This window comes from Abrus precatorius, unplaced genomic scaffold (genome assembly GCF_003935025.1).
Source record: "Abrus precatorius isolate BTA unplaced genomic scaffold, Abrus_2018 Scaffold8, whole genome shotgun sequence".
Lineage (NCBI taxonomy): Eukaryota > Viridiplantae > Streptophyta > Magnoliopsida > Fabales > Fabaceae > Abrus > Abrus precatorius.
The window spans coordinates 852,784-924,872 of NW_020874428.1; the positions used below are offsets into that span (position 1 = coordinate 852,784).

At 29.9% G+C, this 72,089-nt stretch overlaps 6 protein-coding genes across 10 annotated transcripts in view; 1 reads left to right on the plus strand and 5 right to left on the minus strand.

Annotated features, from left to right (window-relative positions):
• The window catches only part of LOC113847399, an 8,346-nt gene extending 8,060 nt beyond the window's left edge, over positions 1-286 (minus strand). The window contains exon 1 of one of the 3 annotated variants that reach the window (XM_027476492.1): positions 1-286. This exon is cut by the window's left edge and continues 51 nt beyond it. In XM_027476492.1, the coding sequence (XP_027332293.1) occupies positions 1-124 (124 nt within the window). In that variant the 5' untranslated portion in view covers positions 125-286. The other 2 variants (XM_027476491.1, XM_027476490.1) reach the window with 2 other exon arrangements.
• A 4,903-nt stretch (positions 287-5,189) lies between these two features.
• LOC113845985 lies at positions 5,190-19,401 on the plus strand. 2 transcript variants are annotated; one of them, XM_027473757.1, is made up of 19 exons: positions 5,190-5,415; positions 6,724-6,811; positions 6,896-7,123; positions 7,481-7,567; positions 7,688-7,777; positions 7,864-7,990; positions 12,810-12,910; positions 13,441-13,609; positions 13,756-13,877; positions 14,438-14,566; positions 14,670-14,768; positions 14,865-14,922; positions 15,003-15,078; positions 15,167-15,296; positions 15,399-15,556; positions 16,693-16,765; positions 17,064-17,258; positions 17,787-17,880; positions 18,246-19,390. In XM_027473757.1, exons 2-19 carry the CDS (start codon positions 6,737-6,739, stop codon positions 19,133-19,135), a joined length of 2,901 nt encoding a protein of 966 aa, XP_027329558.1. In that variant the 5' UTR covers positions 5,190-5,415; positions 6,724-6,736; the 3' UTR covers positions 19,136-19,390. The 2 variants fall into 2 exon arrangements, with proteins under 2 accessions (XP_027329558.1, XP_027329559.1); XM_027473758.1 differs by lacking the exon at positions 14,670-14,768 and having other exon boundaries at positions 5,239-5,415; positions 18,246-19,401.
• A 4,127-nt stretch (positions 19,402-23,528) lies between these two features.
• LOC113847833 (bZIP transcription factor RISBZ4-like) lies at positions 23,529-28,629 on the minus strand. Its single transcript, XM_027477128.1, has 6 exons — positions 28,431-28,629; positions 26,561-26,690; positions 25,622-25,778; positions 25,430-25,505; positions 24,773-24,898; positions 23,529-23,884 (listed from the first exon to the last, which is right to left on the minus strand). The coding sequence occupies exons 1-6, from the start codon at positions 28,593-28,595 to the stop codon at positions 23,606-23,608; spliced, it is 933 nt and encodes a 310-aa protein (XP_027332929.1). The 5' UTR covers positions 28,596-28,629; the 3' UTR covers positions 23,529-23,605.
• A 4,746-nt stretch (positions 28,630-33,375) lies between these two features.
• Positions 33,376-38,873, minus strand: LOC113847768. Its single transcript, XM_027477037.1, has 8 exons — positions 38,673-38,873; positions 37,233-37,342; positions 36,998-37,065; positions 36,044-36,116; positions 35,178-35,293; positions 34,991-35,095; positions 34,427-34,526; positions 33,376-33,740 (listed from the first exon to the last, which is right to left on the minus strand). Exons 2-8 carry the CDS (start codon positions 37,314-37,316, stop codon positions 33,564-33,566), a joined length of 723 nt encoding a protein of 240 aa, XP_027332838.1. The 5' UTR covers positions 37,317-37,342; positions 38,673-38,873; the 3' UTR covers positions 33,376-33,563.
• Positions 38,874-39,790: 917 nt separating this feature from the next.
• Positions 39,791-43,178, minus strand: LOC113846907 (26S proteasome non-ATPase regulatory subunit 11 homolog). Of its 2 annotated transcripts, none has more exons than XM_027475645.1 (2): positions 43,045-43,132; positions 39,791-42,724 (listed from the first exon to the last, which is right to left on the minus strand). In XM_027475645.1, the coding sequence occupies exon 2, from the start codon at positions 41,405-41,407 to the stop codon at positions 40,142-40,144; it is 1,266 nt and encodes a 421-aa protein (XP_027331446.1). In that variant the 5' UTR covers positions 41,408-42,724; positions 43,045-43,132; the 3' UTR covers positions 39,791-40,141. The 2 variants fall into 2 exon arrangements, with proteins under 2 accessions (XP_027331446.1, XP_027331445.1); XM_027475644.1 differs by having other exon boundaries at positions 39,963-41,428; positions 43,045-43,178.
• A 7,653-nt stretch (positions 43,179-50,831) lies between these two features.
• Positions 50,832-52,926, minus strand: LOC113847724. Its single transcript, XM_027476977.1, has 2 exons — positions 52,679-52,926; positions 50,832-51,362 (listed from the first exon to the last, which is right to left on the minus strand). Exons 1-2 carry the CDS (start codon positions 52,844-52,846, stop codon positions 50,832-50,834), a joined length of 699 nt encoding a protein of 232 aa, XP_027332778.1. The 5' UTR covers positions 52,847-52,926.
• Between the last annotated feature and the right edge of the window lie 19,163 nt (positions 52,927-72,089).

The following is a 72,089-nucleotide window of genomic DNA, read 5'->3' on the forward strand; positions in this document are numbered from 1 at the left end:
AATCAGAAGCATCGAGTGGCGCTACTTCTGGTGGTCCAGCTTCGGACTCAGCCACGAGGCGTGAGAAGAATAGGGCTAAGGAAAAAAGCGTTAAGAGAAGGAAGAGCTTCGGCAGCGCCATCATGAAAATGCACACAACAACAGAGGAATACAAAAGCGTTGTAGAAATGAATGTGAACCACAAAGGAGAGAGAGAGAGAGAGAGAGGTAAGTAACGGTGAGAGGGTATGTGTGTTATGATGAAGTGTTCGTTGCTTTTTCAGAACGTTGTCGACGTGTTGTAAGCAGCAGAGAGGGATTGTTGATTTTGATTTTGCAGTGTGAGGAGTTAAGTGTTGCGTGTGTGTGTGTGTGAAACTGTGAGGGGGAAAGGGAATGAAAATGATGCACGTGGCAAGCGAGGGCGATAATTAAAAATCTGGTGTTTGATTTGGTTGGGGGTGGATACGTAATTGAAATCCTCAGGGTTGCTGGAAGTGGAGGCTATATTTTCAAAATTCATTACTCGAATTATTAAGGAAAAAAAGATGAAATAAAAAATAGATTATTAAAAAAAGTTTTTATATAAAATAAAAATATTTAAATTAATGATTTAATTAGTCAATCTTATATTTTATAAAAACTATTCAATAATATAAATATTTAAAGTTTACACACACGTTAAATCAACTAATACAAGTAGTAGAAATTTCACTTCATTATCACCCAATGTGTGGCTCAAATGGCCAAATACACATGCCATCGATTGATCTAACACTTCATTGGCTTTCTTAGCCTATTGAGTCTATCAAGCCTTCCAAAATATCTGTGTTCATGATCTTAAGTTATTGCCTCTCTCTTTAAGCTAAGTACTCTCTTTTGGATCATGTCATCTAATTAACATCTTCATCCGTAATAAAAATGTGGATAATGAGTTTGAGTATGAGTGCTTAGGTACCCACAAAATATAAGGATGAATGATAAAGTTGCTATCTACAAGTTTATGGCTATGTTTGGGAGTTAGGTTTAGGAAGAGAGGAGAGGAAAGGGGAAGGAAGAGATTAAAAGGGGTTAATCTTGTTTGGGAGTTACTTAATTAAGAGAGAAAGATTTTGAAAATTTTTCTAAACTCTCCAAAAACTTGTTTTTTGAAATCACTCATTTTGAAGATTTTTTCTCTTCCACTCTTTCATATTATTTTATAAATAAGATTTTTTTAACTTTTTTTAAATATTAGTTTTTTAAGTGATAATTTTTTAAAAAATTAAAAAATATATTAATTTTAAAATTATTTATATAATTAAATTTCCAATCACTCTCCTTTCTCAATATTAAATATTCAAACAAGAGAAGAGTTTAACCTCATTCTCCCTTTCTTCCATTTTCCTCTTTCTTCCTTCAAACTCTTTTTTTTTTCTCCTTTCCAAACTTTCAAACAAAGTCTAAAAGTACAAGATTGAGTATTTACTTTAAAAAATAAATAAAAATAAAGATAAACACTATAGTTCCCTACTTAAACTCATGGGAGTATTATTATCCTTATTAACTTGTACAAAACTTTTTTCAATATATTTTTATTAAATTTTAGTTAAAAAATATTTAATTAATTTTAAGGATGATGTCTTAGCATGTGCCTATAGATATTTAAATTGATTTCACATTAATCATCCAAAGATATATTTCAAAAATTTAATTTGTTGCCAAATTAGTTTTCCAAAGACGTAAAATGTCACTATATTTTTCCTTAAAAAAAAATTAAGAAAGTGAAAAAATAATCTTTAAAATTTTAGTATAATCATAAATGTAATCTCTTTAAAATAAAATAGATAAAACTTACATTTCAGGACTAGATTAAATGTTTAGTCCACTTAAATGAGTCACAACGGCCGACAATTTAAGAAACAAGGACTCAGGCCCCTAAACATTTGTAGTAAGAGCAATTGGACAAACTAAATAATAATTAAATCATTTTCAATTAAATAATATTATTTTATTTTCATAGTATTATTTATTTTTATTACATCATATTATATAACGATAAATAAATATTTTATTTGATTAATTATTCCATATAAATTAAAATAATATTCGATCATTACAGTGTTTGTTAGTTTAATGATTAGTTTTATTTTAAAAATAATTATATTATTATCATATTTCAAAATAAAATCATGCTTATATATAAAATTGGTGTGTGTAGACTTTTTTTTTTATTTTATATTTAAATATTCAATTTAACTATTTTATAATTTTATACTAAAAATATATGTTCATTAAATAAATACATATCTTAATAAGGAAAAAACAATGATAATAAAGTAAGATAGTAAAAGATTATGCATAGGAGTTCAACAATGACATGTATACTCTAAACATAAATAATAAAAAGATGGTAGAAATAAAATAAAAGCTTTATAATTTCATTAAAAATCATATATATTTTTTATTTTATTTCCATTCTCCCAGTTTGGAGGGAAAAAGTGAGTATAAATAATAAATTTTATTGTATTTCATCTTCATTTTACCAATTCAAATAATAATAAAATAAGATACTAGTGCATACCATTTTCCTCAATTACATTACATTCTACCAATCTAAACATATTTTTAATAAGCTCAAATAAACTTTTTGTAATTTAAACACTTCCTATATTGAGTTTGATTTTAGTATTTGACTAGCTTCTTTAAAATTCAGATTTTGGTTTATTTGTACTTTTTCTTTCAGCTAAATACTTTTGATTCTTATGATATATTATATTTTATAATGAATTAATAATTTATTTGAAATATTAATATTCGGTGGTTTTACAACAAAATAAGAACTAAAATATTCACATTTTAAATTTATATATATATATATATATATATATATATAAATATAAAATAAGTATATGTTTGAGTGTATGTTATGAGAATTATATACTCATATATGAAATATATGAGTTTTATTAATCTTAGGATAAGTAATTAATAATAATAAAATTTTATTAAAAAAATATTTATTATATTTTTATAATTTTAATATAATAACTATATATTTTTTATAAAAAAATTATATTTATGGATACTTAAATTCAACCATAAGAGTTGATGTTAATAAAATTATATAAATAAAATGATGAAATACTCGATATAAAAAAAATTTTATAATATAATAAAGATTGAAATAATCTTTAAAAAGATTTCATTAAAAAAAAGATAACTTATATTTATAATATATAGATAAGTTTTATTTTAAAAAATACGTTTGTCTTTAAATTTAATTTTTAAATTTTTTATAATAATTTTTTAAAGTTAAATTTAACGTGATTACTAAAGTTCATCTTTATAGTTTTAAATAAACAAGGTAAGATTTTTAGAACTGCTACCATATAATTTAAATTTTTTTATTGAAATGTAATGAAAAATATGTTAAGGATAATTTATATGTTGGCCAGTTCAAAGATTTATGGCCAATGGACCATTGGGTCGTCGGTGTTCAATCTTGTGGTCGTGAGTGTAGTCTTGTTCTTTTACCAATTTCTTGTACACATAATATTTTTAAAATTAAAATTCAAAATACACGTCCGAATAAGTCAAATTTAAATTCTTTTAATTAGTACGTTTGATTGAAAGTTCTCACAAATATAAAGTGAGGAAACCAAATAAATATTTAAAATTATTAGTTTATTTTATTTTAGAATTTATCAGTGTAAATAATATTATGATAATAAAATAACGAAAGTAAAGTCATTTTAATTGGAGAGACACGTTTTTTTAAAATTAAATAATTAAACGTGTTTAAAAATTATGATTAATGTAATTTTTAATATTTAATAAATATTAATTTTTTAAATATTATAAATTAAAGTGAGTGCTCACCGTAAGTTTGTTATGTGCAAAAAGTTTCTTTTTTAAATTATTATTTTAAAAGTTTAAATTATTGTATTTTATTTTCAACCACCGTTACTCGATATAAGTCGAGATGAACTCAACAAGATTAATCGAATTGACAGCTCAAAAAAAAAAAAGAATTGGAATGAACTCCCGTTAAAGAATTTTTTTATATTTTTAATAAAATTATGGAATTATTTTATTCTAAATAAAAATGAAAGCTAATAAATGTTTTTAATATATATTTTAATTAGTAGAGTTGATAAAATAAAATTGTTTACCGAGTTATTTAAAGTTTATTGGATAAAATATAGGATTTAAATTTTAAGTTTGAATTAAATGTGTTACTAAATTTTATAATTTAAGAAGAGAAAGGATTTTCTGTAAAAAATTTGGGTCTTTCAATTAAGTAATAAATTATAACTAATAAATTAAATAAAAAATTTAAATTGAATATAAATTTTTTAAAATCTACACTAGTATAAGAAAATGTTGTCAAATATAAAAAACAGGCGAATTTTACTTTTGACACCCCAAAATTTACAATGAAATGTGACTGAGGTTTGAAATTAAATTTGTTATATTTTTCTTGACAAGAATAATAAATAAATAAACAAAAGAAAATACTCAACTTGTCTGGCTCACTTCACTCACCCGATTCACTTGTTTAATATCAAAATTGCCTTGAGTTATACTGTCTGGGGAGGAAGGATCTCTCGAGTCTGAGAAACAAACAACACTGAATCAAGTTTTGAAACTTAATTTTCATGCCATTAAATTTTTAAAATTACATTTTACAAAAATATTTTAAAAAATAAATTCATATAAAATTTATTACTTATTAAATTAAAAATAAAAATAATTTTTTCAAATATTTAACACAGTTACATTAATTAAACTGTAACAACTTTTACTAAATGATTTACTTATATTTAATAAATATAATATTAAATATCAATATATAGTTTATTTTATTTTTATATATAAATACAAATTATTTATTCTTTTTTAAGTGAGAAATTGTAACTTTTCATCTACAATTTTATAGTAAAATTTACATATTTAGGTGGGGTTGGTAAAATAATTTAATTAATTTTTTTATAAGATAATTTTTCTATATTTAATCATAGAATTTTAAGTATCTTAAGAAAATATATTAAAAATATTTTAAAACTTACACGAGTTATATATTTATAGTTTTTAAAAATCTCTAAACATTTCTTTACTTTTAAAAACTTAGAGGAAAATGATTAACAAAATGACACGTGTATCATGCTTACGTAAATCCAATCCCACGGGAGAAAGGATGAAAAAGAGAAAAAGAACAGTGGTTTGGGAGTTTTGGTGAGAAAGTCACCTACACTTTCCCTGGTGCGCAAGCAAACGAGAAGCGAAAATTCCAATCTGCGGCACACGACATTGACGTACATGTCGTTTAGACTTTGAATACAACTCGGCTCTTCTCCTTCACTTTTTATTGTTTTTTATTTTTCTTCTGCTTCCCTCATTCCCATACATCACACTTTCTCTTCCAAGCAGTTACTGCTCCTTCCAAAGCCTCAGGTAACAATCACTCCACTCTTCTCTCGTTTTTTCCCCAGACGACAATCTAAATTTCCGTGAACCGTGTCTCCTTTCTCTCTTTGTTTGGATGCGTTTCTAATTCTCACTGTTGAATTCTCTCCGATTATTGTTCGCCGTTAATAGATTCGTATGAATAATCTCAATTTTTATTCAATTTTAATATTTTCCTGAATTTTGTTTGGAATTTAATCATCAATGATGTGTGGTTTGATTGCATATTTACATGTAAAATGTCGGTTATGCCTTGAATTTCAATTGATGTAACTTCATCATTGTTGCTGTTATTGTACTGTTGACAGATATGAATTTTCCTTCATGTGGTTGGAAATGCTTGCGGTTTGCGTTTTTTTTTTTTTTCACACAAACTTAGGCTTTTGTTGGAAGAGATTTCAATTTCAGGATGAAAATTTCACTCTGGGTTTAGGAAATGACCCTATTGCAATGGTGATGGCCTAGGAATGAAATGTCCAGTGGCATGCTTGAAAATTTACTGGAAAAATGTCCATTTATAGTAGTGAGAAGGGACAGTAGCTGAGAGCACCTGGGAATAAGAGTCATATTACTCCAACTAACTAGATTTAATTTTGCATTAGGGAGGGACAACGTTTTGTTGTGTTCCTGGACTTCCTTCTTGGAAGATTAACTTCAACCATGAGTTTCTCAATATACTTGGCACGTAAATAATGGGCGGCATATCAATTTGCTGAATGATGGATTAAAGTATCCTCTAGTTCATTAACACAACTTTTATTTAGAAGAATGAAGAGGCAAGGATTGAACTCTTGAAAAACTGGGTCATATGTGTTCTAATACCATGTCATGGCCACCCAACTCAAAAGCTTAAGTTGTTAGGTGAAGGCCTATTAATATTTTTATATCCAAGTAACATTTGAAATTCCGATTTCAATTATTTGAGCTGAGTGTTGTTTGTATTAAGATATTTAATAATCTCTGAGTTGTTTTGTTCAATGTGCTGACTATATGCACTAAGTATTGCACTACTCTGCATGCTTTTTCTGCATTTTACTTGAAGTTTTTCCCTCAATAATCAACTTGTAGAACTCTATTTACAATGATGTTTAAATGATTTACGGCTTTTGTTAATAACTTGAATATGTATATTTTTTACTGGCTTTTCTTTTGGTTCTTTCTCAGTGCTTTTGTAATATTTCTTATTGTCTGACTCTCTTGGTTCTTGATTTGCTGTAAAAATATATTTTTCAATCTAGTTATGTGGCTGTATCTGTATCTTTGGCCTTAAACGTAACCCATCATTCAATTTTGTAGCACAATTGCGAGAATGGGATGGGGAAACATTTACAAAAGACGTGTGAGAGTATTTACAATGGCCTTAGTTGTATATCTAGATTATAAGGTGAGCTTTATTGGTTACCCAGATTTTTTTTTTCTAAATAAATAAGTCTATTGAACTTTTACTCTCTTGTATTTATCTCTATAGGGTGTACAACAACGAGACAAATGGACTAGTAAAGCTAGACAAGCTGCACTGTGGGACAAGGCTCATGAGCGTAATGCTAAGCGTATTCTAAATTTGATAATAGAGATGGAAGGCTTATGGGTGAAACTTGGGCAATATATGTCAACACGTGCTGATGTGCTTCCTGCTGCTTACATACGTCTTTTGAAGCAATTACAGGACTCTCTTCCTCCTCGACCCTTGGAAGAGGTTTTTCTTCAAATGTTTTATTTTTAAAATGTTTTTTGTTTATGTACTTAAAGAAAAAATGCTGTTAGGAAACAATTTACAATTGTGGCCTTCATAAAAAAATTTCTGTATATTTTTTTTTAGCATTGGAGGTGATTATTTTTCATTAAGTGGGTAGTATAAGAATTCTTAATTTTTTGGTGCTTTTAACTGGCTGTGAAATTCACACTTCCTTTGTTCAAAATTGATTTGTTAGTGTTCATTTCACAATTCATGAGCAATAATATGGACCATTATTTGTTAACCTAAATGAGAATTCAATTTATTGCTTGAATCACTATCACTACTGTACTTCTCAATTTAGTTTATGTATGCAAGGTCTATGGCACCATTCAGAAAGAGTTGGGGAAATCAATGGATGAGCTGTTTGCTGATTTTGTCAACGAACCTTTGGCGACTGCATCAGTAAGATCCTGAGGATATTTTTGCTACTAGAGGATGATTATATAACTTAGTCAAGAATCATTATAAGTGTTTTCCTTAAGTGAATTGAGTGAATTGTATCTGAGCTACTCATTTATGCAGATAGCACAAGTCCACCGTGCAACACTGCTCAATGGACAGGAGGTGGTTGTTAAAGTTCAACATGATGGTATCAAGACAGTCATACTGGAGGTTTGCTTGTTTTATCCTTTTGGATGTATGAATATATAGGTCAATGGATGGTTTCCAAAGGTTTTTGGACCTACATTGTGTTTCAGGACTTAAAAAATGCAAAGTCAATTGTTGACTGGATTGCATGGGCTGAGCCACAATATAACTTCAATCCTATGATTGATGAATGGTGCAAAGAAGCTCCTAAGGAACTTGACTTCAATCATGAAGCTGGTATTTTCAGATCTTTTATAAAATTTGATGTAGTTGATCTAAATTTATGCTTTAAAATATCTTTGGTGTATTTTGTTGGAGATAGATGGTTGGATAACTTGTATTTTCAAGAAGTTTTCTTTCCTTAGATCTTTCATAGGCAAAAATTTCTTCATGGCTTCTTTTTGGTGTTTAGCAGAGTTTCTTTCTTTGTCTGATATGTTGGGAAATTAATGGGTTCTAGATATTGATGACTTGTTTGTTAGCCATGGCAATCATCACCCAAGGGTGGGGTGGGGTGGGGTGATTGGGTGATTACATGCTTTAAAGCAACTTTGAGAAATTATGCATTTTTATGCATTCAAATAACAAATCAGTGGAGTGACGAGTGTAGAAAAGATACAAAATTTGTAGATGATTCAATAAATAACTTGAAATAGAGAGTAATGATGCTAGCCAAGTCAAATAATAACTCTAATATTGAACAGTAATAAGCACATAAGAACTATTATTTAGCAAAGAATGAAGGGAAGAGAAAATCAAACTCCAAGATTTATACAAGTTTGGGAACCAACCACTTGTGACCTACTTTTAATCTCCAAGCAATGCATGAGATTTTTCTGCTATAACCAAACGTTACGTTGTCCATTTAAAAATTTTGAGATACCACACTCAAAATCATAAGAGATACCTTACCCCTTTCACTCTTGAGGGATAGCTCTCTCTCTTACAAAATTTTCTCCATAATAAGGTATACCTCACGCTTACAACAAGAGAGATACCTCACCAACTCAAAAGATAACAAGAAAAGAAACTCTAAAGAAGCTCTTTGGGAGTCTGAGGAGAGTTAAAGCATTATAGGTATAGGGTGTGCATGATGAGGTCAGAAGAATTAATGACTAGGGTTTTGATAATATGACGTATTTCAATGTTTTTCTCCTAAAAACAAACCATAAAAGTTATTTTAAATAGAGAAAACGTTTGAATTTGTATAGGGATGAAAAAGGAATGTTTTCTATCTTATAAATATGACTATTCTATCATGAATGTATGTTTTAATTGGTTAAATGAATCCCCTAATTGATTAGGATCTTCTAGGAATAGTTTGTTCATAAAATAGAAGCTACGTAATTTATTAGGCAGGGGCCCTAATTAATTAACGCCCTTTAGACAACTTTTTTATACCAGTTACAAACCAGCTAATCAATTAGGTAGATCACCTAATTGATTACACTTCTTTTGTCCAACTATGAATAAGGATTTAAATACTCACTAATTGATTAGGCAAGGTCTTCTAATTGACCTTGCCTAATCAATTAGGCTTATATATACTTATCTTAGAATATTTGCTTGAATCATACATAAGTCAACATGCGAATTTAAAGTTTAGTCCTAAAGCTTCTTGATGTCATCCAATCTTCCAAGGTTCCAATTGCTTGCATCTTCTCATCATTATTTTTCTTGTTGAGCTGAACATAATTGTGATCTCAAACTTTCTTATTTTATGACTCTGTTGGTTTTTAGACTACCCTACACTAGATTATATTAGAATGCATGATTTAATCTATATAGCTTTAATATGCATGAGTAAATATAGCCCTATTATATACATGTAAAGAATATTTGGATATATTTATGTTAGGATTGCTAGAAGTAGTACATTTCATGATTCTATAAGAAAATATAAACTTGAGAGAATATTATCATGCATAGTACCATATATTCCAATTAACACACACATATATGTAGGAAGTTCTTAAAAAATCCTAATCTCTAAAGAGTGTTGGTCTTGTAGATTCCATAGTGTTTTTTCAAAATCCTACCTTAAAAAGTTTCTTCTTTTGCTTTGATTTCTTTGAGATTCTAAGATATTTTGTTATTGGCATTCAACTTCCTTTTTTGTCTCTTTTTAGAGTTTTAAATGTGAGCCTTTAACCTTTTCTTTTAGGCCTTTAGAAAGAAAATCCAAGTAATTTTAGTATTTTGTCGTAAGTAATGTGAACACAGGTGTGTTTTGTAACACAACTTGATTGTGTTTGTTGTTGCCAGATCAATTTTCAGCTCCTTTAGGAACATAGGTGTTTCTTGACATAGACAAGTTGTGTATTTTATTTCTTCAGCTTTTTCTTTCAATTCTAAGCTTCAAAATCTCCTAAGCTTCATTTTTGTTAAGATGTTCCACATTGGCTAGAAATAGAACGGAAAAACTTTTTATAAGTACAATAGTAGTCTTCTTCTTACGAACTAGCTTTTGTAAGTAAGTTAGACTCAAATTTCTTAATATAGTATTAGAGCCTATCAAGTTTAAATGTTGGACTGCTCACAGATGTCCAATCCTGCAAATTTTATGCACTAGATGTCTAATCTTGAGTGTGAGGAGTAAAGCCAAAAAATACTTCTTATAAGGACTTGAGTAGGTTTACTCTTACGAGTTAACTTTTGAGAGTGAGTTACACTTAAGTTTTTTAATAATTTTCTTCATTCCAACCTCTAGTATAACCAAATTTCATGTCCAATGGAGGCCTAACATTCACAATTTGTCAATAATGTAGGTTGACTAAAGTGGTGGTTTTTTTATGTCTAAGTGAAATTGTAGAAGGACCTGAAATTGGCAAGGATTGATTGGTGTAGAGAATGGCACCATACTAGTCTTGAGAGAGAATAAATTGAGTGACATTGAGTGAAATCTGTGTGTTTTTGATACATAATGAATGAATTATTTATAATGAGTAAGTAGGAATTACAAAATATTCATTTACATATTTGCCACTAATAAGCTATTTAAGTAATAAATAAATATTTTCTGTTATTTACAATTATTCTCAATAATTAGCATACCAAATGATCCTGGAGAATCAAACAACATTAATAGAGAACAACCAAGCCCTAAATAAAGGTGGCCAGACTAGAATAAAGGTGGCGTCAAGAGGAAAGCTCACAAACCAAATTAGGGTAAAATAGAACATGAAGGGGCTGACAAATAACTCTGGACTGGCGAAGAAGAGAATCGGCAGCAAAACTTCACACATTGGTGAGGGAAGCAACCATAAAGCCATAGAAAAGCTTGAACAAGGGTGCAAGAGACCCAAATGACAGACCAAGAACAGATTAGGGGTGAGAACTTGTCGTTGACCTGGGAACAAGAAACAGGGGCTGAAAATGTACCACCATGTATTGCCACGTGTGGCAGGTACTGTGTGTGGGTGAGACAATGGAAGTAGAGACTGGTAGATTGAAGGACAATGGTTTTGATGGGGGTGGTTTCATCAAAGAAGTCATAAAATTTTTTTTCGGTAGTGGCCCGTGGTGGCTAGAAACACACCAGAAAATGCTGCAAAACATTGAAAAGAGGACACAAGGGTACGTCAACTAGAGTGGGTGACAAATACAAAAGAATCATGGAAATAAGTTAGAACTCCAAATTTGGGGACCTTGGCAGCAGAATAGTGACCAGAAAAGTCACAGAAGATGATACCGCTCTAATACCATATTGAAATCATGGGGTTTTAAGTATAGACAGAGAGAATAGAGAGAAAAGAGACTTTTCATGTATTTTTACATGTTACAATATGATGTTGTGATAATTAAACCTAAAGCACACTCGTCTTTTTACCAATAATCTTAACTAAATAAGGCAACAAATCACAAAATATTAGAAAACTTGGAAACTAAAAAAATAGAAAAACTAATTCCAAAAGATAATTTCTAAGGTACATTATAACATTCTACGATATAATATTGATATTATGAGATATTCTAACAGAGCAATAGGCAAACTGTGTTTGCAAAAGTCAGAGTTTTGAGTGAAGCTACATATTTCTTGTGACCTTTTGTGATTATATTTGTTGAAGTCCCATGTCAACTATAGATATAACTAAATAAAAGCTCTAAAGCAATCTTTATCTTATGAGCTAGCTTTTGAGTTGAGTTAGACTTAAAGTCCAAATTCAACATGGTATTAGAGCCTATCATAGACTGATATTAGGCCACCCTTAACTAAAAAAGAACTCTTGCCCCACAAATTTTCCTTGTGGGTTTTCCAATGCAACTTACATGTTCCTGGAACTTTCTTAGTGCTACCTACTTGGGTCTTGCAGCTTATCCAATGCTATTTTTTAAAAAAAAAGTCCTATAATTTTCTTACTTTAAATGTCCAATCTTGAACATGAGGAGGTGTGTTGAAGTCTCACATCGACCTAGCTTTTGAGTTTTGAAATCAAGTTAGACTTTGAAGTCCAAATTCAACAGCATTATTTACTTGATGAGATAGTGAGTCTCTAATGTGGCAACAAGCTGCAATTTACATTGCCTAAAATCTAGTATTTCAAGAGAGGGCAAAAATCTAGAGGCTAATTGTTATTTTATTAAAAGATTAGCAAGTTTGTATTGTCATAAGTCATGTCAAACTCAGAAAACCACTAGGTGATATCTTTACTAAGACAATTGATGGGAATATATTGATTATATTCATCACAAGTTGAGAATGATCAATGTGTATAATTCAACCTGGGTAGGAGTGTTTTATGGGCTATATTGTCTTTTGAAATCATCAGTACCAGAATGTGAATTACATGATGGATGGTATACATTAGTTGTATTTAAATATGTGCACTTGCACTCATTTAATGCATGATTGCAAAACTAACATATCCAAATAAACAACTCTACCACAATCTCAGCCTTTCCTATGGTTTCTTCTCTTGGTTGCTCTTTTTTTGGGGGAGGTGGTGGTAGTGGTGATTTTAACATTCCTGTATAGACTCATCTCGGCAATCTGGCTTTATTTGATTACATTATTTTTCCTTTTCTTTGTCTTTTGCTAACACATTTGTTTTTGTAGAAAACACTAGAATGGTGGCTAAAAATCTTGGGTGCAGAGACCAATATGACAGAAATATGAGTGCCAATAGAGTGGATGTTTTGATCCCAGATGTAATTCAGGTATATTCCATTTATAAAATTTTAAGATTGAGATATTGGAATGCAATTGTGATGTTAGAAATGGAGCATTGCAGAACATTAAGGGAAAGATGTGTGAAGGAAATGATCACCTTTTTTTTATAATTTTCATAAAGTCCTTATTTTTCTAAGAATGATGACATGATGCTGTTCATTATCATCCCCAGACCTGATTCACATATATTACATATTTCTATGTATGCATAGAAGTAACCTGAATTTTATATACTTCCCTACAAGGTCCCATATCAAAGTAATAGCACAATATTCCCTCGATAAATACATGCTGATTATCTCATTCATGTGTTCTTACATTATGTTCAAGTGCAAATTTCCAGTGGGAAGATAAGTGGTGTGTTTTCCATCATGCATTTGATCTAATTAGAATGAATGTCTATTGATACCTTAAGTTATTAGGGGTTCAAAGTTAAATGTGTTTCCTGTTCATTCTTCTTGTTCTTTTCCTGTTTTGCCATATCCTATTTATAAAATCTGTTTGCTTCCAATTGTAGTCTACCGAAAAAATTCTTATTTTGGAGTACATGGATGGCATTCGGTTGAATGATTTAGAATCACTAGAAGCTTTTGGAGTAAATAAACAAAAGATTGTTGAGGAGATAACTCGTGCCTATGCCCACCAAATATATGTTGATGGGTTTTTCAATGGTGATCCTCATCCGGGTACTTTGTCTCTGTCCCTTACTCTATGCATGTATATGACATTTTTCAATGTGTTGTAGAAACTTCATAGTAACCTTCTGTAACACTTTTCTGATTATTCCATGTGCTGATGAACTATTTTGACACTCTTAATGGAATCATCACAGGAAATTTTCTTGTGAGCAAGGAATCTCCACATCGTCCCATTTTGCTTGACTTTGGACTTACAAAGAAACTATCGAGCTCCATTAAGCAAGCACTTGCAAAGATGTTTTTGGCATCTGCTGAGGTTGGTACTGGCTTTTGATCTTTATTTCATGGTTATACGAAAACTAATAATATCATACATGTTTATTTAGTGGTTATATTGCCATTTTCTGGCAAAAATCTCTTGATACCTTGTGGCCAGGCTAGCTTAGAAGCAAGCTACCTGCCTGTTGCCTAACTCACCCCCTTCTTGTACAAAAACCTAGAACTATAATATTAAAATTTGATGGTTATCTGTTGGCCCAGAACTTGAGCAGCTAGCCTATTCTATCCTGGCTTCAAAAGGGGTGTATTAGACACACACAAAGGAAATTCCATTCTCCCAACCTTACCAAGTAGAATAAACTTTTGGTTGGTGGTTTTGTTACACACATGGCAAGAAGTTCATAATCACGAACTGTCTATTGAATATTGATTCAAGAACAGTACTTTCAATTAGTCTAGTTCATTTTTACTTTTATAATTTTTTCACTTTCTTATATTATAATTTTTCAGGATTGTTATTATTCATACAAGTTTTCCTTAGTTACTCCAAATGGTCTTTCTAAATGATGACTGAGTATGTAAGCCTTTTTGTTAAAGGGGGACCATGTGGCCCTTCTATCTGCCTTTGCAGAAATGGGGCTTAAGTTGCGTCTGGACATACCTGAGCAGGCAATGGAGGTAACAACTGTATTCTTTCGTGCAACAACACCAGCAAATGAATCATATGTAAGTAAGCCTTAAGCTCTAAAAGATATACTTTGGCTTCTTCTGTGATCAGACGTTTAACTTCTCTCTAATTCTAATTATGGTGTGCTTTTCTGTTGCTAAGAAAACAATGAAATCTCTAGCTGATCAAAGAGAAAAAAATATGAAGGTTATACAGGAGAAAATGAACTTTGACCAAAAAGAAATGAAACGCTTTAATCCTGTGAGTTTAGATATAAACTTGCATTCTTTTCTGTTCCAAAATTGTGCTACTGATTGTATGTTAGATACAGTGATAATTTTTTAAAAATATTTTCAGGTTGATGCATTTCCTGGTGATATTGTAATATTTGGAAGGGTTCTTAATCTTCTAAGAGGTTTGTTGTCTTCTGCTTGATGCCACTGTAGTGCATAGTTGTTCCCCACATCTTATTTTACTTACCTGATGTGGATGTAGGGCTTTCTTCCACCATGGATGTACGGATAATATATATGGACATTATGAGGCCATTTGCAGAATCAGTTTTGAGTGGGTGAGTCTTTTGAAATTCTTTTATGATCAGTATCTATTAGCATTACATACTTGTTTCATATGTGGCTGAACTGAGGTACACTTGCCAGGTACATTAGTAGAGGACCATCATCAAATGACAGATGGATTTTTGATTCACCAGTGCATTCTGATGTAGAAGCCAAGCTAAGGCAACTTTTAATTGAGTTGGGAAATAATGATAAAATACTTGGAATCCAGGTGCATTTGTCTTTTACTGTTGGCATTGTTGCATTTGACGTCAATAGTCAATCATTGCTCTTTGTTCATTTGTTCTTATAAATTCTGCATAATCTCTTAAAGGTATGTGCCTACAAAGATGGAGAGGTTATTATTGATACTGCTGCAGGAGTGCTTGGAAAATATGATCCCCGTCCGGTTAAGCCTGATAGCCTTTTTCCGGTGTTCTCTGTTACCAAGGGTATCACAGCAGGAATGATACATTGGCTGGTTGACAGTGGGTATGTTGTTACATGCTATGAACGTATAGTTTGTGCACCCCTGAATTGATTGCTTTAATTTCTTGTATGTTAGACATACGGTGTTTTCATTTACATAGAAACTAGGGCAAGTAGTGATAGAAACTAGGGCAAGTAGTGGGACTGTGCTGAGTTACATGCTATTTATTATTAAACTGACATCTGTCTAATACTTCCTGCCAAGATAGATTTTTCTTATTTGCAGTGTCCGCTGATATTCACCTTCAAATGATCTTCCAATTAACATCATTAATAATAACTTTTAGTGCTCTGCAGTCTGCATTTGCTACCTCCTTGAATGAAATGTTCCTGGCCACAACAGAATGTGTAGCTTGTTGCATGTTAGGCTAACGTCTACTCTTGAGTGTTAGTGTTGCCTTCGGAGAATATGTAAAATAAGCTAGTGGTATGAAGAGACATTGTCATTTGGTATTAATCATAGACATTTTTTTTTGGCTTATATGAAAGAAGAAATTCATCAAGACCAAGGAAATTACAAGTTTAGAGGAGCAGGAATCCTCCCACATAAGATCACACAACACAAGACAACAAAGAAAAAAAATGAAAAGATCAATGTAGCAATGCTGTCCAATCTCAACATATCTGTTAGGAAAATCTAAACTCATTGGTCAATTTGAAGCTTTCATTTGGAGTTTTCTGCTACTGCCACAGTTTAAGACTAGATAAGTTATCAAAACACCAGGGAGAATCATGCTTTGCTAAGTTATGACATGATGTGTTTTATGCATTCATTCAGAGTTCAACCATCTGTTGGAGTGATATTTATGTGATTACACTTATAATAAGTTTCTCCAGATTGTTTGAGTGCCTTTATGTTTTCCCGATTTATTCGAGCAAGGATTGATATACCATGGAATATAATTGTTTGTGGTAAATCTCAGACTTCTTACTGTGTTGAGTTCTAAATAGTAAATACTATCAAAGCAACTGTCGGTGCTAGCTTTGTAGTTAGAAGTGTATGCTACTTTGATTTTATTAAGAGTCATATCTGTAAATAGTTATTGAAATTTTAAATTTGTGCTTTCATACACTATGTAACTTCGTATACTCGTTCTGTGCTTTTAACCAGAAATATCTGCCTGCTTATTATCTTGCAGACAACTAAACCTTGAGGAGAATGTTGCGAATATTTGGCCAGCATTTAGATCAAATGGGAAAGATGTGATTAAGGTCTCATATTGATATTTTCTCCCAACCGAAGTTCTTTAGGTGTTATTTTTAATGTTAATAATGATTAATGAGAGAGGAATGTGGAAATGAGAGAGAGAAACTGGAGTGAGATGCTGAGAAAAGTGTGCTTTAATTTTCTAATGAGAAAGGGTACCAGATGTGTGTACATTTAAGTATAACACGTGTGTGTGTGGAGCCATTGTGCTAGAACTATCTCCTACATTCTACATTCTACAAATCTGATATAATTGTAAACATAAAAACATTAACATTTAAGAATGTTTGTCTTTTGATTCAGGTTCATCATGTGCTTAACCATACATCTGGTTTGCACAATGCAATGGCAGACATAGCTCAAGAAAACCCTCTTTTGATGTTTGATTGGGATGAATGTTTAAATCGCATTTGTATGTCAGCACCAGAGACTGAACCAGGCAAGGAGCAGTTTTATCATTATTTATCATTTGGCTGGTTGTGTGGTGGAATCATTGAGGTATGGATGCTTGCCCTTGTCTATCAAAATTTTTAATTCTAAGTTAATTCTTATTCATAGTAAAAAACATTTTCTAAGTTTATGCTTCATTAGACTTTCTGAACGAATGAGGATAAAGGGGGATTGTTTATGATAAAAAGCATTTTTTATGCTGTTTTTAATGAGTGATAGAATTTTTTAAAGAAAAAAAGAAGAGAGTAATAGAATGATATGAGTACTCTTGTCATGCTTTTAATGCTGCATAATGCAATATATGGTGGTTGGTTGGTGGGTATAAGCATATAGGTGTGAACTTAGGAATCTTGAACGCGTTTGCAATATCGTATTGTGCTTATGTCATGTCTCTCAATTTGTTGATTACAACCAGTGAAGGACTTTATTTATTTAGATAAAATAATATTTTAGAATGGTTGCAGTCGGTTTTAAATTACTATTTTGTAGAGTTGGTAAACCAGTTGCTAGCTAGTAAAATTTTTCCTACCATTATGGTTTCTATCATGTTCTAATAATTTATTTGTATGAAAACAGCATGCATCTGGCAAGAAATTTCAACAGATCCTTGAAGAAGCAATAGTTCGTCCCCTCCATATTGAAGGAGAGCTATATATCGGGATTCCACCAGGCAAGATTGACGGTTATTTTTGTGTCTATGATATGAAAGTCGTATTTGACTTGCAAACTATGAACTCATTTTATTTTATTTTCGTACTCCGTGGCAGATAGAGGGGTAAAGAAATTTCGGGCGTATTTGGTTTGACAAAATATTTTTCATTTTCATTTATTGTTTTTACAAAAATTACAAAATGTCATCTTATTTTTATTTCATTTTCATAACTTTAAAAAATGTATAAAATAGAGTAAAAATAACTATTTTATTTTACAACTTTTTTTAATTGTGTAAACAAAAAATAAAAAAAGAAGACATTCCAATTTTCCATTTTGGTTTCTTTGAAAATTGTAACCGTGCTTAATTGCTTATACTTTTAGGGGTGGAATCACGTCTCGCTGCTCTGACTGTAGATACAGATGATTTAAGCAAGTTCTCAGCAATCTCAAATCGTCCTGACCTTCCTTCTTCCTTCCAGCCAAAGCAAATTGCTCAACTTGCAACCACTTTACCTGCTCTTTTCAATACATTGAATGTTCGCCGTGCCATCATACCAGCAGCTAATGGACATCTATCTGCTCGGGCACTTGCACGATATTATGCAGCCCTAGGTGATGGTGGCAAGATACCACCACCTCATTCTTCTGCTTCTAAGCCAGTACTTGGAAGTCATCCCCACATCCCCAAATTGTCTTCACAAAAAGCCCCCAAAAGGCGGAGATGTATTGGACGGAAGCAAGCAACTTTGCCTTCATATAGTTCTACTAGAAGTTATGAAAAAGTTTCTAGTTATGAAGATTTTGAGGTTAATGAGGGCAGAAGTACGTACAGAAATAGTACCAGTAGTGATGACACCATTAATAGCAGAGTGGAATCGGAGAATAGTAATATGAGAACCCATGTTGCTAGTAAGGTCTACGGGAATCCTAGGATTGTTGATGAATTCTTGGGTACAGGAGAGTACCAGAATTTAGCTTTGCCAAGTGGGGGTTTTGGCCTTGGATTTAAGAGGTTTGGTTCTAAGGATGGATCTTCCATTGCCTTTGGTCACTCGGGAATGGGTGGGTCCACAGGGTTTTGTGATGTCACAAACAGGTTTGCTATTGCTGTGACACTGAACAAAATGTCCTTTGGAGGTGTCACTGGAAAAATTGTCCAACTTGTTTGTTCAGAGTTAAAGATTCCTGTGCCGGACGATTTCTTGAGATTTACGGTTGAGCAGAAGGGACCGGATGAACAATTATACATGGGGAGGCCCCTGATTAATTGAGTGTGGAAGGCTTTTTTAAATCCTTTTCCACCATAATTTCGTGTATAATTTTTAATTTCATCTAACGCCTTCATAATATATATACGGTGAATCTTTTAGGCCCTTTTTTGGGCTCCTTTTGCGCTTAGGAAATCTAAGCGATGCTTACATGACCTAGCTTTGCTTTCTCTCACCGTTTCGAAGAATAATATATGTAATTATGAGCACGCCAAGTTGAAATTTTAATATTCTCATTTATAAGAACTGTCGAGTATTTATAAGTTTTAATTCCTCAATTTCTGTTTTCTTTGTTGCAAGAATTTGCATGACAAATTGCCATGATAACAGACAGTACCAGGATGTATCCATGCAATATGATTTTTCTTGTCTTTATGTCTTCTAACAATCCAAATAATTGCAAAGGTCCAAGAGGACAATTATTAATTGAACAACTTATGTACAAGACGAAATTAGGCAAGCATAATTAGTTAGGCTATTTGACGCAATTTGTTTAAAGTTAATTGAAACTTGAAAAATATTTATACTTGAAAGCTTTTAAGTTTTATATATATATATGTGTGTGTATCTTATGGTAGTGAACAAAATAACCTTATCACCCAAGATTCTAGAATAAACTTGTGATATTTTTGTGATAAAAGTGGATGTTATTGAAGAAGTAAAAATTATAATGAATTTAAAGCTTAGAAACAGTGATAATTTGTGCAAGATTAAAATGCACTTCCTGTTGTTCCAAAGTAAATGTGTAGTTTGCCTTTGGCTTTATGATCTTCCCATTTCTTTGTTGAAGAAGTTCTAAATCTCCACTCTTGCAATAGTTTTTCAAGTCTATTTATGCCTTTACATTATCTTTAATATTACTTTTAATGTCCATAATCAAGTTAAATACATTATTCAATACAAATTTTTTTTTTCAATATACATGACATCAAAGTTATAGCGAATTAAATTAGTGTTCGATCTAATAAGACAAATCCCAAAATATATTTCGTTTTGTTCAATTATGTTTCCACTATTTGCATCTTTTCAACATCAGTTGTCATAAATGTGTAGTATATATACCAATTTTACTTTGAAGTTGTCCTGTTAGAGAAAAGAAGTCCCAAAGTTGAAGAAGCCAACTGAAATGCCCGTATATAAACAGTGATAATTTAGTTATTAGAAGTTAAATTATTTATCAACTACTTAAATAATTATTTACCGGCACAGTGATAGTTTTAACTAAACTTGTATACCTTACACCCAACTCAATACGCGCTGGCTAGGATTAAATGTTAAACAAGCTTGAACCAAATTACACAAAATGTTATACACGTGTGCAGGAGCAATGAACTGCGTGTGAGAACAATATATATAACAGAAATACAGTTTAGTATGAAAAAAAAATTGACCAAACAAACTAACAACATAGACCCTAGAAAAATTCTAACATCGGTCATTATTGTCCTCATGTTACCGTCTGTTTTATAATATTGACAGACCTACATGGCACAACTCACTTTGCTTAAGCACATATCCGTAAGACTAAATTGAATAAATCTCAAGTTTATTATTTACTTTAACTCTCCCAAAATGATAACTAGCTAGTAAAATCCATAATCTTTAAAGCGCAGCTAATTACAAGCTTTGATAATCTAATGGAATGAATGAAGACAATAATAGTCAATAGAAATTTTATAATTTCATTTGCTGAAAAGTTGACCAATGCTTTTGATGTTTCACAATCCGTATTGTTTGCAACATAGCTCTAATAGCAACATCCTTTTGCACATGACTTCATTAATGCCTTTTAGGTTTAGATGGCCTTGAAGGTGTTGGAATGAAGTGCATAACCCTTGTGCTTGTGCTACAAATGGCTAACAGCATAGTCTATGCAGTAACTAAAGAGGCAATGGTAAGAAAGGCACTTAGGAGTGGTCTCTCATCACACTTTACTGGTCCACCAGTGTTTAACTCTTACTTGCCGGCAAAAAAGTGTTATTTGACTTGTGGGTGATAGTTGTGAATGACTGAATAGTCCCTCTGAATGGGGGTTTAGTATATGAACTTGCCTTGACCTGAAAGCTTCTATTTGCACTATTATAGCCACAATATATTTGCCAATCACATTCCTTGACCTTGCACCTTGCTCTAGCCCTTTGTCATTCTTCACCCACTTCATCTCCCTATCAAGATATATAGTCTAATCCTTCACAAACTTTCTTAAATAACTCCCAGTTAGTAAATTCCATTCCAATATCTAACGACACATGACCAAAATTGACTAATTCATTGAATTGTGGGAACACAAGTTTATTTCCTCCATTAATTATCTTCATCTTCACAAGATATAGGGGCTCTTATCTCCTCAAAATGTAGCTGTGCATTTGTCATCTTCGAATAAATCCTACTCAACTTAAGGCCCTTCTACTTCTTCATGTTGCGGGTTACTCATGTACCTAGCATAACAAAGGAGCGCAAAATGATTATTAACCTAACAAAATTCAACAACAAATCAGCAAACCAAGATTCCATGGCTATTCCTTAACAGTTAGAAAGGCATCCAATCCTAAAATACAAAGATTTATAGCGCATGCACATACCTTTAGTTAGATAGAATCGCAAAAACTCTTCGAATTGTTAATGGCTCCCTTCTCCTTCTGTAAGACCTTTATTGTTTACTTACTCCTTTGAAGTTTCTATCAAGTATGACCATTGTTTCGTTTACAACAAGATTAAATGGTTGCTTTGTGATTTCTTCTCCAAACCCACGTTAAAGAGGGGATGGAGGGAACTTCTGATGACTTTCTATTGACCAAAGATAATAATTAAAATAGGACTTGCCATGTAAGAATGCACTTAATGTTCTAAGTAGGAGTTTCGGTCAGTGTTTTAACATGCATGGATGAAAAGATCTTTTAAGGATTTATTTGTTTTCATCTTTTAAATACTACTAACCTATAACGGACTAAAATAATGTTCTACTCTTTCCTAAAGCCTGAATTACGACTTCTGGGAGGGAAGTTTTTATTTTTTATTTTTTTAGATCTTTTTTTTTTATGGTAAGTAGAAAAAAAGAGACATTAAAAAAAAGACACTATATTATATTTATAATATTAAAATTTCTAAATGAATTAGCAAGTTATTGGCTTATTATTTGGAAATATTTTAATTTATGAAGAATTTAAAAAATATTAAATATATGATAAAATATATCCATATTATTGATTACCGTGAAAAATATTTTATAAAAAAGTATTTAATATTAAAAATGACTGTTCTGTTTAATATTTAAGGATGAAAAATAGATAAACAATCGATTTAACAAAAATGAAAAATATTATATTTTTATTATTGATAAGAAAGATGGTTCATTAAAATGTTAATGATTTTTCCAATTAAATTTAGTGAAAGTATTAATGCAGTGTATTCAAAATTAATATTTATATTAAATTCAAATTAAATTTAAGAGAGTATATTACTATTTTAATTTAAAATAATAGGGTGATCACTGTCGTGAATCGATTGGAAGTTGTTTCAACTTAATTTTAGAAAAAAATATATATACTAATTTCAGATTTGAGTGGTATTTACTTTTATATATAATCATAAAAATAATTTTTGAATGAAAGTATTTTTATGAGTCATTTAACAAAGTGTTTTTGGGTTTTTATTTTCTTCCTCAGTTACGTAAATCGATGTTTTAAGCAATGAGTATTTTAATCTTAATTTTAATTTTATATTTAAAAATTTTCAGGACTTATTTTTAATTTATATTTTTAAAAATTATATATTAAATAAATGATCAATTTTATTTTTAATTTTAAGACAGCATCTTCATGTTGATACAATTATTTTTATTAATATTTACCTTACTTTTGAACATAAAAATATTTATTAAATATTGAGTTAATAAATAAAATTTGATTCAAAATTAATCAACGTGAGACGCATTTTTTCTTACAATAAAACTGATGATCGCCAACAAAGTCTCTTACTTAAAGACAAATCAACCGAGAAAATAGTAAGATAAAAAGAAGTCGCTGGTCGCTAGTCGCTAGACGTAATCAGTCACGAAAGAATTGTATTATTGGCCTCATTTTTATTAACTAACTGTAACAAACACGAAAATTGAGTGCCCAAAACATTTAAAAAAAAAAAAACCATTTGACCCAAGTCTAGATGCTTCAACACCAATATAAAATAATATTTTTATAAGAAAAATACAAATATTATACTTTATTATATATTTTTTAAACACATTCTTTATTATTTATTAAAATTTATCAAAAATCACAAAATTATATGTGAGCTGAATCTCACTGTTAATTTTGTAACTCTTAATAAATTTTAACAATATTTAAGAATGTATTGAAAAAAAAATATATTAAAAAGGGTTTTTCCATAATATACCCTAAAAGTCTAATAAAACATAAAGTTGGATCTAATTAACTAAGTGATAGCTATAGTTACAAAGAGTGGTGGAGTTTCCCATTATGGCCACATGCTAGTCAAAGAGCTCACAGCATTATCGTAATTATTGACTCCACCATTGAAATCGGTGCAACTTATATCAATGTTTCCGAGCCCAAGAGCTGAATATGAAGGATCATTATGAACAGTGATGGATGGTGAGACATGTGCCATGCGGCGAAGGCTATTGCTGGTGAGTTGTGGTGTGCTGCTTAATTCACTCTGACTCTGATTCTGAAGAAGCTGGTTGTTGAATGTGGGGAATGAAGCACGAGTCACCATATCCAGGGCTAATTTCACCTGAAATTATCAAAGTGGATTCTTTAATCAGCAATTAAATTAGTAAGAGAAAGCTTTAAATAAAAGATAGATATTTTTGTTATTAATAATAAATATTCTATTATATTAAATGATAATAAATTATTGATATTAAGATATATCCTTGTTTTTTGGGTTTGGCTCATAGTGTCTTAATAAGCGCAGTATTTAAAAGAAAATTTAAAGTAATTTTTTTCCTGAAAAAATGTGTTTGACTGTATTAGAAATCATGGGAGAATGTTTATTTATTAATTATATTTTTTAACAAAAGCATTCCATCTTTTATTTCTTAACCAGTGACACTTGTTAACATTTGCCTTATTTTAATACGATTTGTTAAAATTTATAAATTTAGTTTAATTTAAGATCGATTAGAATTATAATAAATATTAAATGCTCAAAGTAAAAGAAAAAACAAAGAGTGGCTTAAGGAAGACACAAATACTTTTAAAATCACTCTCATTTAAAATGAGAATTTAAACGTATAATTCACTGATTTTTGTTTTCTATCTTGTAATCAATTCTTCAGTTAAAAAATAACATGTCATTAAAAATAATCTCTTTCGATTGTCAAGTGTTGTTTGGTACAGTGGGGGTAGCTATGACCCATGAGCCTAGTTTTTATTTCCATGGGAACCAATTAGCTTGTCTTGACGAAAAGCTCTTACATTACAAATTCTGTTCACTCGGAAATTTTCCATTCCTTTATTCCTCCTTCATAACTCATTTTATTCTCTTACCAAACTGTTATTTTTCTTTTTTTCTTCTGCTACTAGTCCCTATATATTATGCCTTTGGGTCTAGATGATTTATACAATTTCAAGTTTTCGTTAACATGTTCCTAATATATTTTGAAGAACTTAGTTATACCTTAGCTCTCAAAGCTTCTACGTCCGATTTCAGCACTCGGTTATTCGTATCAGCATCACGATATTGTTGGCTGGCATCTGTAAGCTGCTTAAATAAGTTTGCGTTTACGAGCCTCAGCTGTTGAACCTGAGAAGGAAATTCAAAATATCATAATGGAAATTGAATTGCTATAGCAAAAAGCCAAAAAAGGCAAACGTTGACCTGTGTTTACGTGATTAAGTTTCTAAAAACAAGAACTAATTCATAAAAAATATGTATGGAAGAAAAAAAAAATGAACGAGTTTTAACCTACGTAATTATCTGAATAAATTAGAAATATTACAATAATTTTGTATAAGAAATTACAGTTTACGTATAATAATTTTTGAAAAGAAATTGAGAAAGAAGGGCAAGGACCATTCTTACCCCCCCTTCCACATCGGTTCTATACCTGAAAAAGAGAAGTACGAGATTGGTTGATATTCTTTTGGGTTATATACATTGATGACATTCAATTGATAAAAAGAGAAGTGTAAAATAGAGAGAGGGAGGTAAAAAATGTGATATTTAACATGATGGAAAGGTAAGGAGAAATTAAAGGAGTAATATGATAAGCTGATAAAGAAAAAAAAAGAAGAAGGAGTGATTCGATATGCAAGAAAATGGAAGATAAATTACTTGCAACTCTAGGCCAGCCAAATGTGCTTGTTTTCTGCTTCTTGACCTTCTAGCAGACTGGCGATTTGAATCCTTCCTGAAATCATGGTTTAATCTCGTAAAGTTGGAAGGAGAGTGTAATCAATATGAATATATCAATTAATTATATAAAAATTTGTAATTAATTTCAAATGTTTTAAGATATGTAAGTACCTTCTAAGGCGCTTCATTTCAATAGGGTTGGTGCTTTGTTCACAAGGACCAGCTTCATCATCCTCATCAGATGGCTCACGTGAGGACCCACTTGTAGTAGCTCCTTTCGCTTGATTATCTCCCAAGTTTGGTTTGTTAGCAGACAAGGGGCTCCCAACTACCCATTAAGCAAATTCTAAATGTTAAATCACTCATAAACTAAGTGGGTTTTCTATATATAGTTATGGACGTGTGGTGGTGCTATGCAAGGACACACAATTATGAATCAAATCACGTGTCCTTTTTATATGTGATCGCTTTGTCTCTTTTGTCGGTTAAATCATCTAATAATCATATAGAGAATTTTGCTTTTAAAAAGAAACATTAATCACCTATTTTTTTTAATAATAATCATTATATCGGATCTTAGTTTAAACGAAAGAAAAATACTTTTAATCGGCTATCGTTTTTAGTTGTATAAGAAAACATAATTTCAATCGTTAATTGATATGTCAAGATTCAAGAACACATGATAAAGTAATAGAAAAATGTTTGGTGACTATTAAAATTAATTTTATTATTTAAATAATTAAAGTTTCATATCTTATGTGACACTGTTAATAATTATTTTTGTATCTCATATATATATATATATATATATGAATTTCAAAAGTATACCTAAAAATAAAAATCAAATAACTAAAGTTGTGCTCTTCAATTGTTCAGAAAATATTTCTCAATTAAAATGAAATACCAAAAGAGTTGTTTTCATTTTGAGAAATATTTTTAATATGCTTTATATAAAATAAATAATACAAATTTATATACGATATTACATTTGATATGAATTTCTTATATAAAAATAATGAAACCGTAAAGTAACATATATAGTGTCTGACATAGCCAAAACATGCAGCAAGGGATCAAAACTTGGACGCAAATATTAACGCGGAGTATTACCAGTACCACAAATGGAGGACTGAGAATCAATGGTTGCAGAGATGGCTGATTGCATGGGAGTGAGGTTTTGGGAGTGGAAAAGGGTATCATCGATTACTCCACCACAAGTTGAAAATGCAGTAACTGCATCCTGTAATAATGAACAGTTACATAAGCATGGATTTTTATTTTGTTAATCAATTTTTAAGTTAATTACTATTAGCTTCTTCAAGGCTAATTTCCCTTTATTGCCACATCAACTTTTTCGCTTTCAGTCTTAACTCTTGCCACATTTTTCTTCTTTATTTTGTTTTCAACATGCAAAAGGTACAAATCAAAGCCCATAAAAGATAAACTATGCAGGGAAGAAACAAAATAATCCACCACCCAAAAGCCTTTACAAGGGACCCATTTAGATCGTGCGCAATAATATCAGAATGACTTTATAAAAAGTAATGTGATTTTTTTGCAGAAGCAGTTGGCAGAGCACCTAGGAAATACAATTCGTTGGAGGAAAAATAATCTCCAACTTAATTTTTACATTCATATTATACTCTTTATTATTATTTTATTTTATTTTATTTTATTTTATCGTATCACTAAATATTTCTTACTTTCGTATATATATATATATATATACACACATTCAATAGTGTTAAAAAAATTTCTTTTTTTAATACAGGCGTGTATTGGCATGGCAGATTTTATGTATTTTATTTATCCAGTTGGAAATTTCTTATTTACAAGTATATAAAATAGGAAATGTAAAAGATGTTTGAGATTTTATTGTAAAAGGATAAAAGTTTAATCAGATCGATCGCTTTGTTTTATTCTTTTCTTCTTTAGCAGATAGACGAAGAGCAGTCATTATTTTCTATTCATTTTTTTAGAATTTTTCTACCATTAAGATAAGGGAAGAAATTAATGAGAATTAAAATGAATTAATTATATATAAATCACATGATATCATGCAATTCAATACACTAATAAAATTAAAAAGTATAATTTTTTATAAAAATATAATAACTCAAACTTATTTTATATGAAATATTAGGTGGGTGGATCAAGTTAAGCCATCAACCTTGTAGAGAAATTATCTTCAAATTATTTGTTTTATGGTCTTGTATGTAATAAATTGGTGATATGATAAATGGAATTCGAGCTACCCTACCCATAAAAAGGTAATTAAAACACAAAGTTGACAGGCGTTTCAAAAGCTTTATATAAATCATCCTTTTAAAATAATAAAATAATAAAATAATAATTATTAGTTATTACATATAGCTGTGTGCGAAGCTAAAAGGAAAAATAAAAATGCATAGATCCTTATGAAGTGCGTTCCCACGAGTTCTCAGAAAAAAGCTAATTACAACGCATCAGCATATTTTCCTCGTAAAACAACAACTGCTGACGTGGCATTCACCTTTTTCATTCACCCAAATTCCTCTTTGTGCGCATTCCTTTACCTAAATCTCTCACAAAACAATCTTTATTTTCTTTCTACTTCGACTCATTTTCATCCTTTTAGCAACATCGTTTCTTTCCCGGAAAAATTAAATTAGATTAGTATTTTCTTAGTTAGATACACAAGCCAAGCAGAAAATTTAGGGCAAAGTTATTACCAACCATAGGAGTAATAATTCATACTTCTTCCAATCTTATTATTATTATTAAGTAAAATTCTCTTCGAACTTATAAGAATATCTTCCGATTCATTTACGTGTTCGGTGATATGTATATAATTAAATTTGATTAATTTTTGAAATTAAGTATATAACCAGAAGCACGTTGTCTCACAGTGATTTTAGGTTGCGAAGGAACAAAGGTTGCAATGAGCGAAGGAGGGTTTGGTTCGGAAGTGAAGAGTGTGTGAGAGTGAGAGAGCACTGACCAGATTTTGGAAAGCAGCGTCGAGGTGATCGCCGGAGCTGCCGGTGAATGGATCAATCTTGCACGGTTTCACGTCGTCGAACTCCGATGCAATCCACTTGTCATCGTCGAAGGCGGGGAAAATGGAGTGCGCCGCCTGAACGTGGCTCCACTTGGCCGATTCCATTTCGCCGGAAGAACAAAATATGAGAGGGAGAGAGAATAGACGGGGAAAAGGGAATAAGAGAAGCTGTTTTATGGGTATAAATAGATGCACATTCCAAGCATGAGAAGTGCTACGTAGCAACTGTTAGGTTTTTCATTTTATTTTATTTTATTTTCTTAAAGTATACCCAGCATACATGATAGAAAAATTATTAATTAATGTGTAGCTTTTATTGAAGAAAAATAAATATAACAAATAACTCTCACAATATTTTTTTTATCTAAACAAATATACTAAACAACAGATAATAATAGAGATTTAAAATTCTAATAACTTTTATTCGTCTCTGATTTTAGTTTTTTTAAAAAAAGTGAGGAAAAGGCAAACTTTAATAAAAAAAGAGAAAAAAAAACTTTTGTTTTAGGTTATTTTGAATTTAAAATTCGAGTATGGAAGAATTTGATTCGAGTAATAATGTTTTTAAACAGAGGACTAAAAAATAAAAATGGACGGCATGTGATGTCAAAACGTAGTACAGTGAATTGCAGGACCAGATATGTCACGTGTAATTACATGTTCAATCCTTCAGAAAGGGGAAAGAACTACTGAGTTTGTTTCAATAATGCATTTTTGTGTGTTTATTATTTGGGTCATTTAAAATATAATCGAATATGTTGTAACGTATATAATTTATTAAGAATTTGAATTTACATTAATAGTTTAACACTTGTTCATTATTTATAGTGTTTTTGAAAGCGAAACATTTTTTGCATAAAAGTTCTAATTATTGATACTTAAACTCAGGCTGAGCATAACAAAACTATTATTTATATAAAATAAGAAAAAAAATGATTGTGTTAATTAATGTTATTATGAGTTATTTTAATTTAAAATTTATGAAAATTACCTCATAAAAATCAGTATATGAGTTCTGTGCATAAAAGATGTTTCATTGAGAGAAACTGTTTAAATTTTCTTATTTTTCAATCTTATTAAGCGAGTCCTTGATTATTAGAATTGTAATTTATGCAAACTGCAGCACTTCCCAAAGCTTTCTTCGCATAGAAGTATAAATTCCAAAGAAGTTGAGGTTACTTCTAAACCAAGTACATTGTACTTTTGTTTGATTCACAGAAGAATAGAGTAAAAAATTTACACTTACAATAAAAAAAAAGTGAAAGTATTTAACTGTTTTTATTTTAAAATTATTTTTTTACTTTTTAAAATAAATTTAAAAACATATTATTTTTGGTATTTTCTTTCATCTTTGTTAAATTTCTTTTATTTATCCAAACAAATCATGTAGGAGTTAATGACAACATAATATATGTAAAATACAAATATAATCTTATATTTTGTTTAGTTTAAGAAATATTTTTTTAGTCTAGAATCATGTGATTTTGGCCACCCATTATATATAAATTAAATTATAAAAATTGAGACGTAACATAACATGATATCAGATAATTGTGCATCATCTAATAGTTTTTGGATTAGTTTCCTTCTTTGATATGATGAAGAAATTATAAAGCAATAATGAATGGAGTATTTGGTGGGAACAACATTAGATTAGGAGGCATATTTACCACAAATGGCAATGAAAAGCTCAATCATGGAAAAGTTGAGTGGCACTGTGATAACAAAGTGAGAGAGAAAGGGCACAAATCACACAAAGCTTTGTGGCACTAAAATATAGCAGCCACCCAATGAGAGGAGGTCCAAATTCCAAAACCAACAAAGCCGTGCAACCTTTACTTTTGGAAAAGCATTAAAGGCATTTTCTGCGCTTTGATGTGGCTTATGCAACTACGGAATGAATCGAAGGCAAGAACAAAGGGTGTTTCAGCAATTAAAGTGGGTTTCTTAATCTGTAAGTTCTAGTTAAAGTAATGGAGTTTGATTGGGACAAGGACCAACCTAACCCAAAATAAAGTTGGTAACGTGCTCATCTTCATAAAAGCTCACACTTCTTTTCTCAAAAAAGTTTCAAGGTAACTGGCAAGCTTTGCATTATTTGTTAAGGAAGATTACTTACCTATTTTTCAGCACACTTTTTTAATATATTCTTAACTATTAATTAAAGTTTACATGAATTTCACTCCTTTTCACTTATAAATTAATATTTTTAATTTCTAATAAATTTTGGTCTTATAATTAAAACTGTATTAAAAAGTGTATGATTAATATTCCTCTTATTTGTTTATTTGATCTTCACCTTTTCTCCTTTTATCCATCACTCAATACCTAACTTTCTGAATTCAGTAGCTCACCCGGTGAGCTTTCATGTTAAAAAACCACCATCAAATAGTTTGTGTCGGCGTGTCTTATTGATATAAGAGGGGACAAGTCACGATTACCTGAGCCTGCTAAAATATTAGAGGCACTGTATGTAGTCCATATATATATATATATATAACTTTTTAAATATAAATCAAATTGTTTTAAACTTATGTTTAAGTAAATAAAAAAAATAGGATGGACTAATCACAAAACAAACAAATCCTATAAGTGATGATTGAATGAACTCGTATTTTATAAGTTAAATAAACATTGTTGCATGTTTTAGTTGCCAGAAAAGTCGATTGTGTTTCAGTTCAAATTGAATTAACTTAGTCTAATATGATAAGTTAAGTACAAATTTAATAATCCTTTTATTATTAGATAATTACGCTAAAGAAGGGACTAAGTTTTAATTCAGTTCATAAGTTATTAAAGGAAGTGCTTAGTTGAGCAAAATGAGTAGACTAAATGTTATTCAGCTAAATGAAAAGCATAAAGGCATGACAAAAGGGCTTAAAAGATAATTTAAAAAAAAAAAAGTTAGAGGAAGTTAAAATATGTTTCATGTTCTTGTTTTTCAGAAGAGTCTCCTTAATTTTTCTTTAGTATTAAAATTATGAAATAATAATAATAAATTTGTAAGCCATATCTGTAATTATGATTCATAACATGAATATATTTCAACTAACGAATATTGTGAATTAAATTTACAAAATAGCATAAATATTTTATTCTAATGTTGGGTCACACTGTTTCATACATGAACACATCGAACATCAATCATGAATATTTAATGCATGCAGTGTTCATGGAAATCCAGGACACCGAACCAAAAGGGATTTTGACAACAATCAATTACTATCCATAAACAGAACCCAATATATATTTGCACATTGTAAAATTGAAGAAAAATTAACCTTTCATGAAAATTCATAATTACATGCTCCCATACCAACTGTTATATGTAAATTTTCTTTGAGTTTACAATTCAGAAAAGTATTAAACCTTTAAACATATTAAATTTTATGATTCTTACACCGTAAGGATTAAAAAACTTATCTCAATCCACATTTTGTAAACTTTTGGGGAATCTTTAAGTTCTTTTTGCTTTTCTCCTTTCTTCCTTGTTTTTCTTTGATGTTTCTTTGGTGGAAGAAATGTATATATATGTGTTCTTTATTTTTCTTTTCTCAACACATGTGGTAACCAGCTTGTTTGTTTCTAAAGGCAAGGGGATGGATTTTTAAAATTTAAAAACTAAATTCCCATTAACTCCATTGTCTGTTATTAATTAATAAGCATTATATTAAATCATTTTTTAAAGTTGGTCAATAAATTACATGGATCAATATAAATTATTTAATTAAAATAATTAATAATAAATTAAATTATCTAACAATTTATTTATTAAAATAATGAGATTGTATGAATGTTTTGACAACTAGGTAGAGGTGGGAAATGTTAGTGGCTAGACCCATAAGAGTTAGGTTAACACTTACTAACTATGCCAACCATACAAGACAACTGATCCCTCAATAGTGATTGTTTCTTGAGGTACTAACAAATCCTGATATGAATACTGCCATGAAACTGATATAAAACACTGCGTTCATAAAGGAAGATTCAATTATGTTTATGGCAACAACATTTTGTTTTCTGATAAATAATATGTTATTATTAACGTCCATTGAAATATCAGCTCCGTTTGAATCATTCTTAAATCTAACCCTTTTTAATATAAATCTTTAATTGAACTGATACTATTTCAAAATAGATTCAATTTTACTGCAAGGGGAATCACGGTTAAATAACAAATTTAAGTTTAATTTAGATAAACTTCTAAATAAGATCATATAAATAAAAAAAAATTATTTATCTCACAGGTTAAAAATGATTTATACTCTCTAAGTTTTAGAGAAATAAAATAAAAACTTTTTTTAAAAAATAAAAAAGTATAAATTAATTTTAACTTTTAAAAGAAATTTTATTAATTTTATCACTTAAGTTTTTCTTCTATAAGTACTTATGGATAAATTTATCCTAACAAAACTATTGTAATTGATTAATCTTTAAGTGTCATGTTATAAAACCCACCTCTATATATTATTTGAGTCATCATTTTAAAATGAAAGTATTTAAAAGAATTACTTTAAACACAAATAGTTTTTGAATGAGTTATACGATCCTTTTCTCGTTGCATTGTATGACTTCTTTTGCATCATATGTTCTTTTCTAATTCAATCTTAATTTATTTTTTAATTTTTTCCAATTAATATAATGGAATATTTATATTAATAATAAAATTGTTTACAGCTTTTTTGAATTTACAAAATTAAATTTATAAAAAAATATGCAACACTTCTTTAAATTTTTTATTCAATAATTTATTTTAAATTAATAAATCTATACAATATACAGAAAACTCACTAGTTATTAGTTATCCATCATGTCAAATTTGTAATTTACATGATGGAAAATGCTATAATGGAAGTAATTGCTTTTACAGTATTGTTATTTTTCACATTTTAAAATTAGCACCATATATAACATCGTGTACAACTATCTCTATCTTATTTGCATTTTCTTCCTATACATATATCTCAAAAACACCCAGCAAAATCAAAGAAAATACACAAAAAAGATCTCACTTTAAATGTACAAGAAAACATTTTCCTTCGTTTTACCCAGTGAAATGTGAACTATACTAGTCTATGTGACACGGATTAGAAGAATAACCATGACAAATACACATGTCATCACAAACATCACAAGCCACGTTAAGCAAGAAGTCTTGGAACTCTCCGAGTATATTGCTGTTGCTCGCACATTGGCGCGGCCTGTGCTTGCCAAACTATGCTCAACGGCCTTCTCGGTAGAATCAAGTATCTGCAAGCGAATTCATTTGGTTAACTCCTCATCTTTTAAACTCTCAAATGTGAGATAATTGTCAACAAAAAAATGAGGTTATGATTAATTAATCGACCTATGGTATTTTAAATGGTCAAATTTGTGTGTTATGTATTAAGTAAATTAATATATCCACATCCACAAAATTTTACAATAAATACAAATATAAAAAGAAGTTAACAATTAATGCATTTGAAAAAGGGTCTTTGTTTCTTATATTCAGGACCCAAAAAAGGTTGGTAGTTGTTTCTTATAAATAGGACAAAAAATAATGTTATAAGATAAACTTCCAAATGGTAACTAGATTATGTTATAATATAACAACCATATAAAGATTATTCAATCCTAATAACTGAATATTGAATGGTGCAACTATATTATCACTCACTTCTGTCAAGATCACCAAAAAAGAGATATTTCATGAGATTAGCATTAAGATTAAAACAACAAATAAAACTTCATTGCAGATAAAAGAGGATTTTCTTGTAAGAAACTTTGTGCTGGATTAGAAATGTATTGACCACCACACTATTGTCACAAGATATTAACACTCCCTTTGCTTCACCCTCAACATGATTATATATTAAGCATCAACATCTCATACAACCGTTTGGCGGTTAGAACGTTAGATAAGCAGGATTGAATGAAAATATGAAAACTTGGACCTTTTCAGTATTTTGAAGAGACTGGTTCATCATGAGACTACTCTCTTTAAGTTGTTTTGCCAGCACCACCATCTCATCAGTCAAATCCTCTTGAAGCTTTCTGGAGAGAAAAATTGAACAAAATACAGAACAATGAGAGAACAAGTGATATACACAATAAATGCAAAGCACATATGAGAGTAAATAAAAATAACAGTGACAATTATTGACCTACGACATTTGCAACACATAATTTAATAACCAGTGTGAATATTGGTATCATAATAATAGTTATTCAGAAACATCCTGAGGACGAATCAATTATCAAATAAATTCCCAAACATATATAATCCTAGTAGTCCACCATAGTCAGTAACATAAGGTAACTGGTATGTTACTGACAACATAAATCCCAAGATTGACCTTGAAACATCAGTGCATCTCCTGAAGAAAAATATGTTCTGTTGTTCTTAACAAATTGACATATGAACCTATGGTTTGTAGGTTATGGTCTCTATAATGCAGCAGTACTACTGACGCACCATCATATAAGCTTCAAATTATAGCTGAAGTAAACAAAATTACCGGTGCTTGTCAATGTGTGCATGTGCTGCAGCATCCAGTTTAACAGGTGATGCTTGATCAGTCTCAGCAGGCTCATGTGCTCTATCTTCAGTACTTGAGGAAGGTCTGTTCAATGAATCAGATGAGTAATAGTTAAACAGCCTACAAAATACAAACACATAGCTGTATGAAAGCTAACAAAGCTTACACAGGCCTTCTTCTCAATCCAGAAGAAAGAAGTATCTGCTTTTTTTCCTCAATTTCAGAAGGATTTTCCTTCACAGAATTCTTTTCAATGTCCTTCTCGGATACTTGTATATCAGGCTGAGTTAAAAAGTTCAAGAGTTTAGCAGAAAATTAGTTTCATAAATTGTATCAACATTAAACAGGTACTGACAACCTTGACATAAAGCAACTTTGGTGGCTTATGCACATGTGTCTGGCTATAGAATTTGCTTACTGCTTGCTTATGAGGCAGTTATCTTCTTGGAGCAAGTAATAATAGGGTATGCAACAGCCATGGTGCAAAATAAATGTTAGTTTAGTTATTTAATAATAAAAATATGGGGCTTCTTTGTTTGGCTTCCTATTAAAAAAACCTGTTTTCCATTCTAGCTCATCTACTCCTGTTCCTTTTTTTTGTCCAATGCCCAATATACAATCCTAGTTTTGACTTCTATCTTCTATGGTAACTTTACTGATGTGTTTTCTCTTTTAAGAAAGAGATATATAATTTATAAACAAATGAAATACCAGCTATTTCACCAGTTCTTGAAGAAATTTGAATTACATAAATTCCATCCTTTTGATAATAAAATTGTTCTTTGATAAGAACTTTGGCAAAACCATATCAGAGAACCTATTCATTTTAATTGGAGAGCTTAAGGCCTAATAAACCCCACACTAGAATCTCATACTTCCAATGTGGGACTCAAGTCCCATACAATTCGGATTGTAACATTCTATATTATAGATTGGAGCAAACAAAGGAACCTAAAATGTTTAGTCAGTTAGTCTAAAGATCTTTTTACATTTCAATATCACTCCAAGATACCATAGTTAACAAAAACATACCACGTGGCTAACCAATTTCGAAGCAATAGCTTCTATCTTCTCTGAATAATCATTCAACACAGACTTTGAAATCCTGCATGACCAGAGCAGAGCATGTACCCACAAATTCAATAGAGAAACACAAAAATATAGCAGGAATTCAACAGCTTGAAACTATAAATTAACTAAGAGAAGATGATTAAAACTAAAAATTATCAAGGGGAGGTAGAAAATGAAATAAACTATGAAGTTTACTTTAAAGAAATATGATCATTTCACTAAATCCTAGATCTTACAAACAGTTAAAAGAGGGGGGTGGGGGAGCATGACTTGGGTTCAATGTGTGTCATATTTTCAAGAGAATTCACTGCAAAAAAAAAAAAAAAGTCCATCCCTTTAGTCCACAGTTCATTAGGACTATCATGTCAGATCACATTACTGGGCTGGGGTTATACTAATTGCTCTATGCTTTTCACCTTAGAATATAGAAGCATTAGATTAGTGTTTTATATTGGAACATCACAATTAATCAGAGATTCAGAATCCTATATTCCTATTAGTGAAACCTTCTCTTTTCTCCTTTCCATCAATGTCTTAAAATTTCAATGAGCATTACCTTTTTAACTGTTTAAACACAAGCAAAGCAAATTCAGAAAGAAAACTTTACCCTACTTAATAGATCCTTTGATCATGTTTAAAGTATATCTGATTTATTTTATGTATTTCTATTCCATGGAATTTTTAAAACTTTTGGCGCCAAACCCTACCCCCCATCCCCTTCTGCCTGCAATAAGAAGAAAAGGCCATGAAGATCTGTCCCTACTATTTATGGTATATTAGAAAAAATTAAGGGTAAGATTACAATTACCAGATGACTGAGCTACAATTTCTAAACAAATACTGAAATGATATAATCTCACTTATAATTCCTTAACATCTATATCTATCAGATTTAAATAAAGAGGCACACAATACCTCGGTAAGCCTTCCTGTGTCCTCTCTTCAGCCAACTGTTCCAATTGTTCTCGCAAAGTAGCAACATACTGCAGCCAGAATCAACAAATGATTAATTTTGTGTTTCCCATAGTTAACAAATGACTAAGTAAAATATCATTTCAAAAAAATTGGAAAAAAATATTATAACTGAGATTAACATAACCTGATAGCCCTAAAATGACCTGTCAAGCTCAAGACTTATCTGCAGACTTACATGTACAAGTTTTGCCTGGTTTTGCTGCTGAGGAGCAGCTGCAAGCAGTCTTCTTAAGTTTACTTCTGTTTTACTGATTCCCATTCGTGCAGTGTTCGGTATCAGATTATCTATAAATCAAAAGTTACAGGCAAAGAAACAAAAGTTATTAAGTATCAAACTGAAAGTAATAATCTTACACGGTATCAGTAAAGCTTATCTAGTCAAGCTACCCACGTTTTTAACGCAACGAAACACTCAAATTATCAGTGAAAACTACTTCAACATGTTTAAAATAGAAAAATTAACATTTGCTTCCAAGCATTGACATACTGGTGCATTTTATTGCAGAAGTAAACTATACCTTTCCAGGATGCAAATGTTAAGTAAATTGATTAATACTAAATGCCCATTGAGCGATTTTTTTAGTGATATATTAAGATATAAATTATAATTAAATTTTTTTTATTAAATCATAAATGACATACCAGAAAGTTTACCATTACAAAAACAATTCCACCCCACCATCTTCTTAAAGCTATGAAACCCAAATACTTAGTATGACACGGGTACGATGCAGGGAATTTTGAAAATTCAAGATATGATATGACCTAGATAAGTTAACATGAATTCAAAGAAACAACATATTTTACACACAAAAAAAAAAAATAATAATAATTAAAGAGATAGTGGTATGCAGATAGGTACAGAAACGAGCGACTTTTGCAGGATCCAGAACCACTGTTACGTTCCTAAGCTCAAAGCACTAGAACAAAGGTGTTCAATTTTGTGGGAGTCAAGACCCACGAGAACCGAGACCCCTAATTGTCAAAGACGAGACCCATGCTGCTATAAACCCTAGCAGTAGGTGATGAGTGATGTTGCTGATCAAAGACTCAAGTGTCAAACAATCGTGCAAACCTTGAAACTGTTTCGATATTAACTAAGTTAAGAGTATTGTATCCACTGACCCAAGCCATATTTGAATGTATTGAGCCTAATCAAAACCATATTGGGCACGCAATTTTTAAAAATAAAAATAAAATTAAGAACTTAGAAACTTTCTGGATACGTGTGTATTAGACGCATATCAGTATACTTAACAAATTTGGAGTATCTGATCATAACAGTCTTAAAAGCAAAATAAAATTATTAGTACACTATAAGGATGATGACAAAGGTAAAATTAGAGAGGGAAATAGTCAAAGGATCTTAGAACCCAAAAACCAGAACGTTCTGTTTATAACAAAGGTGTTTTTAGAAAGCATGAATAATTTTGCAGACCTAATTATACAATACTAAAAATCTATAAAGCGAAAAATTGCTAATTGGAAAATCATGACCCATTGCATTCTCAAATGCATTATGCACGCCTAGAAATTCATTGAATTTACACAATCACAGAATTGAATTGAAAACATCGGTTTCTTTGCAACGGGTAATGTGGTTGAGATTCGGTACCTGAAATATCACAGCTTTCGATTCGATTCAGTGAAATTTTGCGAAATAAAAGGTTGTCATCAGAATGCTGATATGGTTCTGGTCGTGTGGTGGCTACGTATGATTGATTTGATGCGGACTAGGTTATGGTTTCTTATCTTTTGGTTTTTGAGGGGAGATCTGTGTTAAGCAAAGATCGACAAGGTGGTTTCGGTTCTTCTCCACGGAAGGAGGACTAAATAGTAATAATAATATTAAATAAAATGAAGTAAGAACTGTTTAGCAATAATATTAATAAACTAAGGATGTCTTAACTAATTATTTGTTCTTTTAAAATCTTGTAATTTTTATTTTTATTTTTTACATTTTTAAACAAACATTTTATAAAATATTTTTTTTGCTATAACCAGTTTACGTTATATTTTGTACGGTAGGGGAAGCAAAATTTTATCTTCCGAATATTTGGTTTAAACAGATAAAATTTTAAAATAAATTTTAAGCATTATTTTTGCATTTTCAGTCCCAAGCAAATTCAACTTCAATCTAGAGTTAGAATTTAAATTTGTATTAATTAGTATTTGAATTTGCGGAATATTATCAACGCATTCTTTAACATACTTTTAATTATTGACTAAAATTTATTAAAAACAATTAAGTCTCATTATTTTTTAATCTTAATTATTTTTCTCTTATAATTTTTAGTTTTTAATAAATTTTAACTAAATATTGAAAAAAGTATGTTATTTACATTCTTTCCTGTTGAAAAGAGCTTGTGTCTCTTTAATGTTTCTTTGAATAAACCTATAACTTCAATATTATGAAAAAATATTCTTACTTTTGTGGTGATTTTGTCAAAGCAATTTTTCAGAAAGGTTTAGGTATTCACATGGCTAATGTTCCTAGATAGAATTCACACTAGAGAGTGAACTTGATTAGAAGGGAATTAGAATTTATTAACCTCACACTTGTCTATGTCCTCTATGCAATGATCAAGAGGAATCTATCAATCATCTCTCCTACTCATTTGCTTTACAGTTGTGTTTGGGCTCACTTATATATTCATGGCTAAGATTCAATGTTTCTCGTATTGATGGCAAAGCCCACTTTTCTTATCATTTGAATCTTAAGGTACAAAGTTACGAAGAAATGGATGATATCTTGGCTTATTATTGTATGGTGCATACGGCTTCCCAAAAATGGTAAAGCCCACTAAGGATTTGGTATCCTCATCCCTGACAATATATCACACACTCGTATGTATTTATGATACCAACCCTTGACAAGAATGTATTTTTAAGATCAGACATTCAAAACGCCTTAAATCACAACATATGGTCGCCTGAAGTGGTTTAAGGATCACGGACTCAAAAACAAAAACTGCCGAGTCTGAAATTCATAATCTAAATAAATGATATCCTACTCATTGCTAAGAAGAGAACAGAAACAAAATATTGTAGCAAATACAAAAATGAAGTAACCAAATCAAGAACTCATGCCATTATCTTGGCAGACCTAACATAAAGACTGTCCACGACTTTCCCAATATTAGAAATGGTTTCTAAAGTTGCAGGGTATATTGCATCAGTCTTGGGATCATCAAATATGACAAGGCATCCAGCACCTTGATCCAATGTCCCAGCAAACTTCTTGTCCAAAATCATCTGAGACAACTTTCGCTCCACGTGATCTACGGGAAGTCCGATTAGTTCAGCAATATGTGCAATCTCAACCCTTGAGAATGGCTCAATCAATCTGCAAAGATTCTGCTCCAGGAGTGTATCATACAGGGATGACAGGTGCCTGTGAACAATTGGATCTTCCTCCAACTGGGCCTTGTAATCACGCAAAGCAATTTCAAATAACTTCAACGATCGCTTAGCATGAGCATCGGCGACAGCTTTCATGGCATCCAAGTCAGGCCCAACATATTGGAGGCCAGCTTTAGAAGATATAATTCCAGCCACATCATCAGCTTGGCTCACCATGATCTTGCACAATAACATGTATTTGAGGCTGAAGACAGCCTTGGGTTCTTCAAGAGCATTGAAAGACTCAAATGCTTCAAAGAAATAACTATATGCAGTTTTATAATCCTTCTCCTCAGCATGAAGAATTCCACTCTGCAGATCTATGGCACCTTGTTGAGCTGGAGGAACATAAATAGCATTTGCAGCTGTTCTTGCAGCCGTGAGGGCAGCTTTTGCCTTGGGAAGGTTTCTTAAAGAGAAGTGCAACTTGCTTTCAAGCAAGTCTATGTCTACAAGTAGAAGCTTGTCATCTAATCTTCTAACTTCCTTGACCAAGCTATTAAGGAGAGTCAAAGCTTCAGAATACTCCTTATTTTCCATGAGAAGTGCTGCAAGCCTTGCCTCAACTCGCTGCCTCAAAAAGGTACGCTTTTCAGCACGAGTCCATTGCACCATTTCTTTGCACAGTGCAATTTGTAGATCAGAAGTCCCTGGTATTTTAGAAACAGAATCAATTATTCCTCTTACAATCTTTGCAGTTTTTGCCTTAGGAATCAAGGAAAAGAAGGGCCTCAACTGAGTAAGAAGACTGCACAGGTCCTCTGACTTATTTTCTTGCCTCAGAAGGTCAGTTAGGTTTGTAATGGCCTGCTCTTTCATGCGCAGAGCTTCTGGAGAAGACGAAGGGTCTTGAAGTACTCGATAAAGAATCAAGATGGCCTCAGATGGGTCTTTGGCCTCCAATGCTAGAGCAATTGACTCTGTTGTGGCAGGAAGAAAAGAAGACATGACTACTGCTTAAACAAAGTTCTGCAAGAAAAGATATTTTGTCAAATGGACCAGTTAACGCAGACAAAACATGCTTCATTCTCATGCTTAAGACATGTTAAGCTTAGTCAGGCCAGAAATTGCCACCTTACTGTAATTCCAATTGGTCACAATATAGATTTTTTTTCAAATGTCAAGAGCATATGTCAGTCACAAACGGCAAGCCCTGAAAGAGCCACCATAGCAAAGCAGATAGATATGAACTTATGTAGACATTTTCAGAAATCTTTAACAATACTTTTCCTCCTCTAATTTTTTTTCCTTACACATGTAGACATTTGATCATGAAAAGAAACACAAACCGTATAACCATTTAATCATCTTACCAAATACCAACATTATAGCACACCTTTTCAAAACATTTATTCAAGATCGTTATCTAAAATCAACTCTGGACAGCACTAAAACCTATGACAGAATTACCAAGGGACAGTACTTGATGGCCAAGCTCAACACTATAAATGCAATGGCCAACAACCTACTTGGCTGGCCCTAACCTTTTTGGTCTTTGTTTGAATTATTTCTTATTTATTGCCATGTAAAGAAAACATTCTAGAGACATTCGTATGAGCAATACACAGACTTAAGTGATTTAAATGCATCCAACTGCAACAACTCCAATTATCTAGTAAAACTGAAATTTTAAGGAACTGTTATACTTAAGGCAGGGCTGGCTAGCAATGAACCGAGTTGAGCCAAACCAAAGCTGGCTTAGAGTCAGCTCACCAAGAAATCAAGTCCATTTTCTTGGCTCAAGATTGGTTCATGTTAAAGCTCATGGGCTATTTTAGCTTAATGAGCCAATTGCCATGTATTAAAGCTATTTAGTCAGATAGAAAATAAAACCTACTGCTAAAATATATACATTAAAGCATTATATGTGTATGCCTCTGTGTGTGTGTGTGTGTGTGTGTAGGCATCATGAGCTGATGAGCCCAAAATGTGACAGCTCAAGCTTGGCTCATTCAACAAACGAGCCAAACCTTTAAGCCCATTGAGTTCTTAATGAACTAAGCTAGTGAGCTGGCTTGGCTCATTGTTTCCCTCGTTATAAGCACAAACCTAACCCAAAGGTAACCTTAGAAGACCTACATTTGAACTAATTTATAAAGAACAAAGCAACATAACTTCTTCAATGAAATAACTTCCCTCCAAATAAAGCTTCTTCAACATCATTATGGCTTTCACCAGCTTAGCAAATTCCCACACAAAATATCAAGTAGCGAACATAACCAGAGAACTTCCACTCATACTCCAGTTATTTACAAGCACGATCACCTTCAAATCGAAAGTAACACAGACTCAAGAGAACAAAAAATATGAGATACTTCAGTTACATGCACCCATTAAAACCCGAACCCAAACGACACAAGCACCCAAAAATTAAGAAAACTAAAGATCTGTGATATACAATGCAAGTCTACATAATACACTCCATAAAATCATTTACAAATTTAACTCTTAAGGAATGTTGTGAATTATAAACATTCTCATAATGCCGCAACTTAAATTGATGAATTATTGCATCTGATGCGAAATTTCGAAACGTAAATTAAATAAAACCCTAAGGGAGAAAATGAAGAAGGGATGACACGTACATACTCGGATCGAAGAAGAACGAGTCCTTTCCGCTACTCGCGAGACAGGGAAGACGAATATTGGGATTACTTCTTAATTAATCAATACACTCTTCACTTTCAAAAAGTGCCCAAATTTTATATTACGAGGTTTTCTTAACTGTTGTTCCGAGAATGAGATGAAATGAAATAAAATAGAAATGAGTATAATAAAATGTAATAAATAAATATTTATTGTATTATTCGAATGTATTATGATAGATTAAAATAAAAAACTATTTTATCATTTAAATAGGAAATAAATTATAATTATTTATAATACTGTTATTTTTAAAATATGTATTTTTAATTTAATTTTTATATTCTATGGTAATATAAATTCAACAAATAATTATTATTAAATAAAAAATAATCTTATGTATACAAATTTAAAATATTACATAAAAATAAATAATATTATTTATAAAACATTGATTTTTTAGCATACATGTTAAGGCCTTAACATAAAATTTATGACAACTAATTTTAAATTAAAAAAGGTATTAACATATTAATCATTACAAACTAGAAAATCATTTCAACAAATATTATCTTCATCAAATTTCAAATATCATAACAAGAAAATTATCCTCCATTTCTTTAAAACCTCTTAGTTCATGAAAAATTCCAAAAATAAATATGTTCCTTTGAAAAATTTACATCTTTTAAAGTTTTCTTTCCAAAAATTCAAGAGAAGAAAAAGTATTTTTTTTAAAAAAAATTGAGAATAAAAATCCTTTAAAACTTTAATTATAAGAATATATATATATATATATAATTAGTGTAGATGTTTTTTATTTATTTTATTTTATTCAATCTGTTATATTAAGAAGTTTAATTTAATTATTGTTGTATAATTTTTAATTATATTATAATTTAACAATTAAAAAAAAAGGAATGTTCAATAAATAAGGACATACTTTTATAAGAGAAGAATATCGATGATCAAATAAGGGGTTGACAACAATAGATAAAATTGTAACAATTATGTGTGCAATTTAAATATAATATAAGTATATAATAATAGAAAGATGATAAGGATAATACAGAGACGTGTAAGTTTATAAAACAACATACTTTTAGTTCTATTCTATTCCTCCCAAATTGGACAAGAAGAAACACATTGCATTCAAAGATAAAATAAATTTGGATGAGTGAAAACTTTTTTGATTTGGCAAAAGAGATTCCAAAAATTTTCATTTATTTCATGTTAATGATTTAGTCTAATAGCTGAAGCCTTTTCTTTTTAAATAAATTTGATTTAATATGTTTTAAATTCCTTTTATAAGGCCCACTAGCAAAAAAAAAAAATTAATAGGGAGAAATTTTGTATTTATTCTTCTTATAATTTGAATTTTAAAAACAAACTTCTTTTAAATAAAGAAATTGATATCAAATGTTCTAATAAATTGAATGGAACCTCTATTTTATGTTATAGTCCAATAAAGATGTGTTTTTATTTATTTATTGGATAAGATTAGGAAAAAAATTATCTAACTAAAGATTAATTTCTTTTTTTTTTTGTAGAGTTACTCTTATTCGTCTAGTATAACGAGTATTTTGAGTTATATAATATAATTTTTTCTTATTTTTAATGGTGTTTGTAAGAAAAATAATAAAATATGTAAAAACTTTATTTGAAGTTGTTCATTAATAAAATTATTGGTGCACATTGATTGTTAAATATAATAAAGAGTTATTGTATTCATAAAAATTACGTAATTGAATACTAATAATTGTATTTTAAATATCTAAATCCAACCAATTAATTAAATAAATTAAAGAGAAAATAAAAAGGTAAAATAATTAAAAATATATTAATTTAAATTTTAACAAATTTTTAGAGATTAATTTCACCTTGGATTGACCAACTTAACTAAAAGAGAATCCTCTATTTATTCTTGACTTATCTTAAAGGAAAATTATTCTAAAGTAATTTTTTATACAATAACATATTTAGTTAAAGTAACTTTTACTCTTATAGTAATTAAATCTATTAAGAATTTTATGATAATTCAGAATTCGTTGAGAAACCTAACATACTTTTGTGATATAAAATCTCATATTTAATCTTGAAGTTTCTAATGATAAAGTTTATTTTCTGTTTTTCACTTAACATCTAAAATTATGAAAATCAAAAGTCAAATTTACAAGCATTAAAAATACTAATAATTAAATCAAATAATAAAGAATTGTTCGGAGAACAAGTGTATCCGTTGAGAAGTAATAAAGGATTCTAAAATAAGTTCTTAATATATCGTTCCACAAAGATTGATTTTTAATTACTAAGAAGATGTGAAATTAAGTAAGAATCAGAATTTAATTATAAAATTAATTATAAATAAAAGCAAATAACACAACACATATCTTGGATGAACTTATAAGAGAGGAACCTAGGGCATATAGGTTTTTTCATTCAATCCTTTATGTTATTTTTCCGTTTAACTCTAACTTTGATTTCCTTGTGCTCACTAATCATTCATACAAATACTATTAACACTCAATGATCATGTAATACTAATATTCTTTTCTCTAAATTATATCTCCAGTCATCATAAATTAACAATTAAAAGAGAAAGATTAATTTGGTCCACCTAATCCTTTGTCTCATTTTATCCTATAAATCTATTAACTAATCGAAGTATAGTCGCTTGACAATATAATTAATTAGAATTATAATAATGCGCAATAGGATAAAAACTAATCACAAATAGAAACCAAATATAGATTCAAACTTCAAAACCTCATAAATTCATGAATAATAGTTCTTATAACCCTAGCTATGAACTTAGTTACTCATGCTAAAGAGAAGAACTAAAATAATCGTAAACAAAGCCATAAAGAAAAGCAAACTAGAAAGAGATGATTTTCTGGTTTTCAAGTATAGTCGCTTGAAGCTCCAAGTCCCACTAAGAGTATGTCAATGATCCCTTACAAGAAAGACAAGATAAAAGAGGTATCGAAGAGTGAAAGACAAGATAAAAGAGGTATCGAAGAGTGAAAGACAAGATGTAAACAGTGTGTCCAACAAGATGCCTGAGGTATCTCTTTTATAGGTTTAAAAATCCTAAAAGCTCTTTATAATTGGGCTTTCCACAGATAAGCATGGTCGTGCAAGGCCTTGTTGAAAGGGTCTAGGCGTGCTGACTGCTGCAAAGCTATGATCTTTCATAAATTTGGGCTCAAAATGCACCCAAAATCTACTTGTGGTCTTTTCATACTAAATTGACATTTAACATATAAATCAGTATAAAACTCTAAACATAAATATATAGGTTGTAAAAAATGGCCTAATTACGAACTTATTAAAAATAATAAAAAATTATAAAATATTTATTACATTATCATTATCAATCTTAACTGAAGATATTCTTAAACTCTAGAATAAGAAAACTAACTACTAATGTTTGAATTACAACCTAAGATAAATAACTTAGATATAATGAGAAAAAAAAAACAAATATAATTTTAATAATATTTTCTATAATTAAGAGTCTTAAAATTATTTTACAATGTAGAAAAGATGTTTCTTAAGTTTGGAATATTACTAATAAAAGGCTATTTTGAGGTATTAAAGATGAACTTAAAATTTATTTTTGAAAATATTTTTGAATTATAAAAATTTTAAGTATTACTCAAATAATTATGTGATATTCTTATTATTTCATTAAAAAAATTTTACTTTATTTTAAAGAAAAATGGAATTGATGATAATATCAATTTTTTTTATTTCTTAACAAAATTTGTGATGACATTTTAAATATTGTCCTTCTCCCTCCAAATTTAATTTTGAATTTAATGAGGCCAATTTCATGTTGTTAATGGAAATTTTACTCTTAAAATATTTATGAATCAATAGTTTATCCTAATAATCTATATAAAGTTATAATCTTACCTTTAAATTGTTTTGGAAATGGTCTAGAGGTTAAAAAATTCAGACCTTCCTTCGAAAGGTAGCTATACCAAATTATTAATAAATGAGAAAAGAAAGAAAAAATGTTCCACAACTTGTTATTTGTATCCTAAATATATAATACAACTTGTAAATCTATTATGTATATTCTTCAAGATTGTTATGTTGCTAGTAAATTCTAGTCTTTTTTATCCAAAGTAAGAATTTGAGATCTCTTTTTTAGTCTTGATTTGAAAAAATGGCTAATATTAAATTTGGAGAAGAATCAATTTAATAGAGTATATAATTAGAATATCTTATTTAAAGTTGTCATATAAATGTTATGTAATAATAAAAATGCTTGAATTCTACTAATAAAGTTATTGATAGTAAATCTTTATCACTGCTAATGTTCAAGAAAAAATCACAACCCATTTTGATCAATCATCAATTTAAGAAAGAAGTTTGTGATATATTAATTAGGAATGTTTAAAGTGAATTTCTAATAAAAATATTTGTAATCTTCATTTTCTTATCTATTTCTTTCTTTTTCACCTTTTTCTTTTACTTCTTTTACTTCATCCCCTACTAAATGGGAGGGGTTGAAAGAAACAAAAAAATGATGTGACTTTATTAAAAAAAAATAGTTATGATATTGATGGAGCCTAATTAGAGTCACATGATAGATGGATGAAGGCGCAATGAAACACATTTTGAGGTAAAAAATGTTTTTAAATATGGGTCATTTTCATAAGTTAATTAGGGAGACGATAATTGGTGATGAAGATTTTGTGGTAGCAATTGAAGAGAAAAAAGAATAAAAAAGAAGATAAAAACAAGAGTAAAAAGAGAGAGAAATAAAAAAGTTATAAAAGAGAAAGAAAAATAAATAAAATAAAAAATTTGCATAGAGAAAATAATTGTAAAAATAATATAAATGAACAATAATTTTTAATAAAGTTAATATTTTTAACAAAATACTTATTTAAAATATTTTTAAAAGTTAAAGGATTATATTAGTTAAAAAACTTAAAGAATAATTTTACCTAATAAAACTTAAACTATAGAAACTTATTTTATTATTTCTTTTAATTCTTTAAGTAAAATAAAATGTTTTTTCAATAAAAAAAATCACGTAAACAATGAAAATAATTATTAAATGTTTAAGAATTTAAAAATAAATTATAAAAGAAATATAATAATAAAAGGACAACATAAATTATCATATTCAATATTTTTTTTAAAAAATTATTACCATAACTTACCAAATCTTATATTTCTTACGCAACTCAACAAAAATCTATATCAAATATCAGAAACAATTTTAAGACAATTTTATCATATTAAAGCAGAGTTACTGTGGAAGCATACCAACACGCAATGCAGTTAGGTAAATATGCGGCTAACTCACTATCAGACAATCTATGTTGGATACGGCTTCAGCATGGGCCAAACACTTTTGCCTCTGTTTTCTTATTAAGCATTAACATATATTTTAACACATTTTTTTATTATAAATTAAAAATTATTAAAAATATATGAATTTTACTTTTTTTTTACTTCTAAAGTAATATTTTTCTTTTATATTTTTTATTTTTAATAAATTTAAACAATAATAAAGAATATATTAATACCCTTCCTCTTATTAAAATTTTCATACTTCGTGTACACATTTTATTCATTCCTGATCATATAGGCTAAATCAACGATATTTCACCCTTAAATCAGGTTAGTATCTTTGAAAACTTGGCCACAAAATTTATACTTTGCCACTTTGAATCTTGAAGCTAAAAAAAATTAGCATAGTTTTATTCAATAATATTTAGAATATTTAAAATTGTAAGAGAAGTTACGAGTAACATATCAAGTTTATTTATATTTTACGATAGTAGTTTTATAAAAATAGTAATATGATCAAATCGTATTATTTTTTCAACAAATTTTATCATCACAGACTCATTAAAAGATAACATCATTGCAGAATGATAAAAAAAAACATAGATTTAAAAAAAATAAAAATAACAATATGTCATGTAATAAAAGAAAAATATATTTCACAATTTCACAAGTATATATCCATAATAATAAGAGAATCTTCTTCCTACAGTGATGAGTGTTTCAACCCACACCATAACAAGAAGTGAGTTTAATTACTGTAATGCAAAAGACGACAATGATTCTGAGGATAATTGTTCAATTTAGAAGAGAAATGCATTTACAGTGAATGATGTGTGTGTGGGGGTGATATTAGCCCGTTCCATGGAAAAAGGATATGGCAACCGTAGAATTGTGGAAGAGTTTTGATGATGATATTGGTTAAGTGATGCAGAAGAAGAAGACAATTTTTATCCTCATATCGCCCTCATGCATTAAACAAGTACTAGTCGCATACCGCAAGTAATCCATTACCTCTAAGAACCTGTCACTGGAAATTTTTATCTCCTACTTTAATTAAAGCCTTGACAAGTCAATTTCCATGAGCTTTGACAAGCAATTCTTGCACCATGTTGTTGCTTTGTGGACTCACTCCACTTATATATATCTCTTATAGTTAACCTTAATTAAAGTTGTGTTTAACATATTAAATATTTTTTCAATTACAAAATATATATTTCATAAATTTTATTATACAACAACAATAATAATAATGGTAGATTTATCAATTTAGGCTACCACTCAAATTTCGGCTCTTTATAGGTAATTGATTTATGTAGATGACTTGTTTTATAATCGTTTTTAAAAATTATTTATTTTAATATGTATTAAAAATAAAATATTACATTAATAATATTTTTGTGTGCATATTGATCAAAATTTAAAACATCAAATATATATTCAACAAATTTAAAATAAAAATATCATCAAATCACTCATTCCAACAAAATTAAGGTAATACTCCACCTATCCTAAATATTATAAACTAATATTTTAATTAATCTCTTAATTATTTGAATTCGTATAAAATAATTTTGCATTTTCAATTTTGTTACTCTTCCTCTCTTTATTATGATTATTCTTATTATCATAATTTAGAATCAAAACCTTGTTTATGTCAATAAACATAAAATATATTTTATTACTTAAAAAAGCATTAATTTTAACTAAACGACTAAGCTAAAAAGTTTGAATTTATTTGCAACTTTAATTCTAATGTCCAAACTCTTATATATATATATATATATATATATATATATATATAATATTTTTAAAATAGTCCATTAAATAATTGAACTTTACTAACTCTATTCTATGGTAACTGTTGACATATACATTATAGAGCCAAACTAAAATCTTTTCATTTATACAAGAGATGATATGATTACAAACTATACATCTTAGAAATCCGAGCACTTACGCATGACCCACCACTAAAAAAAAGCGTTAGATTAAAATCTCTTATCTATAATTGCTTCCAAGTGCCACAACCTTTTTCCTTTTTAAAGAGATGAATTTTTTGACATTAAATTAGTGATACCTTATCACTTACACTTAGAGTAAATAAGTGGATTAAGATATTTTTTTTATTAAACTGTAAAACAAACCACCTCCAAAACAAATAAAAACTAGGCACCACTTGTGGTGCGCGTTGTTTTTACAATTCATATCATAGGATGGAAAATATTTCATGAACAATAAGAAATTATCTCTTTCGATTTACAGACTTTTTTTTTTTTTTTTCTATAAACATTTGTTTAAATGTTAATCTAAAACTGAATTTGAGATGTTTTGGAAAGAGAAGTGTTAAAGAAGCGAATAAGAACTGAAGTGAAATCTCGATACAGGGAGCATACATGGAGATTTCCTATTATTAAAATGGGAAAACACCTTCAATCCCTCCTACTTCACATATATATAATTAATTTATACACGACACATTTCATACAAAATCTCTGTTTTGATTCACGTCGACCTTTCCCTTGGGACTAGTGAACACAAAGTCAAGGTTGTAAAGCACTGGGACCATAGTGAGAGAGCAAAGGAACACCAAAACAGGCCCAAAGATCCAAAGCAAAAGAGGAAGTCCAGCATAGAAGAGCCTGTTTCCAACAGTGTTCAGAATGAAACCTTTCTCTAAGATTTCACTTATGTATGATGGGGTCACAAGTGACATGGGGTCTTGAGGGGTGTTGATTAGAATGTTAACTTGGTTTATGAACCTTATGGAAAGTGAGTGGCAAAAGAATGAGAAGAGGAAAATTGTGAGGAGTGTCACATATTTTAGTGCCACCATGAACTCCCCATGTGCCCCATACACTACGTCGTTTAGGGGTTTCTTTACACTGTAGGTGCTGCTTATGACTGCTGCTAGACCTGAGCAAAGTAGAATGGAAGTTGTGGCCATTAGGGTGGCACCCATGATTGTGTTCCTTAGTGATTGAACGGCCAGGATGTTTTTCTTGTCGTTGTCCTGCCATAATCAACGTAATTACTTTAGAACAACTTTAATATTCGAGTTATTTATTTTTGTTGATGATATTAAGTTTCACATCCACTAGTATAAGCAAGAGTGCTTCAATCTAAAGTTCTCTAAGACATCTTAAATGAGGAATCTAAGCTTAAGCTTATTCACTCTTTTCCCTTAACTTCTTTCTAACAAAGAAAATCCTACAATTTCATATATCAACGTAATATAACCTCTTTTTAAATGAAATTGTACGATTTGCGAGGTACTTTAAACGAATATAACTTTATTATTATCATTTCTATGACATCGATTCCCCGTATGTTTCAACTTTAAAATAATCAGACTCTTAAATGCTTGCTTCGATTTTATATAAAAAGTGATGTGATGCGTTGATGCAATTGCTTATAAAAGCAATGATATTATTATCATTTCTATGCGCTGAATGTTCTTGTTTGGGAATGTGCTTAGGATATATATATATATAATGGTTTGTTTTTTCGGAGGTTATGAAGACATATACGCTGATATGGAATTGGAAAGATTAATGTAAATTTAATTTAAGAAAGTACTGTTTATAAGCAATTGTTGCACAGATCTTAGATTATGTTCACATTTGGTATGGATTAATTATATATTAAAAATAATAATATTCGTATGCTGTGGAAAAAACTATATCTAATATAAAATAATTTAAACATGCAGAATTTTCTTTGAATATATATATTTATCATTAATTTGGTATGATGCTCATTTCCTCGGCTGACCTAGAAGGCACTTGGATTGGATATTCACCTAATTATACCATAAGAAAGAACATTCTGTCTTGTTTTGTTTGTGCATGGTTGTTAAAATGGCATTTATCTGGTAGGAACAAGAATACATTAAGAAAAGCTAAATACTAAGGAATATCAAACATGAAAATATTCCATTGTGAAGATAATCTTTTCAGTTTTAATTATTTTAGTTCCTTTCGGTTTTCCAAGGAAACGCTATGCGGAAAAAATTGCTAACAAGAAGGTTTTGCAGATCAGTGATCATCTCAAAAATTTTATAAAGAAAAATATGGTCCATGAAATGCTAAAAGCAAAGAGGAACAGTATATAAAATTATAGCTAGTTGCAGAAAAGTTTTTGAATTAACAACATAGAGTTAATTAACCCGGAATATGCATAAAAAAATTGTATTTTAGAGCTAGAAAATGAAGGGTTAAAACTTAATCCATTTTGAGAATACATTATTTACGTTGTTAAAATAGCTATTTATGATTAATATAGTAAACTAAAATAAAACCCAGAAAAAAAAGTAAGATATATTGGTACCTTCATCATGGCATTAACCCAATTTCTACGGCCACTAGCATTGATGCCAATGATGGTTGTGTGTGGCTGAGTTCGAACCTTATGCCACAGCCAGAAATGATAACCAATGCTTATAAGAAATCCAAAGGGAACCAATATCACATCCAAGTAGCACTTCCTCCATTCCATCTCTGTGTTGAGCTTGCTCTTCTTTTTCTTCACTCTCCTATGTAAAAGCAATTTCTGTTTAATTGAAATTAGTGTCACTCCTCTTTCCTCTATAGACTATGGCAAGTGCTAACGCAATATATATGCAGCACTTCACGGGAGATGTACGTGGACTTGCTTGAAGGCGTGGTTCAAATACCATAGCTAGGATTAAAAAATAACCTTACTTTTTCACTAAATTACAAACATTGGACTAATTTCAACGTGGGAGTGGATGACTTTTTCCTCCTTTTGTGACCTACTTTTTCCTCCAATTAGTTCAATTTTCTAAGAATTTAATAATAGTGCTTTGGAATGGTTTTATGCACAGATCCGTTATATATTATGTAGATATAGATGATATAATTAAGTTTTATTTATAGAAATTTCAAAACTGCACAGTAGACATATAAATTAAGATTTGTTGAACTTAAATTATTCTTAAACTATCAAGTCATGACTCCTCTAGTTAAGCATTGAAACTTTACAATGTTTACATATTATATCAATAAAAAGTTATGATTATATATATAAAAAAAGAGGAGTTATAGACTAAAAGAATGGCAATTTGGTTATACGAAAGAGGAAGAAGGGTGAGAAGGGTAAAGAAAATGAGTTAGGAATATGGAAAGTGAGTGAGATTCTGACAAGGCGCATTTTACGTAAGAGTGAGAGGAGATAAGATACGAACCCGACAACAGCACACACTTCCCTCGTGACTATGGAAGCAAACACAATTGCGTTTTTCACTCTGCGCGGTTGCATGCAATTATCCAGTGCCATTTCGTTTGCACTTTGCTAGTGCCCACAATTTCACAATACGCTCCCACTTCGATTCCCAACTAATTAACAAAGGACAAACACATTCAATTATCACTCTGTGGGGTTACTATGTGGTCCGTTAATTTTAAATTTTTATAAACTAATTATATATAAATCTTGCATTCAAATATGTGTATTAATATGTTAAATTAATTTTATTTATTTCATTTAAAAAATTGTTTTCTTTTAAGTAGTTGATTTCATAATTTGTATTTTTAAAAAGTGATTCAATTTATTAAAAAATATTATTATCACAGTCTTTATTAAAAATTTAAAAGATATAAAAAAGAAATATTAATTTAACAATAAAAAGTGTAAAATATCTATATATAACTTTTTATAAATTTTAACAAATAATAAGATGTGTATTAAAAAAATATATTACTAGTATTATTAAAAAAAATAACATTAAACATATAAATCAACGAATTAACAAACAAAAATTATTCTAGTACAAAAAGTTAACATGAAACATGTGAATCAACGTATTAACGGATAAAAGCTATACAACCTTGTACTTTGTATATTTACATTCAATTTAATTCGGTTACGTGATTTAACGGGTTTCCACAGCCATCATTCTTGTGAGGCTTATCAGTTTTGAGTAAAAAGTAATGATTAAAATGATTTTTTTAATTAATCAGCGGCTTGATTGAAGTTGAAAAGCGGAATGGTGTTTGATTAATTTCAAGTCCACGCAATCATGTGCAATTTAAAATTTTGATGCTGCTAATTAATGTCTTTAAAATATAGGTTCAGAAATTTAAAATTAATTTTTATTAAGAATATTTTAAGATATATTAAAAATTATAAACATGTATTTCCCTTACAATGTATGTCCCAAAAAATACATTATGATCAGTGTTTACAAGGAACATCAATTTGTACAAAAGTAAAAGTCCTAAACATAATATATGCTATTTTAGTGACCATATATTAAATAAATAATATTATTTAATAAAACTTAAATATGTTTTTAGTTTTTATATTTTAGTATTTTTAGTTTTTAATTTGTTCAAATAATTTTTGTATTTTAGTAATTATTATTTTTAATTCGTTTGGTGTAAAGAATTAACTTTGAGAATCTTTTAATTAGGGGACTAAATTATTAATAGAGATTTAAAATTAAAAATTTATAAAAATTTAATACTAATTTTTTTTAACAAAACTAAAATAAAATTTATTATAATATAAGTACTAAAAATATATTTAAGTCTAATAATAATATAATAATTTATAATAATTACATTAATGTTATAACAATAAATATAATAAAAAAACTATTTTTATGCACTTAATAAAAAAACAAGTATAAAAAATATGATATAATAATTAACTTTATTAATATATGTAACATTTTTTACAAAATAAATTTATTTTATAACATTTCAAAAGAACGCACTTTAAACACAACAATTTCACCATTCTTCTGTTTATGTGTAGTTATAAATAATAATATAAACTAATAAATATATTTGTGCATATATTGTACTAGTTTATTTATATTTTTATCAAATTATTTTATTTTAAAATAAATAAAAAATTAAATTTAAATATAAAAATATATAATAATTTTTTTTATTATATTAAATAATATTAAATATATAATATTACACTTTATTGTATACGAAAGAAAAAGAGATTTAGTGTTTTTGCATTATTATAGGGGCATATAACATATAAAATTAGTGATTTTTAGTATGTCATTGTGATCTAAGCTTAGTGTAGGTTTATAGATTATATCATGTTAATTTTTTTCTTAATTTTAGTCTTTTGAACTTTTCATGTTTTAACTATGATTTTTTAGAAAAAATTTAAAGGAAGATGTTATGAATAGCAAAGCCGATGCTTATTAGAACTAAATAGACAAAATGATGGCCTCATTGTCAATCAAAACGCAAAGCAATATATAAATTCTCTCAAGATCTCTCACTCAAACAATGAAGTTGATGGACATTCAACTTTCAGGAATTAGTTCTTTATGTTAGGCAAATATGGTTTAAATCTAAATTTCTTTTACATCAAATTCTTATATTTTAATTCAAGTTTTTTTTTCCTAATTAAGTGTTTGTTTTGTTTTAAAATTTTTATAAATTGATAAAATATTAATTGATGTTAAATTCATTTTCACAGCTGAGGATAGTGATTTAAATTTTAGAATAATTTATCATAATTATTGATATATTAAGAATATAAATTGATAATTATGTATTCTTATAAATTTTTAATTTCAATACTTGTTTCAATTAGAAAAATTTAAGGAACTAGATATTATAAATAATTTAGTGAAATTAATATTTAATTAGATATTAGAATTTGAGTTGAAAAATAATTTAATTGTGAAGTTGAAGAGAATTTTACCTTAAGTCTTATATTCTTAAATTCTACTATTTTATATTACTTCTCTATCTCTTAAATGCACTTACCCATTTTTCTGTATCAATCAACAATACTCATAAGATGAGTACTTCGCGAACCTATCTTAACTCAATAATTAGGGAGAATAATTATAAAAAAAGAAAGTCTAAAAATAATATCTATGAACACTCAATTTTATTAAGTTATATTTTTATTTAATTAAAATTAGATTTTAAATAATTGATTTAGTCAATTTAAATGTAAAAATAATTTAATATTTGTGTTTGTATATATCTAACATAAGAAATTTAATTACCTAAATAAAAATTAATTTAAAATGAGAGATAATATTTTATAAATAAAATCTATAAAAATATACTAAATAATTTAAAATAATGTAAAAAAACTGTAATTATGATAAATTAAATGTTAAAACAAAGTACACATAAAAATAATAAAAATAAAAATTCTCTTTTAAATTAAAAAATTAAATAATTCAATAATAATTTTAATAAAAATATAAAACTATAGAAAATACTAAGTATTAAAAAATAATAAATTTATATTTGTTATAACCCTTTTTTATTAATTTTTCTAAATAACAAATTTCACGTACCCTTTTTCACGCCACACACACATTTACTAATCACATTGTTTTTCTTGTCCTTGAGCCTCACATTCGCACATTTTTTTTCACATTCTTCCACCAATTCTGAGGGGCACACATACATAAACATATTTTTGTCTTATCTTTATTTTCACATTTACTCTCTCACGTTCATACAATTTTTTTTATTTTTATATTTTTCTACCAATTTTTATGGGCACACATTGACAAGTTCCTTCACTACTTTTTTATACACATAAGCAGAGACGTGACATTCTATTAGATTTTGGGATGAACAATTGCATTAATATTTTTATTAATATTATATCTTATTTAATTGTGAACTAATATTAATTATTTATTTAAAATATATATTTTAAATTAGTAATATTAATTATGACATTATTTCATATAAAACTAATTAATAAATATACTATTATTATTGAGTTTTAGTAAAAATAGTTTATGATTGGTTAATCTATTCAATTTTCTAATATCTTAAAGAGAGGTCTTTAATTTTATTATCTAGTGAGTTAAATAACTTACTCTCATTAAATAGATACACTTTCTCTTCTTTGACTTATTAGACAAAAATTAATTATTTATTCTCTCCATCTCTAGAATTGTAGTATGAAGGTCAATATACTATGCCTGGTACTCCTAAGCATAATAGAGTGGTAGAGAGACTAAGTCACATACTTTTAGTTATGGTGAAATGCATGATGAGTTATTCTTTTATGCTAGACTTTCTTTAGAGAGATTGTTTGTAGATTGTTATGTACATACTTAACAAATATATATGTATCAAAAACTCGTTATGAACTTATGATTAGAAGAAAACTATGTTTAAAGAACTTTTGTAACGTCCTAAATTTTTAGTCTTAAAATTGCTTATTTTATTTGTACAAATTCAAAATAAAATAAGAATTTTTGTATATGACAAGCATTATAAATGAGTAAATAAAATATCTTTTTATGAATAAGATTATCTATAAAAATTTGTCAATCATGCAATATTAATTAAATAATAATAAATTTAAAGATTATAATAAACCAAAAACAAATTTTTAAATCTGGATACTGAACATGTATTACAAATATCAAGTATAAAAATTTATAAATTGTTTGTCAAAATATGTGAGACTTAAGATAATAATTACACAACCAAAATAATTACACTATAAAAATAATTTAAGTTCCAGAGCAGTCCCAAAATAGATCCAAACATTGAGGACCTAGTGCTAGTCATCTCCATGTCATCCTTCTATCTTTACTAAATTCTCTAAATCGAGGTAATCATTTGATCCGAGATATAAATCTCTCGAGTCGGCTGCAACCTCAACACTTGTGACTCGCTTATCGGTAACTCAGGTTGATCTTTCAAGATAGTCATGATTATGGTATATGAATAAATACGTAAAGGCTACTGGGGTTCTAACCGTACTTCTATAAATATATATACATAAAGTATGGTGGTTTCTCTCACAGAAAAATAAAAAAGGACATTATAATATAGTTTCATCTCTAACAAAATAATATTCCTAGGTATGTCATTAATATGTACAGCCAACTTAAAATAACATATCATTTGATACTCATTAAATACATAATTAAGTCTATAATGTATAGAATTGTCTATTAATCTAATTCTTTCCTGCAGTGCCGTCATCTTGTTTCCTTGAAAATTTTTAGTAAGGATGAACGTCTATTCTATCATTTTACAAAATCAGCATATTACATGGAATCATAGTATGACATAAAGAAACATAATCATTTCAGCAACTAATTTACAGAACAACCATAATCACATTTTTACAATACAACAATTTGTTATAACTTATTTAATTCTCTCCTTCAAATACGTACTCCTAGTGCACTACAATCATAGACAATGATGACTCCAACATTTCTTGAGGTCTTATTCGACTAGATGAATAGTTACTGGTTAGTCTATGTACATAAATACAACGTATACAATAACGGACCCTTTAGCATAGGTATAGTCAGGAAATGAGTGAGGTCATATGACGCATTTACTCTTATAAAGAATGTATACTCATACGGAAATGTCTATCACTACCCTACGTTTCTCCTAAATTTCTTATCGTCTACCTCCATTGTATCTCTGTAACTATTCACACTAAATCTATTCTATATTCAACATTTGTACTTATTTCAAGAATCCTTTCATTCTCCACTCATAAGATCGTGCTTAGTAAAACACTTCCAAACTAAGTCCACATCACTCATCTTATTAGAATATAGTTTCACTTATTTAGTCATTCAGACCAACATCATATTTCATAACAGCCACAAAATGCTCATATACATATCTCGACATATAGTCTATACATTTTAACTCACAAATACAATATCATATTTCATCATAACATCTCATATAGACATATTTCATATAATTACTATAATCACTCAACATGTTTCTATAACACTCCACATTGAATACTCATCATATACTTTATGGGAACACAACATAGCCATTCAAGTCAAACAACCAAACATGCATATTCTTAACTATTATTCATAATTATTATACTTCAAACACATATTCTAATAAAATTCCTATGTAATAGTGTTTCAATGATTACAAAATAAATGTTTTAATAAAATGACAAAATAGAGCTCTATTTACCTCGAGGTGAGTATATAAAGAGATATTAACGAAGATTAGAGTTCAATCATGGAAGTGCTCATGAGCACTAAGAGATATTCGTGAGGAATGAAAAATAAAAGAAACGATCAGAGAAAATAAAGTTTAATCCAGATAAACTTATTTGAAGTCGTTTAGATTTAACGTCTAATCTCAGATTTGAAGAGTAATAAGAGTTTGAGGGAGTTTTATCTGAGAGAAGAAAATGAAAATTCAAAGAAAATGAGAAGAGAACGTGAGACAGTGGTCTCACCAAGCATTTCCTGATACGCTCGCTTAAACGAGGTCGAGCTCGCTTGAGCGAGATAACGTCTAAAAAGTTGGACATTTTTCCTGTGAATCCTTGCCTAAGCAACCCAGCTTGCCTAGGCGAGATGACAGTTGGGTGAATTGATCCTATCTAATTTGAGCGAGAATCATCTCGCCTAAGCAAGATTGCCCTGAAAACATGTGATTCTGGACGCTCGGTCTCGCTTAAGCTTTGTCTCGCCTAAGCGAGATTCCCTGCACTAGACTTTTACCAAAACACCCTTAAATTATTTAAATACACTCTAATACTATATAATACTAAACAATCATTAATTTGTTAACTAAATGAAAAAGAGGGTGTTATAACTTTCATATGTGGGATTGTAAGACAAAGATGAGACCTTATAATCTTTAAATAAAAGGTCTAATCTAAAGACAATTAATAATTTTTTCATTGGCTATTGTGTAAGTTCTTAGAACAACAGATTTTATTGTCCTTTACACTCTACTCGAGTTATCAAATTTGATCATGTTGTGTTCTTTGAAAATGATTTAGATAGTGAAAGTAGTACACTACAACTAACCCTTAGAGAAAATTGCATTATTGTCCCTATGTCATCTATTTCACTTTTGACAGATATTGTGATTCCTTTCTCACACAATGATGATCATATTGTTTTAAAGAATATTGATTACATAGTACCATTGATGATCATATAGTCACACAATGATGGAAGTATGACTATATTATATCCCTCCACTTATTTGACATAGAGACAATAGAGGTTTTCTAGTATGAGTGTTAGTGTAGATACCATTAAAGATACAAAATTTAGTGGTATGTTTACTTAATAAGGTAATTCCAAATTCTTTCATTTTATGTGATTGAATTCTTTGAAACATGAAATGTTGAGAGAAACGAGAGAAACCATTTAGATTCTTTATCCTTAGGTAGAAGCACTCCTAGAAAAAGGAAAAACAAAAAGAGAAGATAAAACACATAAATCTTAGCATGATTTAACACATAAACCTATGCACCCTAATATAATTTTATTATGTAATTTTTTTATCCAATAAAATTATAAAGCTTCTCAGCTATAACTTTTGAACAAACCTAATTGTAAACTCTCTATTAATACAAACTACCTAAGCCCTAATACACCTAAAGGATTATATGTTCTTATGATGAGTAAAAAAAAAAAATTAATATGTAGAATGTTTTTTTTATTTTTTTATCTATTCCTTTTTCGAGTTCGTTAATATAGAAATTAGATGAATAATTCACTTTAACCCAACAAATCCTTCCTTCATCCAAAGTCTAACATTTCTTTACTTTATCAATAGTTTTCTCATTTTGGTGCAATTTTTTTCCTATATAATTCATCAACTAATAAGATTTTTCTTTAACTTATAAAATGAATGACTTTTTAAACTAATTTTCTTTTGTTTTTCCTTATCTTTGGCTAGAACATCGCTCTAATATGATCACTTGAACAAATAAGTATACATCTATAAAAAAGAAAAATATAAAACATAAACTTTAACATGATTCAACACCTATTCTTTTCATCTACAAACTTTATGTAATTTTATTATTTTGTAATTTTTTTTAAATAAAATTAGAAATCCTTTAACATATTATTTAGATAGACAAAATTGCAAACTTTTATCTGACATACAACTATTCAAGTCTCAATACATCCAAAACACACAACTATCCCTCTCAATATATCTAAAGCACTGCATGAGGTGAGTAAACACAAAATAAACATTCATATTGATAACATTTTTCTACTTCTTTCTCTTCTAGTCTAAAATGTGGGACTTGGTGAATGACACACTTTATTATCTTAACATGAATTTCACATAATATTTAAGAATCTTTATTATTTTGCTATCATATTCATATCCATGTGGTTTCCAAATTATACGACATACAAAAGTGTTCAAATAACATGCATATATGATTTTATATTTTTGAGTTTTATTTATGAACTATTTAAGAATATAATTCAACAGTGTATACCTTAAGAGCCTTTATGTTATGAACATATTTTTATATCACAATTACATATTTCAATAAATTGAGATATTTCATATTTATTTATTTCTAAAAGAATATAATAATTTCTTTAGAATAATTAACACAACTTTATATGATTCAAGTAAATGACTTGATCATGATATCTTACTTATTATTATTCTTAAAATGTTCTTAGTCAACTATTAATATTAGGACAATATAATACATTGAGACTCATATATGAACAGATTGATAATCGAGTCTCATGAATCAAGGATATTAGATATCAAGTTCTCATACACTTTCTCGTTAAGAATAATAATATATTAAACTAACCCACTATGAAAATGTTATATGAATAGTTGCAAGAGTTTCATAAATAATTCTCATTTTGATAAAAGTATATATAGTCCTTTGACATAAAGTTATGATAATTCGTACATAAGAAACTCTATATTTTAATATATCAAACTTTATATATAATAATATAATCATAAAGATAAACATAAAATAAATCATACATGTAAAAAAAATGTGAATAATATAAATAAAATTTGTCTCCTATATAATTGGAGTAATATTTATAAAATATCTAAGTAGAGTCACACTATAAAAAAAACATATATTAATACTCAATCAAATAAATACAAGATATAATTTATTTAAAAAAATTTGCTTTGAAAAAAAATTAAACTTTACACTGTAATATTTTTATGTATTGTGTTGAATTGCATTTAACGAATTATAATTTATTATTTCACTAATTGTTAGATGTAAGTTAAATTAAAAATTTAAATCAAGTATAAGAATGTTTAAATTTATACAACTGTGAGAAGATCATATATATATATATATATATATATATATATATATATCCAATCAAATAGGCATGCTATTTTCCACGTAGGATCAATTGTTATAAAATAGTAAGAAGCATGCAGATATAAAGTAAAGTATGCGTAAGCTTATACTGTTCTATTTTTTATACAACTCATTTTGCCAACGCAAAATAACACCACCAATAACCCTCGTGATTTATTCTGTAAACAGCTTCGATTTTAATAAAAAGGTTGGTCAAAGGAAAAACAATAATAAAGTTAAAGAAGAAAGGCATTGATAGAGAAAGTACAGATTTATTTTTATATGATAAACATGCTGCGTTCATGAAGCGATATAATATTTCCAGATGTTTAATTTATGTGGAATGTGATTTGAATCTGTGTCATTTTCTACAAAAGCAAGAATTGGACAAAAGGATAGTGGGATGTGCATGATTGTTGCAGAAATTTTTCTTCAAATTAAAAATTCTGAAAGCCATGCTACATAGTATAAGAAAATGTCTGCTCATATTTGCCCCTCCAATTGCATAACTTTCCGATTACAATTTTCTCTATCATCATAAATGGAGAAAAAACAAAAGAAAAAAAGTGATTAAATGTATTATTCAATCAAATGTAAAGTGAGTTGTCCAATCACCCAAAGATACGTAATGGGGTGCCATAGGAAGTGGGTTGCCAACAACCCTTTTGCAATAAGTGGATGCAGTGATGTCCACCTACGTCCACTGTGTTCCTAGTGCTCCAAGACCATGAGACCAAGCACATAATCTTCAAGTTTATGGCTTCTACTCACATTACGTTGCAACATTTGAGTTATACACCCAATTTAATAAAGACAAAATTTAGGTAATTAACTTTAAGTATTTTTATACCCTTTTTTTTTTCAATTAGAATTTTATCTTAAAATTCGGTCTCGAGAAATCTTCAATATATATTACCTTTTATTTTATTCTATTATGTATTAAAATAAAACTCTATTTTTAATTAAATATAATTTGAATTTAAATATTTTTTAAATATAAATAACTTTAAGTCAGTAGTTGATAAACTATTACTTTCTCATTGCATACATCTCATCATTTTATAAGAGTCAAATTCAATATTTAGCACCCACTTCCTAAGAAGTTATCTAAGATTGAAGATGGAAGAGATTCATTGATGGGAATATGCGATCTTAAGACTCTTATAACAGAAGTTTGGTTATCAATTGTTTCTACCTGAGAACCGAGGTTAAATTGATGAGTCGATTGAGCCAATATAATGCCAACTTTAATAAAAATAATATGAATAGAGCATCAATCAGTGACCTCGTCTCTTAACCAAGTAATTAAGTAGTCTTTGTCTTTGTCTTGTATCTTTTCTGGACTGAGGTGGAAATCTAACGTGTTTCACTTCAACATATCGAAGTCTTGAGTTTCAAAGTCATGAGAATTGTTGTTGTGGATTACGCTTGTAAAGGTTACCTGTGAATGGCGAGGATTATCCATCCAGGTAAAATATATGTCAAAATTAATTAATGTGTATCGTAGCAAATAATTGGTACGAGAATTCCATCAATCCCATTCACAGTGATTCTAAGCCATTTATTGAAGTTAGGTCAATATAGTCATTATTTGAAAAATAATGACTATATTTTCTGAGCAGTTCATTTGTCGACATCTCAAGAGGAAGTTTTAGTCTAGAATAAGTTGGAAAATAGAAAGTGAAACTAGTTTGTGAAAAATAAACCAGAGTTAAATGAATATAATAATTTTAGACATATATTTCATCCCACAACTTTTAAAATAAGAAGAAGAATAAAAACTCTAAATATTAATTTCGAAAGAAAATTAAAAATTAAAATAAATATGAAATAAAATATTTAAATAAAAGTAAATTTTGAAGTCCAAATTTAGGAATAAAGAGTTACCTTGGCTTCTATTCCACAACAGGAATCAAAGACATGTACTTTTAAAGAAAATATGTGCGTGTTGATTTAATTCAATTACAAAGAATGTTAATGTAAAAATAAATTTTCTTTTTAACTTGTACAAGTACAACATTATACATGATAAGAAATTAATAAATAATATTTTTATTAAAAATTGTAGTATTTAATTGTATTAATTCATTAAATTACACTAAATTTTATAATTTTAAAACTTAATATATATAAATTTTATTGATATATTGAATGTGAAATATTGTTTAGATTAGAAAATTTGAAATAGTGAATCTTGGAAAAGATTATGTTTTTAAGTCCTAAAATGTTTTGATGATTTCACAACCTTCAAATATTAACAATTTCATATGTTGTGCACAATCAAACGACCTTCTAAATTAAAATAAAATGTTTGAAGGAATAGCTATCTAAAGCATGAGGACAAATGAATATTTGTCTAAAGCATGATTAACTTTCTAATTTAAAGCAAAGTCAAATATTTTTACTTTATAGTAAAACAATTTAAATTTTTTTACTGTATAATCTAGCTTTTTTATTTAAATATTACAAATTTAAAAACAAATTTTTAAATTATAGGTTTTTTTAAACTGTTTTTCTATCGGGAGTATTTTAGTTGCTGTGTCATAATGTTTCATCAAATTAGCTGACAAAAATAATTTTTTTTTAAAAAATAACAAATTTTGTCATTAGAAATGCGAAATAACTAGACTGTGACACGTGTTAGTATCTAGGTAATTTTATAATATTTATGGCGAAATTGACTTTTAATTTTGCCATAAAAAGTGAGAAACTTGTAGATGGTGACACGTTATGATTTAGTTGAAAATATTTTTTTTATTTACATACTAATTCAAATTACATCTTAATTAAAAAAAATAATTACTAACATAATATCAGAAAATATTTCTTATATTTATATACAAATTACTAACGTAATTACAATACATAATTTACCTTCATTAATTTTAATAACATAATCAAATAAAATCTAATTTAAATTTACATACAAATCATGATCACATTTAAAATAAAAATTAAATTACTAACATAATAGTAATTTGTATGCAAATATAAAAAATATTTTCTTGTATTATGTTAGTAATTTTTTAATTTCAATACAATCACAATTGATATCTAATGATAAAAATTATTATGCTTAATTATGTTAGTGATTTTAATTTGTTTAATTAAGATGTAATTTAAATTTGTATGTAAATAAAAAAATATTTTCAAGTATAATGTTAATTAATTTTGTTAGAATTTTATTTAATTATGATGTGATTATAATTTTATAGTAAAAGAAAAAAATTTATATTTAATTCGCGTAATGGGTCAAAATCATGACACGTGTCAACTTACACACTTACTGTAAGTTGTGTAATTTTCATAGCAAAATTCATTAAGACTATGACTACAAGTTTCTTATTTTTCATGGCAAAATTGACTCTTAATTTCACCATAAATATTACGAAATTACCCAAATGTTAACATGTGTTATGATATGGTTATTTCGCATTTTTAGTAGTAAAATTAATTTTTTTTAAAAAAATTAATATTTTCGCCAACTATTTTGACGAAACATTATACCACATCAATAAAATTATCGAGACAGAGAAATAGTTTAAAAAACCCTATAATTTAAGAATATGATTTTAAATTTGCAATATTTAAATAAAAAAATCCGTGTAATATTCTTTCTTGGTAAATGACATTGATGATATTCTGATACACAAATAAGCATTTATTTAAATAAAATATAATTTATTGCATTCCTACCATTTTATACTTATTTTTTAGTATTTAATTTTTCTCATACCACATTAAATAAGAAATATGTATCCAAAGCATTCCTACAAAAAAGTACATAGTTAATAATTGAGACCTTAAGGGAAAAGAAATTTGCGACCCTACTCCACATCTTATGGTAGGGATACTAGACCATCCCTGTTGAGAGTCTTTGAGCTCAATGCTGTCTGGCTTGTACCGATTTCATGGTTGAAAGGGTCCTATGAAAGAATATCATATTCAATTAATGGTACGAGTTAACAACTGAACAGACATGCGTCAACAGAGAGGAATCTAGTATAAGGTGCAAATCTCCGGAAGGAGCAAAAGACCTGGCTTTTTCCTGATATATATACTATAGGAACATCATGAGAAAGTCACTAAATAAGGCATCCATTAAGGATGTTGTCAATCGAGTTGAGCATAACCACGAGCTATTTTCTGTAATTCATCGATTAAGCAATCTTTCTTTGAATGATAACAGTGCTAGTTCTAGTGCTAGTTCTAGTGGTACAAAATCTCAGAATACTGGTCTTCTTTCTACTCTTACTCCAACAGCATCTATTTTAGAGAGATTTAAGATTCGTACTAATCCTTCGGCGTTTACTCGGAATGTTATAGAGATGACAAAAGCACCTTTTCTTGATATACATAAGCCTATTATGAATTTAACCGGAAAAGCTAGCAGTTATATGATGTCTCTTGGCTTTCGCTTTATGCCAGGACAAGGTGAATTCTTAGTAAAGGAGCTCCGAACTCCAGATAACTTAGAGGGATTAAAAAGATTAAGAGATAACCTAGGCTTATCCTTATCAAAAGGTAGTCTTAGCAGCTCCCCATTACTCAAGTTAAAAGGGCTTTCTGACTCGGTTTTTACTCGTCTGCCTGCTCTGGCATCTCGTGTCTTGGTTGAAGTTATTACGTTTAATGAGGGTTATTACGGTCGATTCTTAATCTTGGTCCAAATTGGTATTGGTTGTACTGTATGGTATGGCTTCGTTCCAGGCGATGGTCTGCATTTACCTACTGAAGGATTAGAACCCCTATTTTCTCCTTTAGAGAATTATGATTCCTTCTTTACTAACCCGGATGTTCATGTTCAACCGGGCTTTAATAAGATGACTTTAGTGGAGGGCGCTGATAATCCTGCCGCACCGCTTTCACAGGCATTTGCTAAAGAGAAGCCCTTTATGGATATTGATATTGAAATGCCGGGTTCTAATAAATCCATTCTTGTCGGTGTTAGCTTAGGACTAGCAGTTGCCATCTTATTCACATTTGGGGTTAATCCATGCAGCGGGGAATGTATGGTATGAATCTTATTAGATCCCTTCGCGGTGGGCATAATGCTTCGTACACGACAGACAGTCGTACTCTACCTACTGAAATCTCTATCTTATTGAAGCAGATTCAGTCCATATCTAGTAAGAACTTGATAAAGCCGTACCCTAAGTTACTAATTCCGTGTTTGGAGTTTAGTGAACCTGTATCGGTCCGGGAGACAGACTTCCTCACCCTAAGTGTGATGGATCTCTTAGTAGGCTATGTTTATCCAGTCTTATTCGGGTACGCGAAAGTGAATATCATATTCTATTTAAAAAAAGGTAATAATGAAGAATTCGCTAAACCACTAAATCAACAGGCAATTCCCTTAACGTTGGATGATGGTACGCCAATCCCTAAGTCTGAGATATATGATCATGTCTATCATAGTATATTGGCATTAATTGAGATTTATGATGGATTTCAGGTTGTTAGAATAGCAATTCGAGCTTATTTTCAAGATGATATCAAAGAGTCTCCTCGTTTTAAAGATGAGTTGCTAGAGGAGGTTCTCTCTGAATGCTTTAAGCCTGTTTCTGGGGAATTCGAGATTGCCAATTTACCTGTTAAAAGTCTTCGTTCTACTTCTCGAGAGTATTCTAAGTATATAACAGTTCCTAGGAAATCGGGTAAGATAGACCTGAGACCGTTCTTGGTTGCCGATACTGAGACTATAATAATGGAGAATAGTCATCATGTTCCCTATGCTGTGGGTCTCATGGTGGTTCATCCGGGTATTCCAGTTAGGCTTGATAGTCTCACTACTTACTTCAGCGAAGATTACTCTTCCACTCTCTTCCCTACCTTTGAAGAAAGGAGCTCCCAAATGCTCAAATCTTTTATCTTTCGGGTTGAGACTATTACTCGACAAATTAGCTCGGCTAAAACCATCTACTTCCATAACTTAGGTCGTTTCGATGGCATTTTCCTACTGAAGCACCTAGCATTATATCATCCTAATTACACGGTCATGCCCCTTATGAGAGATAATAGACTCTATGAGATTGCTGTCTATTCTAAAAAGAAGAGGCTCTTATTTACCTTCAGAGACTCCTTACATCTACTCCCCGGCAAACTAGATGACCTTGCTAAGAATCTATGCCCTGAGTTAGGTTCTAAAGGTTCTATTTCCTATGAGGATGTAAGACTAGATAGTCTGAGTACTATGAAAGAGAGTTTGTTAGAGTATATGAAGCAGGATATTCTTCTTCTTGGTGGTATTATGCAGACCTTCCAGGACATATATTATAAGTCTTACCAGTCCGACATTGTAAAAAAGCTAACAATTGCCTCACTGGCTCTATCTCTCTTTCGTGAGAAATTTTACGATGAAAATAAGCACCGTATCCACATCCCTAATCAGAATGAGGATACTTTTATTCGTCGTGGATATTACGGTGGGCATACTGACGCATACACCCCATACGGGAAAGACCTATACTACTATGATGTTAACTCTCTCTATCCTTTTGTTATGAAGGAATTCCCAATGCCTGGGGGTATACCGGTCTGGCATTCTGATTTAGATACCATTCCATTAGATAGCATGTTTGGGTACATTGAAGCTTATGTTGAATGCCCTAAGAGTATAAAGAAACCCTTTCTTCCCTATCGGAATAAGGATGGCACTCTTATCTTTCCAACAGGCACCTTTGTTGGGGTTTACTATAGTGAGGAGCTCAAGTATGCAAGAGAGATAGGCTACACTATATTACCATTGTGTGGATACCTCTTCGAGGAGATGGAAAGTCCATTCAAGGGCTACGTTAACTCTCTCTTTGAAAGCAGATCCAATGCTAAAAAGATGGGAAATAACGCCCTTTCTTATGTATATAAAATACTAATGAACTCATTATATGGTAGATTTGGCATCAATCCTCAAAGTACAAAAACCGAGATGTGCAATAAATCTAGACGTGACCTTCTATTTAGACGCGCAGAGTTTATAGGCGAAGTCTTTCTTAGAGAGGATCTATACATGGTATCTTATCTTACCAATCCGGGTAAGGGGCCTTCTTATTGGGAGCCCCCGAAGAACTCCGCGGTCCAACTAGCCGCTGCGATCACTGCCAGCGCTAGGATCTATATGTACAAGTATACTTCAAGAGAAGACTGCTTCTATACAGACACCGACTCTATTGTCCTTGGTAATCCACTTCCGGAGGAAGATGTTTCCTCTTCTGTTTTAGGTAAATTCAAATTAGAAGATAGGATCTTGGAGGGATACTTTTTAGCACCTAAATGCTATTGCTATTCCACAGACGAGTCAGAAGGCAATAAGAAGGTCTTAAAGTACAAGGGAGCGGGTAAAAGTCTTATAACTCCTGAATGGTTTGAAGAGCAGTACGCCAACCCCTCCCGAACTCTGACGGAGAAGGTCACTTTTCCCTTTCGACCCGATTGGAAAGAACTTGAGGTTAAAAAGAAAGAGAGTACTACCACTCTTAGAACTCTCGGTAACACCAAGAGGAAGTCCTTATTTGATGAATATGGTAAATGTGTAGGTACAGATCCACTTGATATCAATGACTTGTCATGTCTAAATTACATTGGAACAAAACTCTTAGAGAATTTGAAAAGGAAAAATGCGATTTTAGAAAAAGAGAATCGTGCTCTTTCTCTGAAATTAGTTCAGCTGGAACAGGAAAGAGGCAAGGCGACAACGACTGTCTCTGAAGAAGCTCTGGAGAAGGAGACTCGCATGTCAGAGTCCGAAGCCGCTGAGAACACGAACGCTCCCACCGGTCCTTTCGGGGAACCTGACTTCGACGCAGCCTGGGCTAAGACAAAAGAGACAATCTCTCAACAGCTCCACAAAGAAGATGAGATCAAAAGAAGTCTGCCTTCTTCTTCCAGCGATTCGGATGACGACCCGGACGATGGCGGAAGCACCAATGCTCAGGCAAAAGAAGATGATCCTTTGGAACCAACTCCAAACACTCCTATTGGCAAACCTGCTAAGACCTCAGCCTCTGCTTGGTCAGCTTACGGGCACTTGTTTAAAGACATGAATGACAAACCAGCTGCTCAGCAGCCCAGGGTAAGGAAAGCCCAAGTTACAGACGAAGACCAAAACAACTCATCAACAACATCAACAACTAGTTCCACTCTTGACCCTGGGTGCTCGTGTACGGGAATGGGAATGAGGCCTGTCAAGAAGGATTTCATTGGTGGTCATTACCGGAAAGAGATCAAGACTGATGCTTTGGACTCAACCAATAGGCCGCCCAAATACAAGAATGATGAATTGATTGGGGAGTATGACCCCATAACTCGAAGGATCCGCATGAAGAGGCCGAAGACTCATAGAAACTGTCTACCTGAAGCTCCATCTTCTTCTTCTTCTTGGATGGTTCATCCAGATGCATTCCCTAATGAAAGGAATGCCAAGTCCAGGAATTACCCGGAACAAAGGAAAGAATTTGAATCAAGTCCATCCGCTCCTGAACCAAGGAATGGCGAGCTCGGTCACCAGTCTTCCCAGATCGGCCAATCTGAAGTGAAAGAGCAATCTTCGGTTCACTATGAGGCTCATCCTAAGTTAAAAGAAGAAAGAAAGAAAGATGATGAAAATCAGATGGTGGTGGTTGGCTCCGTTCCTGTCAAATGTCCTTCCAAGTATTTGTTTGATTTCTTAGAACAGCGGAATCGAATCCAGGATCGAATCAACAGGGGTTTACCTGAGGGAAATGAGCGCTTACCTAAGATGCCGGAGTGGGCCAGGAAACAGATCCTATTTTACCAGTACCAAGAGCGGAAAATGATCAATCAAGGTTTGCTCGAGGAATGGTACCCAAAGAATACTAAAGCAGAATCCCATTTCAATTGGGATACGTGGCACATATCGTGGTTCAAGGACAGCATACGGGCTAATCAATTTGAAGACTTGAAAAAAGAACGAGTGGTCAACAAAACCAACTATACACCTGAAAGCAAAGAAAAAGAGAATTGGGTGACACAATATGATGGGCTCCGAGGGTTGAGACTAGTCAAAACCAGTGAGGTAGAAATCCAACCTAAAGAAAGAAAACCCACTTTGGCTGAAACTCTTGGGCGGCCCATTACTTTAGCGGAAGCCCTCGCGGAAGACAGAAGGATAAGGGACGAGCAAATGCAAAAAGAGAAAGTGAACTCAACAAGGCCTAATTCTACAATTGGTCAAGAGAGCAAAGTGAAACTGTCACCAAGGTCTACTTATACAACTACAGATGGGACTCCAAATTACGATAATAATAAGATAATAGGGCCAGGGTTAGAGGAAACTAGAAAGATGGATTTACAGGATACTAGCAAAGAAAAGTACGAAGACTTATATTTAGACACCTCATAGCGGAAAGAAATCACAAGCAATGCATCCTCCTTACGGATGAATTAGTAAAGCATCTCAGAATCAGCCACTTTCTCTCCTCAGGTCAATGGTATGAGTACCGCAACTACAACGACTAGTTTTGAGGACCTTAGAAAGTAGAATTAGGCGACGTATGACTTCTTTTCTTAGGGCCTATCACTCTACCAGCGGCTCCATCTACACTGTATCCAACTAAGCAGAATAAGAGGAAGAGAAGAAGAAAAAGGCTAGCTCGAGATTGGGGGATGATGCAGTCTCGAC

Excerpts from the sequence above, each read along its gene's own strand:
- LOC113846907 (XM_027475645.1), bottom strand. The coding sequence starts at position 41,407 with ATGTCTTCTTTTCTTCCTGCCACAACAGAGTCAATTGCTCTAGCATTG.
- LOC113847833 (XM_027477128.1), bottom strand. The coding sequence starts at position 28,595 with ATGGAATCGGCCAAGTGGAGCCACGTTCAGGCGGCGCACTCCATTTTC. Across the intron at positions 26,691-28,430 it reads ACGCTGCTTTCCAAAATCTG|GATGCAGTTACTGCATTTTC; the intron begins GTCAGTGCTCTC and ends TCATTATTACAG. Across the intron at positions 24,899-25,429 it reads TGGCTGGCCTAGAGTTGCAA|GTTCAACAGCTGAGGCTCGT; the intron begins GTAATTTATCTT and ends TTTCCTTCTCAG.
- LOC113847768 (XM_027477037.1), bottom strand. The coding sequence starts at position 37,316 with ATGGGAATCAGTAAAACAGAAGTAAACTTAAGAAGACTGCTTGCAGCT. Across the intron at positions 35,294-36,043 it reads CGAAATTGGTTAGCCACGTG|CCTGATATACAAGTATCCGA; the intron begins GTATGTTTTTGT and ends TTTTTAACTCAG. Across the intron at positions 33,741-34,426 it reads CTCTTCAAAATACTGAAAAG|ATACTTGATTCTACCGAGAA; the intron begins GTCCAAGTTTTC and ends ATTCGCTTGCAG.
- LOC113845985 (XM_027473757.1), top strand. The coding sequence starts at position 6,737 with ATGGGATGGGGAAACATTTACAAAAGACGTGTGAGAGTATTTACAATG. Across the intron at positions 7,568-7,687 it reads AACCTTTGGCGACTGCATCA|ATAGCACAAGTCCACCGTGC; the intron begins GTAAGATCCTGA and ends TCATTTATGCAG. Across the intron at positions 13,878-14,437 it reads TGTTTTTGGCATCTGCTGAG|GGGGACCATGTGGCCCTTCT; the intron begins GTTGGTACTGGC and ends TTTTTGTTAAAG.
- LOC113847724 (XM_027476977.1), bottom strand. The coding sequence starts at position 52,846 with ATGGAATGGAGGAAGTGCTACTTGGATGTGATATTGGTTCCCTTTGGA. Across the intron at positions 51,363-52,678 it reads GGGTTAATGCCATGATGAAG|GACAACGACAAGAAAAACAT; the intron begins GTACCAATATAT and ends TGATTATGGCAG.